At 44.2% G+C, this 68,625-nt stretch overlaps 1 protein-coding gene across 1 annotated transcript; it reads right to left on the bottom strand.

The window, feature by feature from the left end:
• Positions 1 to 24,234: 24,234 nt before the first annotated feature.
• On the bottom strand, positions 24,235 to 51,447 carry LOC107109859 (protein HEG homolog 1-like). Its single transcript, XM_015410570.1, has 11 exons — positions 51,155 to 51,447; positions 49,002 to 49,121; positions 48,221 to 48,315; positions 45,373 to 45,431; positions 40,603 to 40,763; positions 38,943 to 39,077; positions 29,620 to 29,662; positions 29,450 to 29,487; positions 28,821 to 28,908; positions 26,821 to 26,995; positions 24,235 to 24,408 (listed from the first exon to the last, which is right to left on the bottom strand). Exons 1-11 carry the CDS (start codon positions 51,423 to 51,425, stop codon positions 24,259 to 24,261), a joined length of 1,335 nt encoding a protein of 444 aa, XP_015266056.1. The 5' UTR covers positions 51,426 to 51,447; the 3' UTR covers positions 24,235 to 24,258.
• Positions 51,448 to 68,625: the final 17,178 nt, after the last annotated feature.

Here is a 68,625-nt window from a genome sequence, read left to right as displayed (position 1 = left end):
TGGACTTCACTCCATTCCACACCTCAAACTCCCCCCCCCGCAAGGCAGTTGGAATGTCAGTTGCATATGGAATCTGCTGTGTTCTGGTGGTGTGCAGGTCCCAGATTCATGTTTTAAAAGCAGGCTGACACTGTTTGCCCAAAGCCAGAGCACTCTCCCAGAGCCTCTTTCTAGATTCCGTCGTATTTATTTCCACAACGGGCCTTATTTCTAGTAATTACATAATTAAAGGGTTTTAAAATGACAAATAAGGCTCCAGCAGATTGCGAGGCCCTAAACTGTAGCTTATTTAGCTTATGCGTAAATCCGGCAGTGCCCCCATCCCATGATTGTAGTGTGTAGAAAATGCAAAAAAATAAAGCACTTTCCTGGGGGTACCTTTTTGGGGGGTGGCATAACTCAGACCTCATAAATCCAATCCTCACCAAACTTGGAGGGCAGGTAGAGGAGAGGCAGCCAGAGATCTCCTGTGAATATGGTTTCTCTAGCACACCGTGAGGGTATTCTACTGCCTTGTGAACCTCACAAACTTGTTCGTGAGGTGGCTAAAAGTTCATGACAGTCTGGGTTCACGAATGGGGCATGCCGTGAATCAAACTGCATTTTCCCAGTTTGTGCCCATCCCTAATAATGAAACACCTACTCTCTGGAAAAAAAAACCTTTTGAGTTTGGGAGCTTACCAGGAAAGCAGTATGCCTTGTCTTTTTCTTGATTCCACTGATTTCCTGAGCAATGGCATTTCTCCCTTCCAATCATATCCTTGTAAGGGAGGAGCCAGAGCACACCCAGCCAATCACCTTTGAAGACAAGCTGCAGAGAGCTGCTGTTCTCCCTCACACATTGCTTTGTGGGGGGGGCTGGGGGCAGCTTGTTCAGAGGCCCATAGAATTTTAACTCTTGGTCTAATTTGCTTGAAACTTGGAGATTCTTTAAAGAACAGGCAGCATCCACTCAGCTGCAATGTTGGTCCCATTTGGTTGAATAACAACCACTCCAGCCCCCTTGAAATTCCCCCAAAGGACAAAATGCCAGATCAATGGGAAGGGAGCGAGGGAAGTTTTGTGGAGTAAGGGATGTACTAAAAGGAACTACAGAAATGCCCATTGGGAACAATGGGAGAGGCCTGGTTCCCGAAGGCCCTTTGGAAATAATGGGAGCCAGGAGAACCAATTGACTTGCATGGGCTCCATTGGAATACATTACAGAATACAAAAGTTGCAATGAAAATATGGATTTAGAGAAGCCTGCTCTGAGCCTGGAATGACGCCCCACCCCCAAGTGGAATTATGTTCCTAGGCCCATATAGACTGCTGTGGGACTGGAATGACAGCCCCCAGAGTGGAATAAAAGCCCCTGGGACTGAAATCTATGCTCAGAAACTGGAATGACAGCCCCAAAGTAGGATGATGGTCCCTGGGCTCGTATAAACAGAAGCTGTCATTCCACTCTGGAGGCTGTCATCCCAATCACAGAGCATTTAATCTGGGCCCAGGGCCCGTCATTCTACTCACAGAGACCAACCCAGGTCCAAATCCCCACTCTGCCATGGAACCTTGCTGGGTGATCGGGCTGCCAGACGTCCTGCTATGGCAGAAGACCTCCTGCTGGCAGCCTCCTTTGCCCACTGCTGTTTCAAGCAGCAGTCAGATAATTTTTAAAAAAGAAAATAGCAACATCAGCTGTTTCAAAATGTCACTGCTGTGGAAGACCGCATCGTTTCTGGCAGTTCCTAAAGCTGGCCTACATCATTTCTGGATTCTTCCTGGAAGTGACGTCATGACATAACTGATGTCATCCTCCCATCTCCCCACCCCACCTTGGTCCAGTCACACACACACTGTGTAACTACCTCAAAAGGTTGTTGTGAAGATAAAATGGAAGAGAGAGACGCAAGGTCCTTTGGGTCCACGGCATGGAGAAAGAAATGTGTAATAAATAAATAATAAATATAGCTGAAGATGGGGGGGCAGATAAAAGGTAGGTAGGTTGGTAGGTGGAAAGGAGAGACGTTAGCAGTTAAAGGTGAGGATATGGAGGCTTCTAAGAGGAAGGAATGAGGAAATCCAAAACAAGAGGTACAAGCTCCGCCTCCTCGTTGAGGTCAGATCTGCACGTTCCCCCCCCCCCATAGCTAGCAATCTAAAACAGTCCAGTGGTATCTTTAAGTCCAAGTTTTATTCAGGTACAAGCTCTCCCTCCTCTGCGAGGGCAGATCTGCACATCCCCCCCCAATAGCTAGCAATCCAAAACAGTCCAGCGGAGCCTGAGTGGTGGGTGTTGCCTTCTGACACACTTCCGGTGATGTCAGGGGTGTGTGGCATATGCAAATAAGTTATGCTAATGAGTTATGCTAATGAGTTCCTGCACCTCTTTTTCTACAAAATGACCCCTGGGAAATAGTGTGGGGAGGGAGAACTGAGGCACCCCTAGCAAGTCAAAAGTGGACCTGGCCTGACAGCCAGCACTGCACTATTCAACCAGACTTTTCCCAGGGAGATGCTGCCTGTCCTGTCCATCGCCTCCCAGCACACTGAGGGTGAAAGGCTGGGCGGCGCGTGTGTGGGCGGAACTCAGGCAATGCAGCCAGTGGAAAAGGGGACAGCTACTGAGTGGCAGTTCAGGCAGCCAACAGATTTTGGTGCGCATTGAATCTTGCCACTCCAAAATAGAATTATTATATAGGAGAGATTCTCAACATTACCAAATCTTTAGATACTTAAAGCCAGAGCCTTGAAACAACAAGACAGGTCTTTCTAAAAACCTGAAAAACAGCCCAAGTTGTCAGAAAAATCTCAGATCTTAAAAAAAAGAAATGGGAGGCTAAAACCCCATAAAATGATAGAAGCAACACCTGTAGCTTTAAGAAATCAATATCCTCAGTGGCCTTTGCTAGGCAACCACACCGTGTTGCCAGCCTCCAAAACCTTGGTTTCTGTGAGTAAAAGCAGGGGAGGGATTGTTTGGGCTTTGAGGGAAGACTGTTGGGACTAAATCCACCAGCAACCACCAGGCAACTTGATACCACACAGTTTACATAACTCACCCAAGACCAGCAGCTTGCAACTGTTCAATAGCAGCCACCCCGCAAAAGCCAATGTGGTGTAGGATCTGGGAGATCCAGGTTCAGAACCACACTCTGCTATGGAAATTCACTTGGTAATCTCTTGCCTTGAAAATCCTACGGGGTCACCACAACTCGGCTGTGACTTAATAGCAATTCTCACGACATCTTATACCAAATAAATTGGATACGCTGCATCTTGTGCGTAGTTCTTCATATTGTAGGGAGTAAGGTGCCCTGTGTTCCAACAAAGAAGCTCCACGCATCAAAATAGCCTTTTTCATAAACAGATGATGCAAATGAAAATGTTCCCTTTTATGATGCTCATCCATATCCTGTTAAACTAACGTTTGCCTATTTACATGCAACTAAGATGTATGGTGCCTGCATACGTACAATTGTTTCCAAATGTCTACAGTATCTCAGATATAATAAGCATCTTCCTTATGCGGCGGACATCTAACAAGATTACAGCTGCCATACAATATTACAGCTGATGCCTTCCCTTTGGATCCTTTAGCTGTTTTGTGCCAAATGCTTAATATTTAGCCATCTTTCAAAGAAAAGGTCTCCACTTACCTTTCACAGCACAAAAGGCAAACCACAGAGTGGCGAGGAGGACATAGGCTCTCATTGTTGATGTTGCTCTCTGCTATTCCTACAAGGAAATGTTTCTCTCCTGGGTGTGCCGTCCTTTAGACCATCTATAACAGTACAGAGTTCAACTTTTAATTGACGTCAGAACCACAAATGCATTATATCATTTAATTTATTGCAGGTGTCTATCTGGACATTAAGATTTTTTTTATTTCCTTATGCTTGACACAGACATGTCAGTTCATTATTTTATTGGCAGTAGATGCATTTGAAGCTTATTTTCTTTTGTAAGGGCAAGTGCCTAAGATACAGAGGTGCTGTGGCTGGCATCCTCGGAGGTATAAATATAAATCACCTGCCGACCATTTTTCTTCTCACCTTGACACAGAGAGTACTCCATCTGTCTGTGTTATACCTCTGAGGATGCCAGTCACAGCTGTTGGAGAAACGTCAGGTCCTACAATGCCAAGACCACGGCCAGACAACACGGAAAATCTGCAACAGCTAATAATCCCGATAGTTGCAAACTGCGGAGGGATAGACCACCTGTGGGCTGCCTGGCCCCAGTTACCTCCAAACCTACATCAGCTATCCAAAATGTGAAAGAGGAAGAAGTGGCCCCGGTTAACCACGAGCGCCTTTTTGCCACCATGGAGCCAGCGGTGCCGCTGAGGGACCAGTTAGTTTTGGGATATGCTGACGCAGGATCCTCTGTGATCTTAGTGAGGGCTGATCTGGTGTTAGATTCTGATATCGTGCCTATTGAGAGCCAGTTTGGTGTAGTGGTTAAGTGTGCGGACTCTAATCTGGGAGAACCGGGTTTGATTCCCCACTCCTCCACTTGCACCTGCTGATGTGACCTTGGGTCAGTCACAAGCTCTGGCACAGCTGTCCTTGAAAAAGAGCAGTTTCTGTCAAGAGCTCTCTCAGCCCCACCCACCTCACAGGGTGTCTGTTGTGGGGAGGGGAAGGGAAAGGAGTTTGTAAACCGCTCTGAGACTCCAAGTGAAGGGCGGGGTATAAATCCAATCTCTTCTTCTTCTTCTTCTCTAACATGGCATTCTGAATCCACGGGATTGGGGTGTGTGTGTGCCCTTGACTGTTCCTGTGGCACAGATGCCTGTGGAATGGAAAGGGCTGGTAGGCCTCACAGAAATGGGGGTTATGAAGGACCAGCCCTACCCTGTGTCACTTGGCCAGGATCTCCTTGGTGCCCATTGCTCAGTAAATGTGGTAACACAGACAAACCTTCAAAGGGGGGCAGAGGGAAGAATGCATCTCTGCAGAGACCAGTTCACCACTGGCCAGTGGGGTGAAAGTGGCTCAGATTACTGCAAGAGAAAAGGGGGGCCCCGGTGACCCATGAGGGCCCATCTGAAGCCCTGAAGGGAGGGATTTCCCAAGAGGGGAAAGGGTGCAGTTCCACCCAGATGCAGCAGGAGGCTGTAGATCTTCCTAGCGAGGAAAGGGATCTGTCTTGCTTCAGTGATGTGCAGGCTGAAGAGACAGAGGGAGAGAGTGAAGGTTTCATGGGAGGTCCTGTGGGCAGCAAGGCTAGTGTTGGCTCAGAGGAGCGAACAGCTGAATGCTTGGAGGAACTGGAGGAGTTTCTGGAGGAGGTTTAGAGAGACCTGAACCATTTCACCAAGTAGCTGTGGATCAATGAGTGAAATTGTCTGAGACTCTCTCTGAGCAAGTTGTCTGGAAGCAGGGCAGATTCTATAGGCTCTGGTTGCCGCAGGGCAGGCAAGTGTCCTGGGAACCAGTCAGGCAACTTGTGTTTCAAGGGACGTACAGGAACAGACTCATGGAGTTAGCTCATGACATTCCATGTGCAGGGCATCTGAAAATCAACAAGACTAGGCAGAAGCTGACTTCCAGTTTTTGGCGGCACGATGGCGGACGCGACCCCGGTGAGCTCCTGGGGTAGCGATCCGTACGCCAGCAGTTAGGAGGGGGTGCGATTGTTCGCTACCCCCCCGAGCCCTTGCAGATGGGCTCCTAGCCAGGGGGCTTTTGAGGGATCGTCTCTTTGCTGGCTCAATGCTGGGGAATTGAGGCTTCCCTCCGCCCTGAAGGTCCTGCTGCTGTGTGACCAAATGGCTTAAGAGTCGCTGACAGGGACAAGCATGTGAAGATCGGGCGTTTTACATGTACCTGAGGCAGGTCTTAAGACCAACGATGAACTGTGAGTAATTTGAAAGCAGAACACCAAGTTTCAGCCAGAAAGCCCCTCTGATTTAAGCGAACGGGGCTTCTATACATCATAGATACTCAGGTGGATCCTACCACTCCACTGAGCAAAGTTTCCTTTGGTCTAAGGAGCTTTCCTCCAACTTGTGGCTCTTCCAGTTTGGTGTAGTGGTTAAGTGTGCGGACTCTAATCTGGGAGAACCGGGTTTGATTCCCCATTCCTCCACTTGCACCTGCTGATGTGACCTTGGGTCAGTCACAAGCTCTGGCACAGCTGTCCTTGAAAAAGAGCAGTTTGTGTCAGAGTTCTCTCAGCCCCACCCACCTCACAGGGTGTCTGTTGTGGGGAGGGGAAGGGAAAGGAGTTTGTAAGCCGCTCTGAGACTCCAAGTGAAGGGCGGGGTATAAATCCAATCTCTTCTTCTTCTTCTTCTCTAACATGGCATTCTGAATCCACGGGATTGGGGGTGGGGGTGCCCTTGACTGTTCCTGTGGCACAGATGCCTGTGGAATGGAAAGGGCTGGTAGGCCCAGGGCTCTAGTCGGGGGGGAGCTCTCAGGTACGGAGCTCCGGAAGAGAACCTCTAGGGGGGCGGGGCGGTCACGTGGTGAAGCCCCGCCCCCTTCTTTACCCCGCCCTCTGCTTCGATCCTCATTCCGTAGCTGTGGATCAATGTGTGAAGTTGTCTGAGACTCTCTCTGAGCAAGTTGTCTGGAAGCAGGGCAGATTCTATAGGCTCTGGTTGCCGCAGGGCAGGCAAGTGTCCTGGGAACCAGTCAGGCAACTTGTGTTTCAAGGGACGTACAGGAACAGACTCATGGAGTTAGCTCATGACATTCCATGTGCAGGGCATCTGAGAATCAACAAGACTAGGCATAAGCTGACTTCCGGTTTTTGGCGGCACGATGGCGGATGCGACCCTGGTGAGCTCCCGGGGTAGCGATCCGTACGCCAGCAGTTAGGAGGGGGTGCGATTGTTCGCTACCCCCCCGAGCCCTTGCAGATGGGCTCCTAGCCAGGGGGCTTTTGAGGGATCGTCTCTTTGCTGGCTCAATGCTGGGGAATTGAGGCTTCCCTCCGCCCTGAAGGTCCTGCTGCTGTGTGACCAAATGGCTTAAGAGTCGCTGACAGGGACAAGCATGTGAAGATCGGGCGTTTTACATGTACCTGAGGCAGGTCTTAAGACCAACGATGAACTGTGAGTAATTTGAAAGCAGAACACCAAGTTTCAGCCAGAAAGCCCCTCTGATTTAAGCGAATGGGGCTTCTATACATGCCCTATTTTAACATCGGATAGGGCCTGTATAGAGAGAGGAACAGAGGATTTATGTTTAACTGATCTTTTTTGTTTCCCTTGCTCAGATCTGGTGCTGTGCTAAAAGTGTGCTTGTAAACATTTTCTTCTTAATAAATATTTTATAACTTTGGGTGCTGGGAGTGGTTCTCTGTATCACATAGAGCTCCACCATCTCAGACATGGTGTTTCAAATAGAGCGTCTCGGGGAAGGCTGGCAGCTGGCAAGTGGCTGTTCTTCCTCAGGTGCACAAGGAAGTAAACTATCTCCATGGTGACTAAACAATGGGCAGAGGAAGACACAGGGGCAAGGCCTCAGATCTTGGAAAGGAAGCTGGGAGTCCTGACCCTCCCAGTGGGCAATTCCTTATAAAAGTCAAGTGGTGGCGGCGTGTTACCAGAGAGAGAGAGAGAAAAGCCTTTCCAGGGAGTGGGAACCCCAAGGAGGGCAGGGTGGAATGGGCCTTCAGGCCACAGCAGGCCTGTTCTGCCACAGGAGTATATCATCAAAGGGGAAGGGGACTAAAAGATAAGCAAGCATAGTGTAGAGGTTAGAATGCAAGAGTAGAACTTAGAGAACCCAAGTTCGATTCCCTACTCTGCCTTGATAATTGCTGGAATACACAAGAAGGATTACAGTGTGTATACAGACACAGTATTGACAGTTATTCACAGTGTGGTATTGACAGTGTGTATACAGACACAGTATTGTTATGTTATTCTATGTATCATATATTTTCATGATCTTTTATTAATACATAACTTACGTTAGAATAATTTTGTGCTTTATTACAATGTATTTGTCAGTACTGTGTTTGATAATTGCTGGGCCAGAGGGTCTCTCTAAGCTAAATCTGCCTCATGGGGTGGAGAAGGGGGAAAAATAAGGATACTACCCTAAAATCCTTAGAGGAAAGGTGGATAAAAATATTTTTAAAAATGAGGACTTCCGGCGCTGCGGCGCTGCATCCGGGCGGGGTTCTCGTAGCTCCGAGAACACCCGACTCCCGTGTGTTTCTCCGGAGTTTCCCTGAGGTTCGGGGGGGCTCTGCTTGCTTCTCTCGGAGGGAGAGCAAGTGCAGGAGGCTTGGCCGCCCCCCCCCCGTTTCCACGGCAAGGGCGGGGGCGTGACCGGCTTGCCTCGATGCAGGAACATCGGGTAGCAGGGAACATGGCGACCATGATTCCCCACAGCAGCAGCCAGCCGCGATTTTAATAATATTATTCAGACAAGTCACATAGTGAAGAGTCTCACGCTGTGGTGACAGCTGCTGCCAAAGCAAAGTTGAAACATCTGCCTAGCCAATCAGAAGCTCTGTTGGGCAAAAGCCTGCCCACTTTCTAAAAACACTTTACAGGCATAATGATGCCCACAGGCACCATATTGGGGACTCCTGACCTAAATGTATCAGTTCAAGTAGAAAGCTAACAATCTGAAAGAAAAATTGGACAAGTGCATAATTATTTTGTGCAAGATAAAACACAAAGCTACCTTTCTTGAGAAAAAAATCTCTCACCAGTTACTTAATACGAATGATTGCTTTGACTGTGGCCTAAAATCTTTCAATATAACTTCTCAGTCCTTAATCCTGAATAAGAAAGAAAATGATATCTGAGATGAACAAGGCACTTGTGTTTCCCCATTAAGTGACTACAATGACCACGTGGCTGAAAGTACATATTTAGCTAAAATATGTAAGAACATAAGAACAGCCCTGCTGGACAAGACCAATAGTCCATCTAGTCCAGTATCCTGTCTCACACAGCAGCCAACCAGTTCCATAGAGGTCCAGGCCTTCCCCTGATGTTGCGTCCTGGCTTTGAGACAAGTGCCTCTGGGATTAGTGCCTCTGAATGTGAAGGTTCCCCTCAGTCACCATGGCTAGTAGACACTTAGACTTATCCTCCATGAATCTATCTAATCCTCCTTTAAAGCTGTCTATTCTTGTGGCCATCACTACATCCTCTGGCACACTTTAATCACTCTCTGTATGAAGTAGCATTTCCTTTTGTCCATCCTGAACTTACTGCCCATCAGCTTCATTGGATGCCCTCAATTTCTAGTATTTTGGGAGAGGAATGAAAAGTTCTCTTTGTCAACTCTCTCCACCCCATGCATAATTTTATAAACCCCTATCATGTTCCCTCTTAGTAATCTCTTTTCTAAACTGAAAAGTCCCAGACTCTTCAGCCTTTCCTCGTAGGGAAGGTGCTCCAATCCCCTAACTAGGGATGGGCATGAACCAAATTATGAATCAGGTTTGATCATGAACCAGGCTGGTTCATGGGTCACAAACCCCCGGGTTCACAGACTCAACTGGTTTGCAAGCCACTCACAAACTGCCATGGTTTTTTAGATGGTTAGCCCAGTTCATGTCCAGAAGCATTTTGGGACTGGAATGAGGGCCCTCAGAGTGAAATTACATTCCCAGAATTCTGCTGCTACTCCCAAAGGCTATCATCCGACTCTGGGAATGAGAACCCCTAGAGTGGAATTCCATTCCCAGAATGCTGCTGCTACTCCCAGGGGCTGTCATTCCACTCTGCACCCTGTCATTCCATTCCCAGAACACAGATTCTATTGCTGGAAACAATCCCAGAGTAGTCTATCTGGGTGCAGAGACCTTAATGGAAAAATCCATTTGTAACTTTGCAAGCCCAAAAGAGCTTCCTGCCGAAGCAGGCAAAGACAAGATGGAGGGAGCTGGGAACTTTGGCAGCCTCAAGCTTCAAGGGGGAGGACAGGAGGGGGAGGAGAAATGAGCTGTAGGCCATGGGCGGGCCTTAAATTTGACACCCCTGCTCTAATCTGTAACCAAATCTAACTATGGACAAAACCCACTCGTCAGAGGTAATAGCCTCCCAGGCTGTACAAAACTGAACTAGCCTGTCCCCGAACCTGACAGGGGTGGACAGCGACCCTAGTCCAAAGGATGGTTTTTGGGATGAGGTCGGGATGAGGCTGCCTCACCGGAAGGGGGTGGCTGCTAGTTCAATCTAAGTTGGCTGGAACCCTTTCATCTATGGTAACCGTGTTGTGAGGTAAATGCCTTAGGGTAGGATACTGAGACCCTGAGGAGCGGTAGTCCCTTTGATATGGATGCCAGGACTATCTCACAAAAGGCCTCTGCTTAAATTAAGATGTGAATGATTGTGACACTCCCAGGGACTTAGCTGTCTGCTTGTTTTTCTTTATCTGGTACAGCATCTTGTCTGTCTTGGCAGAGAAGAGAGTGGAACCACTGAAAGGTAAGTCTTTGTGGGTCACACATTAATGCTTATTGAATTTTATATCAAAACTTGATTTGAAAGCTAAAGGTCTAGAAGCAAAAACAGGCTAAGAGGAAGAATAGCTGTGGCAGTTCCCCTTTCTTGTACTCAGCAACAGTGTATCTGGGCCTGGCTTACAAATCAGGGTTCCACTTTTGGGGAACATGCTGTGGTTAACCAGCTAGGGAATGACAGCTAGGTTATGATAAGGGGCTTGCAGCAACAACTGAGATTTGGACAAAAACAGGAAAGAAGGCAGAATAAAGGTAGCAAAACAAGTTAACAAAACTTGCCAGTTTGGTGTAGTGGCTAGTGCGTGAACTCTAATCTGGGAGAACTGGGCTTGATTCCCCACTCCTCCACTTGCACCTGGCTGGATGACCTCAGGCAAGCCGTAGCTCTGATAAGAGCCGTTCTTGAAAAAGGGCAGTTACTGTCAAAGCTCTCTCAGCCCCACCTACCTCACAGGGTGCCTGTTGTGGAGAGGGGAAGGGAGAGGAGTTTGTAAGCCGCTCTGAGACACCTTTGGGTAGTGAAGGGCGGGGTATAAATCCAATCTCCTCCTCCTCTTCTTCTTCTTCTTCTTCTTCTTCTTCTTAACCACAAAATATCAAAACATGTTATGATTTGTGTGTGTGCTAGACAATCACAAGACAAAGATCATATATAGGTGTAATGATTCCTTGTTTTTGGTGTGTGTGTGTCTCTTTAAAAGTTTGGTTGCATGACTGTGGTAGATAGACCAGAGTGGTTGAGAGATGCAAATGTGGCATGATTGGTGTTTGACAGTTTTGGAAGTGATTCTGAGTGGATGAGTATGTGTGTCAGTCTAGAGTTTCAGTTACAAGTTGATAGTTGATGTTAAGTTAGAGAGAGAGACAAGCAGTTCTGTGTTGAAGCAGTTAACAGCTTACAGCTGAGGTAGTTCGGTGAGACAGAGAAACAGAAGGAAAGCTGAGTGTATAGTAAAAAGTAAATGAAAGTTTAATTGAAGACAAGTTATAGGAAAGGCTGTATGTCATGATAAACTGGAAAGAAACAGTGAACATATATGACCTGGAGTTAAGCAAGTGTTACAAAGTTACCTGAAAGATCCCTGTCAGTGAGGGATAAGATTGTGTGATACCAAAGCAATTGTTCAGTATTTACACATTACTAGTTACATTGTACTACCCTCTTATTCATGCTTTATTTTAATAAATCCTCTTTCATTCAAGTATACCAGCTCTGAAAGAAATACTTCCCAGGACCACATAGTCCCTCGTAAGCCTTGAACTCGGTCTACCTAACCAGTAAGAGCAGACGTAAAAGCATAAAGGTTTGGAAATCCTTAAAATTTCCTGGTGGCAGCCTTATATACCCAGTAAAAGAAAATAAAGAACACTTTTAAAGTGAAACCAGTCCTCCCTAATAAGGAGGACGTCACAATAGGAATTAAGGGAAATAAGATATAGGAACTAGGCTAACCAATCACCTAGTAATATAATGATGTATACATGCTTGGGGAACCAATCAATGAGTGATGTTGAAGCAACATACATATATGGAATGATAAGAACTGCTGAAATCTCCCTATGATGGAGGAATATAGCCATTTTGCTGCCTCCCACTTTAATGCAATAAAGTCTTTCTTCTCTATCGACCCCGCCTGAGCGTGTTATTGGCAGACACCCACAAGGAACCCCTTTGCAAGCTAACATCTTTAGCTTTAAGCTTGGTCTCCATAGCTAACTCCATTGATCTTAACCACGCATGGCGTCTAGGCATGATGGAGCTTGCCATGGCCCACACAGCAGAATCTGCAGAATGCTGTCCCGCATTTATCTGCTGCTTCAACAGTTTAATGGCCTCAGTATGCAGAACCTTATCGAGGGGACACTTATCTTCTGGCAGGTGTTCCAGGAATAGTAGAATCTTCTCCCATAAGAAGAGCTGGTAACCAGTCATAATGGTCTCCTAGTTAGAGATTGTGAAACCTAACACTACTGAGGAATATAGTTTTCAACCCAGGATATCAAGCTTTCTTCCCTCTCTATCTGTGGGAGCAGAGTGGTAGGCTGTATCTCCTCTGTCACCAAGGAAGACAGTGGAGGATGAATCGTCAGGTAGTTAAATGGCTCCTTTTTGATCTTATTAAAAAAGTTCTACTCTTCTCGAGGCAGGCTGGAGAGATGCAGGCTTCTGCCACAGTTCCTGCGTGAGGTCCTCAAGGTCCTCCAACACAGGGAATGCAATAATACTAGGGGACTCTACTCAGAGGTGACTCAGTATCTTATCTTTCAGTTTGTGCTCCAAGGTTACAACTTCTATCTTGAAAGACTGGGCCATACAAATCATCTGTTCCCCAAACATTTGGAGATCCTCCATGGGAAATGCCAGAGATGGCTTGCCTACCCTCTCATCTGGGCTCGGATCCAATGTTGTGTTAGATCCGTTGGATTCAGTTGCTGCCTCTTCTCCAATTTGGTGTAGTGGTTAAGTGTGTGGACTCTAATCTGGGAGAACCGGGTTTGATTCCCCACTCCTCCACTTGCACCTGCTGATGTGACCTTGGGTCAGTCACAAGCTCTGGCACAGCTGTTCCTGAAAGAGCAGTTTGTGTCAGAGTTCTCTCAGCCCCACCCACCTCACAGGGTGTCCGTTGTGGGGAGGGGAAGGGAAAGGAGTTTGTAAGCCGCTCTGAGACTCCAAGTGAAGGGTGGGGTATAAATCCAATCTCTTCTCTTCTTCTTCCCCTCCCTTCACTGCAGGTATAGGAGAATGCGGCCTGCGGGCGACCATCACTAAAGGGAGGTACAATGACACCCAATGAGGTTAATGATATAAACTTGTGCCCCCGGAGCTTGCGAAGTTGTCACCCCATTCACCCATATATCCTGGAGACATCATGTATGGGTATGAAGGCCACCGCATAAGTGGTTGGGGCTGAGACCATGGCACCGTGGCCATTTCCTCCAGATCAGACTCACATGGAACCTGACCAGCCGGTAAGCCTGCCTCCACATGCCCATCTGAGACAGAAACAGGCAAGGATCTCGGACCTGAAGTTCTGGGTTTCTCCTGCAAGGCTGGTGTAGGCTCAGGAGCGCAGATGGGAGCACTCTCCTTGGAGGTCTATTTGCCCTTTTCTTTGTCCTTGCCTTTAACCCTTTTGGCCAGTGGCTCAGAAGAGGCACGATGAGATGGAGGGCAAAGTGACCAACATCGGATCTGCTGAGACATGGAGCTGGGAGGTGGGGCTGAATGTGTTGATTCTGAAGATGCGGAATCGGGAGCTTTCTCCGGGGCCAACTTGGATGAGGGCTCCAAGTCTTTAAGGGCTCTGTAGTCGTACTGTGCTACATATTTATCTCAGGATCAAACCATGTGTCTGGAATGTAGTTCAAAGTTTGTTGGAACAGATATGTAAAAAAATAGAATCATTGCCACATTCCCATTTAAAACAGAAACATTAATCTGCGGCAATAAATTTCAAAACCAGGTGATGAGGTGCTGGAAAAGTGAACTGTGAGCCATACATCCTATTCCTTCTATGGATTACTTCCTTCTATGGATTACTTCCTGGAATGAAAGTTCAATTTATATATCTTGAAGATAAGATTTTACACAGGGCAACTCTTTATTACCATTAATCGTAAGTACACTATTTTTAGCAACTGCTAAGAGGAATTACTGGTCTCAATTGCCATTTCACATTGTTTAAGACCTTGGATTTGAAGTGCTACCCTGACCCCGACACAGTTGTTACAGTTCCTGGGAGTGTTATGATGGTAAACATTCTCATGGATGGATTGTTACCTTAAGAATTTGCTTTCCCCCCAGCTCTGATTCCAGACCTGTATTTGCAGTCAGACCAAGGTGTCAGGAAACTCACATGCTGAGGTGAAAAAGCAGACGGTGAAGGGGCAGTTATAGGAGGAAAGCCAAGGATAGGGAATAGCTATGCACCCTCCTCCTGCACACTGATTTTCTACTGGAAATCATGTCCTCCTTTCTCATGGAGAAGTAGAGGCCAGGTTTTAAAGATATGCACTAGGTGAAGGATGTAGTTCCACTCTAAATCCTATTGAAAGTTACAGGGGTCATTTTGTAGAAAAAGAGGTGCAGGAGCTTATTAGCATAACCTATTAGCATAACTTATTTGCATATGCCACACCCCCTGGCATCACCTGAAGTGTGTCAGAAGGCAACACCCACCGTTCAGGCTCCACTGGACTGTTTTGGATTGCTAGCTATTGGTTGGGGAACATGCAGATCTGTCCTCGTAGAGGAGGGAGAGCTTGTACCTGAATAAAACTTGGTCTTAAAGGTGCCACTGGACTGTTTTGGACCCGGGGGCCGAGGGGAGCTCTGCAATTTACCTGGCTGCTTCTTGCTCTGACTGAGGGCTGCTGGGAGCAGGGGGTGGGGCTTGTTGCATGTGCCCACCCCCTGGGCTCTTTACTGCCGGAGCTCCGCTCCTGTGCACTCCTGCAGGAAATGACCCCTAGAAAGTCATAGCCACTCTGAGGTCTCCTGGGACTAAAAGCACAGTAAAAAAAAATCCAAATATGAATAGATATATGACTGATGATAGTTCTGACCAATTTGCTCCATTTGTTCCAAGGGAATTCAGCAATGGCTAACTTTGTCTGGAAAGACCACTTTTTAAAAATCACTGTATTCCACAGATAGGCAGCATATATTGGTATAGCAACGGTGGCCTTTTGAATGTAAGTAGCAGGAGCCTCTCCTTCTGGCTAGCGAGCTTAATGAATAGCTTCCAAATAAAAAATTCGGACAGCGCTGGCTCTTCTGCTTGGAAACGGAGATGAGCACCGCAACCCTAGAGTCGGATTCGACTGGCTTTTGAGCAAGGGAAACCTTTACCTTTACCTCAACACTGTTGAGAAGTGGTTTTCCTTGCTCCCTCCACCATAGAGTGCATTTGTGTACCTCCCAGAATTTCCCCAGTTTTTCTCTGAACTTTCCCCAACCTGCTGAGTATCATTACTCAGGTTTCTTGAATTCCAAATTTTCATTAAAAAGAAAAAAATCTCTATCCCTTTTGGTTGTGGGGATACAAGGGGGAAAACACATCTCCACAATCTAAGGGGCTAGAGGTGTACTTTAAAAAAAAATGACAGCTGGAAATTTAGAGAACTTGATACATTATAACAGTATAGCAATATTCAATTGATGATTTAAAAAAACTGAATAAGCCCTGGTGGCACGGAAGGATGGGGGTTGGCCTCTACAGGGGGATTTGGGACAGGGAAACTATCAGGAAACTTGTCATTTGGAAACCTCATTGCCACTGTATTGTATATCAGCCGCTGCAGCAGCAATAGGGAACCGACACAAACCAATCCCCATGAGAACAACACTGTTACGCTACCTTAGATTTGCATGTTATCTTGTCCACAATAAAAACAAAGATTAAGACCGTTATTAATATTTTTTATTGTATCCTTTTCATTATACTGACTAGAACGCCAGATTTAAAACATGTTGGATGCTGGTATAAAAATAATCCAATCCTTAAAAATTATAATTTGCAACTAGAGTACTGTATAATTAGTGGAGGGTCCAAATAAGATACAACTTTAAATAACACTGTGTTGGAAAATAAAATATAAGCAAAACAACTCAGAACTTATGTTCACATGTATGCAAAGCTGAACTCCAAAACAATGTACAACACATAACCGCAGGTAAACTAATGTACATTCAGTCATCATTAAACACATACCAAGGCCACATCTTCCTCATTTGAAAGAGATGACAGGCATTCAATGCAGTGCTGAAGGCTGTTTTGACAGTGGCTTCATTTTGGTAGATAAGATATCTAAACAAATATAATTTGGTATGTAGAAAGCTCACAAACGGATTGATTACATTTAAAATTGAACAGGTTGTTAAGGATTATATATATTGGCAGGGCTATTTTTGGGCAGGAACGCACAGGAACGAAGTTCCGGCTGGCTCCCAAGTTGGCCACACCCAGCAGGAACTCATTAGCATAATAGGCCACACCCAACAGCAGAAACTCATTAGGATTGGCTACATTAGGGGTGTGTGGCCTAACATGCAAAGGAGTTCCTGATACAAAAAAAAGCCCTGGGTTTTGACACCAAACAAGGTAAACAGAATAAAGAGCAAAAGGTGGGTGTGGCTGGATGACCACACTTCTGGTAACATGGGAATGCTGCTTAATATGCTAATGAGTGGTGCGGTCAGGGGTGTGGCCTAATATGCTAATGGGTTTCTGCTTCTGGGTGTGGCCTATTATGCTAATGAGTTCCTGCTGGACCTTTTCTACAACCCCCCCCCCTGTATATTGGGTTTACAAGATCTTTTTCTTTTGAGCTTTCTACAGAATCACATAACAGAGACATATGAGCTTTCGTGAGTCTGAAGAAGTGAGCAGTGACTCATGAAAGCTCCTCCCCTGCCACGAATTTTGTTAGTCTTTAAGGTGCTACTGGACTCTTGCTCTTTTCTACTGCTACAGACAGACTAACACAGGCAACCCATCTTGAACACTCTAATAAGTATAGCATTTCAAATATGTATTTGACACTCCATAGGCCTTTCTATGAAATCAATGAATGGAAAAAAGTACAAATTAATCTCCTCATCTCTCACTACAATCAATAATTTAGGCAAAATAAGGATTCCAACACATGTCTATTAGGGTCACAGTCTGAAACATGTATCATACATGAAAACAGTTCACTCGTTCGACTGAGTTGCATCTTGAGTGAGTGAAATTAGGCTCATGGCCTTGATTTCCCCCCTCCCTCAATACCTCAGAGACGAAATATTTCAAGCTTTCCGCGTTATAAGGGTTATCCTATACAGGTTATTCTCCCCATGTGAAAAATGCCCAGTGCCATGTATCAAAGCATTACAAATTTACATTTTTAGATAAGCCTGAGAATGCCATCCATTTCTACTTAATAAAAGTTCTTATTGCCCTGTTTGTTTTGTATCACTATGGAAGCTTCCACTTAGAGGCACAACATTATGCATGTTTTCGATGGCATAGCTACAATACAAACATGGCTTTCCTCAAAGAATTTCGGGGCTTGTTTGGTGAAATTCACCGTTAGAAATCCATAGGTCTCTTTACAGATCTACAGGTCCCAAGTATCTCCAGGAAAGGAAAGGTCTATTCAGGTTGGTTATGTTTGCGATGTCGATATGACTGACAGTGCCCTCCTTAGTCCATTCTAAGCCCACTGGTCTCAATGGATTTAGAAGGCTATAATTTTGTTTAGCGGAGCTGCGGTGGCTCAAGTGGTTAAGACACTGAACTGCAGGCTGTGGAAGGTCAGTAGTTCAGCAGTTCGAGACCCGAGTGTGCCGCATGATGGAGTGAGCTCCCGTCTCTAGTTCCAGTTCCTGCCAACCTAGCAGTTCGAAAGCAAGAAATTGCAAGTAGATAAATAGGTACCACTTCAGTGGGAAGGTAATAGTGTTCCGTGCACCTTGGTGTTTAGTCATGCCGGCCACATGACCACGGAAATGTCTTCGGACAGCGCTGGCTCTTCGGCTTTGAGACGGAGATGAGCACCGCAACCCTAGAGTCGGATTCGACTGGCTTTCGAGCAAGGGAACCTTTACCTTTACCTAATTTTGTTTAGGACTGCACTGTGAAAGGCTCAAGCAGACTAGTCTCGTTTGGCAACTTTCTTCTCCAGGTGCACTAAGGAAATGGCATCTTTTCTTTAAAGATGGATATCTTACAGTTGGGTTTCTTTCCCCGCATTAAATAAAGCCCTTCAGCCACAAACCCTCACATGAAGGGGTGGGCTGCATTCACTGCTGCTTCTTTCTGCACATGCTCACACACAACAGATGGATGGCACCTTTAGCTCAGTTGAACTGGCATTACTGGCCATTTGTCTGGGCCAGATGTGTGGGTGAACCTCGTTCAGAGACCATCACCACACAAACACCCTACACAGAATTCTTCTGCATATGCAGATAACTTATTGTGTGTGGATATATTTGTCCTGTTGGACCAGGATAAGTACATACCATTCACAGTTATCTTTCCTGTATAAGAATGCATGGTTAGTCCTGAGAAATAACTCATGAAGAATATGTATGATGCAGCGGTCTTTGCATTATTAAGTACAGCCAGAAGTACATCACAGGCTTCAATCATCATTAATAGTCGCAGTATGAAGAAACTCCCATTTGTGGAGTGTGATGACTTCTGCTGCAGCCCCAATGCCCTTAAAATGCAGCTCCTGCGGAACAGGAAGAACCCCTTTCCCAGGAACAGCATGAGAGGGGAGCTGGGAAAGAGAAATCAGTAAAAACAGCCCACCTCTCCGATCACTGGCGATCCTGTTGGATCCAAGCCACAATATGAAAAGGAACGGAACACAACCCAAAATAACTGGCCATCTCTTTTGTTATCCTGCGGGCTCTTTTCGGAGCAGGAACTCCTTTGCATATTAGGCGACACATCCCTAACGTAGCCAATCCTCCAAGATCTCACAGAGCTCTTCTTACAGGGGCACCTGTAAGCTCTTGGGGGATCGGCTACATTAGGGGTGTGTCGCCTAATATGCAAAGGAGTTCCTGCTACAAAAAGAGCCCGAAAACAGCACAGTTCCAACTGCTCTCCCCCTTTTGGTTTAGGTTTTCAAAATACACCAACAAAGGTGGTCGCCATATTCTACATTCATAAATGTGACACTGAATTCAGCTTACCGCAAATGTCACAGGCTACAGTTCTGATTAATTCCATCAAACCTAAATCAGAGCTAGTCCAGTTTGCGAACGTTGTGTTTTCCCCCCCAGGTCTAACTGACCTCTGCGCTCCGAATGAACAGATTTCTAAATGCCAGATACTGGAGACAAACAAGGCACAGCTATCTTCACTATGCCTTCTCTTTCATCTACAACCTTGGATTCCTTCCTCTTTTTTCCTCCCAATATGTGGGTTGTGGCCTCACAAACAACCACCACCACCACCACCCCGCTCAAATATTCTCTCAGCCATGGATGCTCTCTTGGGCTTGGAAGCGACCTTGGATGGTCACTCTCTTTCAGCCTAATCCACCTCACAGTTGTTCTGAGGACAAAATAGAGAAAAATGATGTAAGATGCTCTCATTAACTTTAAAGAAAAAGACGGGTACCCATTTTTGCCTGTCTATTTTCTTTAAAGGTCTATATACCAATGTGGGAAACCCAATCTGATTTGCAAAATAGGGTTGCCAAATGGCACTTACCCTTGTGGTGGGGGACTACAGCCCGGCTCCCGGTGTGCGTGCGTGCACGCAAAGCACACGCGCGCCGCATGCACGTCACAGGGAAGTGACGTCATGACGCTGGGGATGCTGGGGGGGGGGCACTGCCCGTCTCCTGGGAGGAGACAGCATCTGTGGCTGTGGCCCCGCCCCCAGCATCATGACGTCACTTCCCTGTGAAGTGCATGCGGGGGTGGGGTTTCCCCCGGGGCCCGATTCCGCCGCGGTGGAAATCGGACCTCCAAAGCGGGGGTTTCCCCGCCCCGATTTGGCAGCCCTATTGCAAAACCATGTGGAGATTACAAGCTTAAACCCTCTCCCTCCTCCCCAGATGACCTCAGTCAGAATCAGAATGCGACACAGCTGGCTGGGAAGATCTGATCATGGGTCTTCCAGAATCTCACCTGCTCTGCCTCTGAATCGATCAGTCACTTGATCTGAAACAAAGCTCTTCACAACCTACTTTGGACTTTACTACTTTGAACGACATCGCACAATCTGCAAACTCAATTTCTCGCCATTTCATTTCTGCTTCTGAATCATTGAAAAATAAAGTCCATGCATTGTTAAAAAAAAAATGCTGCCAGTTTCCTGTACGCAGCGTAAGTCTCTTACACCCTCTTTATAATGTTGCGGTATCAAAGTCTAACCGGAATGAAGTTGGGATTCCCCCCCTTTTTTTCCTCATCAGGAAATGATCATTTTCAACTAAAGTGAACTTGGGTTTAAGCTTAAAGGTAATTTTGCAAATGTATGTATGATCATCTCTTGGGGTTTTAGAGGGTTTTCTTTACTTTCTCCCTTAGATTGTAGTTTCCCTTTCCTAATTTTCTGTTTGTAGTTATTAGAAAAGCAATTAAAAAAAATCCCCCTTGGGGGGGCCAAAAAAAAGAAGGAAATCCTGTAGGGGGAAAAGGATTGTATAAAAAGCTTATGTTTAGCCACATATGACAAATCAATCCCTTTTAGATTGCCTCAGTGTTGGTCTTCTCCAACGGTAGCAATGTTGTAGAATGTCCAGTCTTCTTCAGCATTATCGCCATCTCTAAATTATTAAAGAGTTGGAGCCAGTTTGGTGTAGTGGTTAAGTGCGCGGACTCTAATCTGGGAGAACCGGGTTTGATTCCCCACTCCTCCACTTGTACCTGACTGGATGACCTTGGGCAAGCCGTGGTTCTGATAAGAGCTGTTCTCGAAAAAGAGCAGTTTCTGTCAAGAGCTCTCTCAGCCCCGCCTACCTCACAGGGTGTCTGTTGTGGGGAGGGGAAGAGAAAGGAGTTTGTAAACTGCTCTGAGACTCCCTTGGGTAGTGAAGGGCGGGGTATAAATCCAATCTCCTCTTCTTCTTCTTTTACCTCACAGGGTGTCTGTTGTGGGGAGGGGGAGGGAAAGGAGTTTGTAAGCCGCTCTGAGACACCTTTGGGTAGTGAAGGGCGGGGTATAAATCCAATCTCTTCCTCTTATTCTAGTCCTGCAGCTGAGGAATAGCTTTGTCAGAGACTGGATAAACAAGCCCTGCAAGAAGAATGTCCTTGCATGTTGAGCACATGGCCTTTAAGATGGGGAAGGGGAAATCAAAAGTTTTGAGGGAGAGAGCTTTTTCAAACACAGGAACAAGAGAATCACGATCTCAGAATGGCAACAGGGAGATCTGAGATGCTTTGGATCATGTCTTAGGCACCTGCAATTAGCATCTGAGACACCCCTCAATCTTCTCTACAGGAAAGGGCATCTACTGGAAATTACCAATTAGTTGGATCCCAGTTAAGAGTGGCAGTAAATGCCCCTTGCAGCAGCAACATCAGCTGGCTTGTTCAGCCATGATCTTCTACTGCAGTTGCTGAATCAGGGGTCCCCAACTTTTTTTGAGCCTGTGGGCACCTTTGGGATTCTGAGAGGGAGCGGTGAGAGCCATCCCAAAATGGCTGCCACAGGAGGTAAAGCCAAACCCAAAATGGTTGCTGCAGGGGGCTAAAGAAGGAAAGCAAATGCACTCCCATTACTTCCTTAAGGTTTGTGGAGCGAATATGAGGCAATATCAATATGAAGCAAAATGAATGTTAGCTGTTGTAGATTTTCCGGGTTGTATGGCCATGTTCTTGGCATTGTAGGACCTGATGTTTCGCCAGTAGCTGTGACTAGCATTCTCAGAGGTATAACACAGAAAGATGGAGTACTCTCTGTGTCAAAGTGAGAAGAAAAATGGTAGGCAGATAATTTATATCTACTCAGGAACGTGGGTTAGAGCCGAGTCATTATCTTGTAGGAGTTCCCCAGGCTGTGAACATGCTAATGGAGGAGCTTTCCTGAGGAGGTTCTTTTGTATATGGATTGTTTCCTGAGGTTCTTTTGCATGTGGATTGGCTGTTGAAATTCTAATCTTATCTGTAGCGCTATTGTCAGATTTTTTGGTGTGTTTTTCAGGACAGGAAAGCATGCCCTATTTATTTTTAAACTCTCTTCTTTCCTGTTGAAATTGTGTTTGTGTTTATGAATTTCAATGGCTTCCCTGTGTAATCTGACATGGTAATTGGAAGTGTTGTCCAGCCTTTCAGTGTCTTGGAACAAAATACTGTGTCCCAAAACGGTCCGTGTGAGTTGGTTTTGTGTAGACCTTGTGACCTAATTGAAGGTTAGCTTTGCGGATGACCATGATATCTAGAAATGAGAGTTTACCCTCGATTTCTTTTTCCATGGTGAATTGTATGTTCAGGTGAATGTTGTTGAGGTGGTCTAAAAATGCCATAAATTCTACTTCTCCATGGCTCCAAATGATAAAGGTATCATCTACATACTCGTCAGTTTTGATGTGGTATCCCTTTTTAGCAAGGTTCTGGCAAAAGACACATTCGTGCTTGTTAATCAGATTTTTCCGGATGACATAACAGCCTTATTCCACCATTGTTTGACAATCAGTTACTTCCAATGGGATAACAAATTCAATGAACAGATGGATGGGGTTGCTATGGGAAGCCCTCTCAGCCCAGTTATAGCAAACTTCTACATGGAACGTTTTGAAAAAACAGCTTTAAAGCAATGGAGACACGAGGGAAAAATAAACTTTAAAAAAGAAGGAAGCAGAAGGAGTGGGTAGACTGTTGCTTTTGGGGATCTGCTCCACCAGAGTTCATGAACTTTGAATGAAAATCTTCAGCTCAACCTCCAGTAATAGGAGAAAGGGATGGAGCTGTGGGAACACAATTCTCCTTACTTATTTATCCATGGAAGGGCAGGTGGGAGTTAATAAACTTGCTGCTGCCATTTCACTACCTGTGGGAACCCACCTTATTTCCAGAGTTTAAACTGGCAGCATCTGTTCAGTATGTAAGGGAGGTTAAAATGGGGTGTTTCACCAATTCCGTATCACTAGCACTGGAAAAGCTAAATTAGAGATGCACCAAACACAGTCAGCTGACCGTGAAACTGAGCAAACACCAGAACTGAATTTGAGGTCACATCACATGCTGTCATAATATTCTAATATGTTCCAGTCCCCAAAGTATGTTCATGATCCAAAGATTTCAGGATACCATTTTCTGGCCCCCCCAATTCCAGATTTTATAAATCTGGATATTGAGACACACATATAATACACACAAATATGCATTGCAAGGCCACCTCTGCTATTTGAAGGTTAGAGCCTAACCTCAAACTTCTAAACGAGGAATGGACAGAAATATATTTATTTATTTAATTTATACCCCGCCCTCCCCGCGAGCAGGCTGTATTATTATCTGCTGTATTATTACGGTAGGAATCGCCACATCCAATTACTATACCAAGTGGTCAGAAAGAACAAACTGTCTATAGCTACAGAAGATCTGCCATTTTGTTACAAACATGGAAATGAATATGGGCCACCAAACTCAGCAACAAGCAGCACTGATATTGCCTTGACACATCAAATGAGTGAAGGGTCAGTTCATGGAAACCAGAGGACATCTTTTGCTGAACAACAACCCCCCTCCCCCGCAAACACACACACACACATCCAAAACCAGAACCAGGACACTGCAAATGGTTCGAGGACTCCCTATCTGTAGGCCACTTTCATGTACATATGCTCAGCATCTGGTAAGCATATCACCAGTACCTATTAACAGATACTTAGTATTTGAGAACTGCCCCATCCATAAAATTCACTCAAGCCAGCTTTGCATAAAAGGTTGGGCAATACAAACACAGCACTAGACATTATTATCTGTAAACAGAACACACCCTAGTGGCATTCAGTTTAGAGTACCACCCTTAGTGTTTGCTGGTTAGTTTTGCTTTAGTGATCTATTATCAAATCCTTGTTATGTGTAGTAATTAGTGGTGAGGAAAAAAATGAAGAACGCACGCAGTAACTCCATGGAGCACTTTGCCTGCTTCCCACAGAGCTGCAAGTCGATGTGCTCCTTCTGCTTGCTTTCTATAGCAACTAGAAATAGCTCCTTTCCGGTAACTCCGCTCCATGTGCTTCAAGGTTTCAAAGTCCCTCTTCTGCATGCAATGGTGATAGCATCTGAATTGTTTAACGGCAGACTGTACCCAGCAAACGCAGCCTGTGACAACTTGCCCGCCTTTCATGCCCCCTCCTGCAATTCGCTTAAAAGTAATCTCTTCTTCTGCTGTCATCACTAATGAAAGAAGGGTTGTATTGCCCCGGATAGATGCAGGAGTGTCGGGAACCTGGTAAACCAGTGTAAGGAGGATACAATCCATTTCTTTCTAGTTCAGGGTTCCGTAGGTTTGTTGGCTAGAATCACAGACAAACAGGAAGGAAAGAAAGAACGAATCAGTAAGCTCCATTTATCACTTATGTAGTATTAATACAAGATGTTGCTATTATGAAGTAAAAAAAAACCAAAGCATGGCAAAGAATCTCTCTGTTTCATCACAACAGTTGGTGCTTTACAGAGTAACTTTATCTCCATGCCGCCTTCGCTCTCACTCGCGCGCGACTCTGTCCTTATTGTCTCTAACCCAATTCAAAATCTTTGAATACCTGAACCTGGAAATGATGCAAATTTGATCCAACCCCGGGAAACATACTGTTCATGAATTGTTTGGCCATCTCCTCAGATATTATGCCAGGAGGCAAGCTTTGTCCTGACATTTTTATTTGCATAAATAAACAATAGGGATCTACAGTTCCAGGAAGCCAGAGCACTAGACACCAGTGTTCCCTCTAAGCCAAGACAGTGTGAGCTAGCTCACAGTTTGTTTTGCCACCGGCTCACGCATTTTTGTCTCCGCTCAGGAAGGAGGGCTCCAGAGCAAGCTAATGTATGCAGGAGCCAAATGACTTGCTCACAACTTTAATGCCAGTAGCTCACAAAGTAGAATTTTTGCTCACGAGACTCTACAGCTTAGAGGGAACATTGCTCCAGAGCCAACTAATTTAGGCAATAGCCAAATCCCTCGCTCACAGCTTTAATGCCAGGAGCTCACAGAGTAAAATGTTTGCTCGCAAGACCCTACAGCTTAGAGGGAGCATCGCTAGACACATACAAAATATAGCAGATCTGTTTTGTATTCCGGTCTGGTGCGTACCCAGGCACTACAGGTGGTGAACCCTTAGTGGTAGCTAATAAGGCAGGATCAGATAGGGAACACGAGCAGCACCCCATTCCTGCCTTTTGGGGGAAATTCTTAACCAAGTATATGTGAAGCCAGTGAGGTGATATAAGGACACCACCCTGTCCTGGAATAAGGAAACTGAAGCTTGGACAATGGCCGAGTTCAGACTGGCAGTTTGGCCCGACCTAGGCACGTTTCAGAAGGCACGTTTCACCTGTCTCGTAATGCGTCCCTCTCGAGTTTAAAAGATACCAGGTGAAAGTGGTATCAGACCCTGGAAAGTGCGATTATCCTGTGTCCATCACACACCAACAAAGTGTGAACGCCAAAAGCCGTGTTTTTTTCTTGTGCCCTTAAGCGCTTTTGCGCATATGCACAGAAGCGCTTATGCGTATAAGCGCATGTCTCCAGATTACCAAAAAGAAAGCCACGCCTTACAGAGCACATGCTATAAAGAGACTTTAAGGAGTCCTCCCTTTTGAAACTTTTATTTAACAGAGGAGGTCTATTATTAATTATAAGGTTGTACAACATCTTTTGAGGTTCTATGGAGATGATATTTGACATTTTTGAATTCTCTTATATTGTGAATTGTAATTAAGATGATTAATTATATATGAAGAAATTATTATAAAAATATTTTTCAAAAAATATAAAATTATTTATGACATGTTATAATCATCTGTGCACGGTATTTGTTGTATGTTGGTGCGTCCACCAGGGGCAGGCCAATGGTGTGAATGCTACCATGCGCCTCCTCCCCGGTATGCTCGGTGCAGTGTGACCAGGAAAACCCGGAACATTTTGTTCCTGCTCTTTTTTTGCCACGACTCCCTCCCGCTTCAAACTGCCAGTCTGAACTCAGCCAATGGGTGGAAGGCAGGACACTCAGGAGGCACTCTGAAAGAGTGGTTTGCTATTATTAGTAAGCCTCAGGAGGCTGTTAGATCCCAGAGACACAGGCCATTTGAACCAGGAAGGAAGTCCCTTTGGCTTCTTAGCCCAACTGAAGGTTGTGAACACGGCCAGGGAAGAATACTTCTTTGAGGCCAAGATGAGGTTCTGAGATTCCTGCGAAATGCTAGCGGCCACTTGACTGGGGGAGGTAATGGAGATCGTTCCAGGTACTCTCACAGCGGCCCTTCCTGTCGTGGTCTGCTGCTCAATGCAGGTAGGTGACCTTTGTAAACTGAATGCACACCTGTCCTCTTTAAAAGCAGTAACTTGATGTGTCCCCTTAGCGACTGCATCGGTACCATTGAACAAGAACAACAGAGCAAACAGAGGAGTCACGCTACACATTTCAGGGAAATATCACTAGTAGACTCTAGGGCACTTCTCCCCACATACAGATTTGTGTAGCCTAGTGGATGATTTACAGACGTGCACCATATAATTATGCCTCAATTACTGCCTCCCATAATTCTTGTTTTCTGTTAAAACACTGATCTGGAAGAATGGGAAGATGTATCTGTGCTTCCTGTACTTAAAAATGATCATGATTAGAGTTCTCGGATTGAAGCATAGTATACAGTGTCTCCAGATTTCCTGATAATATAAACAACAAAAAAAGCTCAGAAATCACTACCATATAATAAACATCCGTCATCTGTAATAGGTTTTTGGTGCTCCCATTCTCTTGCATTTCAATGGTTTCTCTCCCCCAGTCCTGAGCTCGAGGGGTTTTGGGGTATTCAGCATAAGGTGACATCTGGAAGTCTCCACTTTTGAAGATGAGCTTGCTTATGTCGTTTTTATTCTTCCTGGGAGGAAAGAAAAAGTACATCTAAAATTACAAGAGAGCAGATCCCAGGAAGGCTGTGGAAACTGTGAGCAGATGCCTAGAGGTGGTTTTGGAATGGATGAGAGCTAAGAAGCTGAAACTTAATCCTGACAAAACAGAGGTGCTACTGGTGACAGATCTACAGATCTAGTCTTGCAATCAGATCTAGTCTTGCAATCAGATCTGCTACAGATCTAGTCTTGCAGTCCGGAGCAAGAGAGAACAGATCTGCTCCATCTTCTACATGACAGCCCTTCACTTGAAGGTAGGCTTTAGAGCGTGGAGCTGAGGGATTGCTGCTTTGTTCTTTCATGTCCCTTTGTGCTTTTGAACTTCTATGTGAACCCATTGGGAGAGGTCATCCAGAGATGTGGGCTAAGTTGCCACTAGGGATGAAGTGGGAGGGTGTGAAAGCAATCACTGAAATGGCTCAACAAAGGGAAGGTTCCATTTAAAGAGAAGGTTCGTCGAAGTTCAGGTGAACTGGCGTGCTTGTGGTTCATGTGCCCTCACAAACCACAAACCAGGATGAACCTCCATTTTCCCAGTTCATGCCCATCCCTAGTTGCCACCAATTTGTGGAGGACATACAACTCTCTCATGCTTCCAGTAGATCCCAGGGAGGTTGTAGAAACCATCGACAGCTGTCTGGAGGTAATTTTGGGATGGATGAGGGCTAACAAGCTGAAACTTAATCCTAACAAAAAAAGTTGCTACTGGTGGGGAGTAGGTCAGGAACTAGGATATCTCCTGTTCTGCATGGGGCTGCTGCTAGACCCAGGCCTCCTGTTGGATAGTGGCAGTGCTGGCCAGGGGTGCCTTTCACCAGCTTTGATTGGTGAGCCAGCTGCAACTGTTCCTATGCAGGAAAGATCTTGCCACTGTGGCATATGCCCTGGTAACATCTAGGTTAGGTTACTGCAATGTGCTCTACATAGGGCTGCCCTTGAAGACTGTCTAGATAAACTACACTTGGTGTAGAATGCTCTGACCAGAGTGTTGACTGGAGTGTATCATAAGTCCCATATCACTCCAGTCTTGTGCTATCTACACTGGCTTCCAGTTTGTGTGTGGGCTCAATTCAAGGTGCTGCTATTGACCTTTAAAGCCCTGCATGGCCTGGGACTAACATACCTTATAGAATGTCTTCTCCAACATGAACCTACCCATTCACTCCAGCCATCCTCAGAGACCCTGCTTTGGTGCCCACCACTCTATTGGTTTCTTCCATCAGTGGGTGAAGACCTTTTTGTTTTGTTTGGCATACCCGCAATAACCATTATTGGCCCTCCTCTGGTATTGTCTGTGATCTGTTTTTACTGAATTTTATCATTGTAAATGTTGTTTTTAATTTTTCAAATATTTTAATGTTTTTATGTGCACCACCTTGGGGACCCTATCAGGTGGAAAGGTGGCACAAAAACTTTTTAAAATAAAAATACAATAAATACAAAACCCCACTTTTTTCATGTCCATTTCTTTTTTGGGGAGAAATCCACCACCACCCACCACCACCACCACCATATTTATGCTTTTCGTAGTTTGATTTCATCAACCTGGTCCTCTCAGCACATTCCCTTTTGAAGTGCTTGTGTGTTCCTCTGAAACTTTCGACATCTCTGATTTTTTGCAGACAATACAAAAGCGCTCATTTATTTTGAAATATATGTCGATGTACACCTACTCTTCAACAAAAAATATCAGTTGGTATATGAATCCCCCCCCCCAAAAATTAAAAATTAATTTGGTTTTGTGCTCTGCAGCCTCTGTTAAAAAAAAACAGGCATTGGGCGGAGGATACCTACTGGCAGCACGTGACTATGAGAGCAATTCCCAAGATGAGCAGAAGTCCTCCTCCAGCAGCCGCAATGACAATGGTGATTAGCTGATAAGCTAAAACAGAAACAGAAGTTATTCCGTTACAAGTCGCTTCTCTTAAAGTGAACATTTCCTGACGCCATCCTAAGAACATAAGAGACGCCAATGTTGGATCAGGCCAAAGGCCCATCCAGTCCAACACTCTATGTCACACAGTGGCCAGAAATACCAGTGCCATCAGGAGGTCCACCAGTGGGGCCAGGACATTAGAAGCCCTCCCACTATTGACCCCCCCCCAAGCACCAAGAAGACAGAGCATCACTTGCCCCAGAGCCCCTATCTATATCTTGTGGCTAATAGCCACTGATGGACCTCTGCTCCATATGCTTATCTAATTCCAGTTGCCTCCCCTAGCCCTGTGGTGTTGTGGAATGGGCACAAAAATTCAACTGGTGGGATGAAGGTTCAGCTCATTTGTTGGCAGATGGTGTGGGCTTCCTTTGAGGGAGCTACAAAAAGTTTCGTTACCGGACAATTAGGTGGGGTCACTAAGGACTGATTGATGTTTGTACACAGGTTGGACAGAGTAAAGGATGTTGTTCGACAGGAAACTTACGATTTCCACAGTTGAATCCTCCTAATCCAAATGGGCAACTGTAATGGAAGAGAGACGTTACATGTTCAGTAGACGAGCCTTAACTGAAGCAATATCAAAATAATGAAACAACATCTATTTGGGGATAGAGGGATGGGAAGCAAGGATAATTAAGTTCTATAGTTTGATACCTCACGCAAGTGTTGTTCTCAAGTTTATACCCATCTTCACATGCTAAAAAAAGAGAGAGAAAATGTCCATTAATTCACCTCAGAGACAGAGAGAATATGATCAGTGACTGGGACTTGGAGTTCTACTTCAGGATTTTGAGAGGGGGTTCTTTTCTTCTCCTCTCCATTTTATCCTCACAACAACCCTGTGAGGGTTGATTAGGCTGAGGGTGTGTGACTGGCCCAAGGTCACCCAGTGAGCTTCCGGCTTCCGTGGCAGAGTGGGGATTCAAACCTGGGTCCCTGAGATCCTAGTATGACATTCTAACCACTACTGGCTGGCTGTAAATCCAGTTTTACAATATTTACAATCAGGGTTTTTTTTGTAGAAAAAGCCCAGGAGGAACTCATTAGCATAATAGGCCATACCCAACAGCAGGAACTCATTAGCATATTAGGCCACACCCATGAGAGCTTAGCTCATTAGCATATTAGGCCACACTCCCATGTTACCAGAAGTGTGGTCATCCAACCACACCTACCTTTTGCTTCTTATTCTGTTTACCTTCCACACCCACCTTTTGCTTCTTATTCTGTTTACCTTGTTTGTTGTCAAAACCCAGGGCTTTTTTTGTAGCAGGAACTCCTTTGCATGTTAGGCCACACACCCCTAATGTAGCCAATCCTAATGAGTTCCTGCTGTTGGGTGTGGCCTATTATGATAATGAGTTCCTGCTGGGTGTGGCCAACTTGAGAGCCAGCCGGAACTCTGTTCTTGTGCGTTCCTGCCCCAAAATAGCCCTGTTTACAATGATTTTCAGAAAGTATGCCACAAATGATTCTACACATTCATTTAACTATTTATTTTTTATTTTATTGGACTTGTAGCTCACCCTCCCCGCAAGCAGGCTCAACAATATCAACACAATATACAATTAAATCCACTTAAACACAACAGATTAAAACAGCACATAAGCATAAAGACTGTGTAAAATCTAATCAGATGTTTCAGTAATTCAAATGGGACATGAGTGTGGGCTCCCAGATAGCTATCTGGATCCAGGCCACTGATGGGAGGCCAGCCAGAAGGGGGGACGGGACATCCGCTGCCTCAACTAGAAGCCCAGCGGAAGACCTCCATCTTACAGGCCCTGTGTAGGCCCTATCACTTCAATAGCCTTGGTCTATCTGGTAAATGTTGGAAATGCAAGGTCCAGGAAGGCTTGTATTATCATGTCTGGCGGACATGTGGCGAGGTGAAACAATATTGGAAGGAGGTGCAAAAGATACTAGTCCAAATAACAAGCATTCAGATTCCGCTAGAGCCAGAAATATTTCTCTTAAATATATTCCCGGAAAAATGGAAGAAAAAAGAAATATATGTAGTTATGCACCTAGTAACGGCGGCAAGAATAGTGCTGGCAAAGCACTGGAAAAGTGAACAGGTACCAAGTAGGTGGGACTACATTAGTAAGTTAATTGAAGTGGTAGAAATGGACAATTTAACGCAAAAGATGCATGGAAATAGGAGTTCAATTTTTCAGAGAGTCCGGTCACAAGTGTATAATTGGTTGGAGCAATAAGGCAAATTTATAATATGGTTAAAAAAAAAAGATATAAGAGAAGGAGATGATCTGTTTTTACGTTATGTGTACTTAGGTGACGGGTTGTTAGTTAGTAGTGTTGGATGTTTTTGTAAGCCTTGGATTTGATTTAAGGAATGTATGTGGTGATGTTGGAAATAATAAAAAATTATATTATAAAAAAAAATAGACTTGGTCTATCCAGCTGGAAGCCATTCAGTCAACAAATGGGTAAAGAATCGCTGAGATTCTCTACAAATATCATTTATTTGTAAATCATCGAATACGTTTTCCCCCCATCAAGTCATTGCTGACGTATGACAACCCCATAAGGTTTTCAAGGCAAGATACTAACAGAGGCTGTTTGCCCTTGCTTTCCTCTGTACAGTGACCCTGGGGTTCCTTGATGGTCTCTCATCCAACCCTGCTTAGCTTCCGAGATCTGATGAGATCAGGCTAGCCTGGGCTATTCAGGTCTGGGTACAATACATACAGTTGTACAAAATCAGAGCCAGTTTGGTGTAGTGGTGAAGTGCGCGGACTCTAATCTGGGAGAACCGGGTTTGATTCCCCACTCCTCCACTTGCACCTGCTGATGTGACCTTGGGTCAGTCACAAGCTCTGGCACAGCTGTTCCTGAAAGAGCAGTTTGTGTCAGAGCTCTCTCAGCCCCACCCACCTCACAGGCAATGTTCCCTCTAAGCTGTGGAATCTTGTGAGCAAAAATTCAACCTTGTGAGCTACTGGCATTAAAGTCGTGAGCGAGCAATTTGCCTACTGCATAAATTAGTTTGCTCTGGAGCCCTCCTTCCTGAGCTAAGACAAAAATGTGTGAGCTGGAGGGTAAAAAACTGTGAGCTAGCTCACACTAGCTCAGCTTAGAGGGAACATCACAGGGTCTGTTGTGGGGAGGGGAAGGGAAAGGAGTTTGTAAGCTGCTCTGAGACTCCGAGTGAAGGGCGGGGTACAAATCCAATCTCTTCTTCTAATGTTTGACAAAACACAGTTGTTGACAAATCTATTTGACTGAGGTCTTCTTATATCAAAACTTGTTCTACCAGATCTTAGTCCAACATTCCAACCACTACATAACACTGGCTCTATGTAACTAATTCTATGTTTTTGGGTACAATATAATTTTTCAAAAAGCATAACTAAAGTGCTTTAGGTTCCATTGAACCTTCCGGAACATTCAGTTGCTGACCTAAAAATAGCAGTTAACTTACAAAGGAATGTCAAAGGGAGATTAGAAAGAGAGACAGCTGAATTGCAACTGTTAACGAAGCTCAAGACAATGCAGCCACCTGGATTGAATAGAGACCTAGGTTTCCTGTCTCATTACCAGTGCTGATTTCTCCACGCCTACTACCTCTCTGCATATCAAACCTAATCCAATCACAACTGTTACTGTCATTGGCCTGCTAATGTCATTTGGCATATGAAACCTCTCCATTTCCCAATATATAGGAAAGATGGGCTCACATTCTAGTTGAGTGTGAAGAAGTGAGCAGTGACTCATGAGAGCTCATACCTACCACAAATTTTGTTAGTTTTCAAGGTGCTACTGGACTCTTACTCTTTTCTAAGGTTCCATTGGTAATTCATATTCTGTGATATCTCCAATCAATAACCTTACCTAATCCCAGAAAGGCACAATTAAAGAGTGTTGCCAAAACATATGTGTGATACCTATATTCAAACCTTGATACTAACATTCTGCATTCTCCAGATTAGGTATATTTAATTAACATATGTGTATGCTCCCGTTTTCTCCTAACTCTGCCACCTGCCCACCTACTATGTGGTATGTCACACATTTAGTGAATATACAGCAAAAAATTAGTCTCAGTCAGTCCTGTGTTGTTCTTAGAGCAACACTTTAAGATAATCATGACTAACTATTAATCATGACTAAATATTACTGGTATAACTTCTTTTCCTTTTCCATGTAAATAGACTATCCAGAGGAAAATAAATAAAAGTAATCTTGAGAAAAGTCGTTCGATGCAGTTAAACTAGTTGCCCAACAGAGGTCAGTACTGATCCATAACAACGCCAAGGCAGAAACTACACCTGAGCACGTAACTACCTATGTGAATTTCCCTCACCTTTTTTTTAAGCAAAGCAACCTCAGAAGCCTAAGTGAAACTGTTTAACCCTTTTGCCTCCAACCATTTCCCAACCTGAAATACTCCCCTCAGATCTCTCCCTCCAAAAAACACTCCAAGACTTCCTCCACAGGAAGAAAAATAGTTGGGAGACAGGTTTTGAGTAGTCACCCCTATTGGGCCTCTGTTTGGGGTTACAGCCTCCTTAAACTGCGGAAAAATACACACCCACAACCGTGTCTTACGATGCTGTAGCCTATGCCCTTGATAGTATTTGTTAACAAATAAGCCAGTCCTTGTGTTATTTGAGACCTGCCAATCTCAGATATTAAAGCCAAGGTGTAATAAGCTTTCCTATTTGAAAATTTAAAGGGTAATTAATACCTTAGAGCCAAACTTTCACAAAACAGTGTTTTGGCTCAAGATTGAAGTCTTCCATTGGAGGAAGAGTCAGTTAAGCTGGAGAAAGTCTCCTAGGCTGGAGCAAGGCTACCTGGAGGGTCATTGGATCCACCCTGGTGGAAGGAGTCTGTGGATGTGGACATTGGCTGCCCTGTTCTTCCCTCAGCACCCCACCCTACCCCAAGTCTTGCTGAGACCTGGGGAAATCTCCTGAACAAAATGCTATGTGGTGCAGGACGAAGGGGAAACTGGAAGAAATTATCCCTTGTCTGAATTTTTGCCCCATTCATGGAGTTTGCACTGCTCATGCTTCCTGCAGATCTCCCTGTTGGCCTTTTGCTCAGGAGAGGGCTACTGGGGAAATGGGAAGGACAGGAAAAATTACTGAAAATATTTATGTATACTGCCTCTCCACAACAAGTGTCTAAAACAGCGTATGATTGCCACTAAAGCGAACCTTCTCTGTTTGTATCCACTCCATATGTGGGATGTGTTGTGACAGGGGAGTGTGAGCTGCCTTGAGGTACACCCAGGAGATTTCAGTCTCAAAGGAATGACCAAAAAACAGCAAATAACAACTGTGTACTGCAGAAACCCGCACAAAAGTTTACAAAAAGAGACTTCAACACAAAAGTAATTCAACACATGCAATCCATCATAGGAAAATACAAAAGTCCACAATATCCCAAAGGGAAAGAACAAAGTCCAGAATAGAAATATCTCAAAGGGAAACAATGAGGTCTGGAATAAATATCAACACTTTTCCTAGGTATTGTTCAGTGTTTCGGACTTCTGGTCCTTCCTCAGGAACAAAAAGCCATTACAGGAAGTCTCATTGCAATTTCTTAACAGGCAAACATTGTTCAGTTTCTATATGGGCCAGGTCTCCTAAGCTTTAGAAATCACCTATCAAGGTTGCTACCGTATTATGTAAGTTGGACCAATTGCTTAAAGTAATGGCTGAGAGGAGATGGGTTTCCTGCCTGGAAATAACCATCTGCCCAACTCCCGGGAAGGGGCAAGATGGAGAGCTATTTGGATAACCTGTATTTGGGACATGAAGGATTGAGACATACCCTCTAAGCTGAGTGGAGAGAAGGGGCATGTTGGACTGTACCTCACCCTCGTAACAGGGTGAGGGGAAAACCACACAGCAGGGACAGGAAGGGTTAAGCGGTGCTCAAGCCAGGATTGAGAACAAGGGAAGGAAATGGAGTGGTGTCTGCCACGACCGGCCTCTGTTTCATATGCTCTAGCAGGCTTGTGTTCATCCCAGGGAGGGAGTGCTAAGGCAACATCTGTGTCTCTAAAGTTTAGATAAACCTGGGCTGCAGTCACACGTGCGAAATAATGCAGGCGGGAAGCGAGGCTGTTTGCCCCGGGCCGAAATGATGCGCGTTTGCGCAATCAGACTTCTACCCCACGCCCCGCGGTTTCCGGATGTTACTGGCCTTTCCCCAGTGGCTTTTAACCACTCCTGCGCCGCAATGAGACACCCCGCCAATGACTCCGGGATGCTGGACAGATGTTTCTGTCTGATCGCGCCCCTTTACTCCGCGCGGGAATCGGGTGTCTGCCACCACTTCTTGTACATATGATCGCACCCATGGAGTGTTTTATTTCCTTTCTTAGTTCTGTAATATACCTTTATTGCTGTGATATTCTTTCCCCCGTGTACTATTTCCTCTAGCGTTTAGAGTACTGTTCTATTAAATAAAGATCTTTCGCTTTTAGGTGTCAGCAGCATGCCCATCTCACTGCACATACAGAGCCCCTACCGGCATCCCAAACCACTGGTAAATGAGGGGAAGGGTGGAGCTTGGGTAGTGGCACCTCCCATATGCCCCGAGAGAGGGAGGAGAAGTGCTACAAGTCCTCTCACATCTACACATCTCCCCACCACGACAGGGCATACATGTTCTCCAAGGTGTTTACAGAATTACCAGCTCTCACTGCTTGGAAGCGGAAGCGGAAGCAGAAGCAGAAGCATAAGCAGAAGAAGAAGGAGAAGGAGAAGGAGAAGGAGAAGGAGAAGAAGAAGAGGAGGAGGAGATTGGATTTATACCCCGCCCTTCACTACCCAAAGGAGTCTCAGAGCAGCTTACAAACTTCTTTCCCTTCCCCTCCCTACAACAGACACCCTGTGAGGTAGGCGGGGCTGAGAGAGCTCTTGACAGAAACGGCTCTTTTTCAAGAACAGCTCTGAGAGAAGAAGAGAAGAGATTGGATTTATACCCCGCCCTTCACTACCCAAAGGTGTCTCAGAGCGGCTTACAAACTACTTTCCTTTCCCTTCCCCTCCCCACAACAGACACCCTGTGAGGTAGGTGGGGCTGAGAGAGCTCTGACAGAGACTGCTCTTTTTCAAGAACAGCTCTTATCAGAACTAAGGCTTGCCCAAGGTCATCCAGCCAGGTGCAAGTGGAGGAGTGGGGAATCAAACCCGGTTCTCACAGAGTAGAGTCAGCACACTTAACCACTACACCAAACTGGAGAAAATGTTTGGAGATCAGAAATAAATACAAGCTCAAATGTATTGCGTTTCTCCTCATATAGCACATTTCTGCTTTGCTCATCCTTCTCATATTTGAAGGTGCCAGTTTTGCTGTGGGGAAGCCTCCATGCCACATGGTTGCAAATGGTCCCTGGGTGTCCAGTAGGGCAACAGCACACAAGCAAAGTCAACTAGATGTAGCTGCAATATAAATCTCAGCTACAGTCCTCAGACCCACATTCCTGTAGTCCTCCTGGGTGCTGACCAGGTTTACTTGCTGCTTTGAAGGAAGCCCTTGCAACCAGCCCAGACAATAAGCAACCATATGGAGTCTGGTTCTACCCTTTAAATGGCCCATAAAAGGCACACCAGTGGTTGACAAAGACCATCTCTAGTAAGTAAACCAGTGGTAGGGAGGGGTACAAGGGGGGTAGGGTAGTCTTGGCCTTTACTCTTCAGTTCTGTGATGATTTTTAAAGCCTTAAATGTGAAATATGAAATGTTTCCAAGTTTTGCACATTCCCCCTATAACAGCACTGGAACACATTTGGGTATCTTCCCAAGTGTCTAAAGACTGCAAATTTCAGCATGTAGGACATACTAATAAAGTAGCATGACTCATGAATGAAGACAGGCTGGACAGCCGCTTATTCAGGAATCCGACAAGCAAGTTCAGCCAAAGAGTAATTGAGGCATATGTTGCTGTTGATGGGGGTTGATGTTGGTGTGACAAATCCCAGGAACTAAGAAGCCCGGAGACACAATATTGCGCTAAATCAGATTTAGACAGCGAAGCAGTTTTTGTCTTGGGGGAGGTGGAAGGAATAGGTTTACCCTGACACTGAACTGATGTATTTGTTGGTCAGAAGAGGATCTCCCACCACAGATATGAGAGGGGGCATCCCATTTATTTTGTTCTTTGTTTACTGTCCTTATAGGGCTTGGCCTCTCTCACTGGCTTCAGTATCTTCATTGCATTTTGCGGTGGTGACTCTTGTTCTGCGGGCCCTTCTACTGTCATTATACCAATCTACATCAGATGTGGTCTGCTCAGGCAAAAATGTTTATGCCTAGACAACTCTGCTTCAGTGGAAGAATGTGGGTTGATAATATTCTAATGATTTATTTGTTTACTGAGAGCAAACAAGTGCTTTCCATATGGTCCCCACTTTGAGCATGGAACAAGGAGTTTCCTGCATTCCTCTCCACACCTACAGCCCCTTCTGACCCCTGGAAAGATCACTTCCTGGGGTCACGGGATCCACACAGAGGAATAGCCAAGTGCAATATGGGGACTGGAGAGAGGCAAACATAAGAAATTGCTAGGCTAATAGTATTCTGACCTGGATAGCCCAAGCCAGCCCAATCTTGTCAGATCTTGGAAACTAAGCAGGGTTGGCCCTAGTTGGGTAGCTGTGTTGGTCTGAAGTTGGTCTGAAGATTTGGATGGAAGACCTCCAAGGAATACCAGGGGTGTGGTGTGACATGGAGGCAGGCAATGGCAAACCACCTCTGAATGTCTCTTACCTTGAAGACCCTTTGGGGACATCATAAATTAGCTGTGACTTGATGGCACTTTCCACTACCACTAGGCTAAGAGTACAATCCTACACAGAAGAAAATCTGAGTCCAGTGGCACCTTTAAGACAACAAAGAGTAAAACTTTAAACAAAGTTTTATTGTGAGTATAAGCTTTTGAGTGCACGCGCACTTCTTGAGATGCCATTTTTATAAAACTTTGTGGGTCCTAAAGGTGCCACTGGACTCAACTTCAACACAGCTACCCAACTGAATCTATAGGACTCAACTTCAGACCAACACAGCTACCCAACTGAATCTATAGGACTCAACTTCAGACCAACATGGGGTGCCCAACTGAATAAATCCTAAACAGAGTTACTCCATCATCAATGTCAATAAGCAGGGTCTGATCTGAGATTCATAATCTGTTTGATTGCCTATATCCAAATTTTACAGTGTAATTTTAAGTATACACTGTAAACATTGGATATAGGCAATCAAACAGATTATGAATCTCAGATCATAGAATTTGCATAGTTTTGGCATAGTTCAGACTACTAAAATCTACTCCATACACAAACACGCACAGAGGGATACAGCCATGTGGTTCAGAGCAAATAAAGTGGATGTAGCCAGAAAGCCATATCAAGCACGAGACAGACAATACATTATTGAGAAGTCATCTAAATTGGATGGGTGATGCCCAACAGAATAACACAGTGTTATTGGCTTTCGAGTGTGAATGTGTTATCCCACCTTTTTAAAATCTGGGTAAACCCTTCATGACTGCTCATTTGGAATGATAGTAAGAATACAATGAAAACAACTATGCCTCAAAAAGCAGTATTATTTTTTTTTGCTGCCCCTGGAGATCAGACAAAACAGAGACAGAAATAACTGTGCTATGCCCTCTCTAAAAACTGAACTTTTGTCACAGAGCCCTCCCTGGCCTGCCCCCTCTTATTCTTTTCACTGGATCTTTCTGGCTTACACAGCATGCTGTGCAAAAAGATAATATTATTGCTGCACAGAGAGCAACCAAGATAAGATATCCTTGGTTTCTACCATACATCAGCCAGAGAAAATCTAAGCTGTTAATACTTATTCATAGAGATGAGCTTCTTAGCATGCACAGACACACACAAAACACCCACACTGATCCACAGAAAATCCTTCGAACTGGAACCAAAAGATTAAAGAAGAATCCCAGCAAACCAGCTGTGTAAGGCACAATACCTCTGCAGGAATGATCCAGTTTGTTGTATCTGAAGTATCCAGGTTTGCACTGGCACTCGGCAATGCCGTCAAAGTCCACGCATGCAGAAGTTTCTTTGTCACATTCTGGATCTTTGTGTTTGCACAGACCACCAGCTATCACAAGAAGAACATTGTGGAAAATCATAACCATGCTGAGAAAAAAGTGTACCTTGACTGGAATCTCTGGCTGCGAATACCACACCAGGATTAGACTCTGCTTATATGACTTACTTGACTCCATTATTCCCCTCTGAAATAGCTTATAGTACCAGCCATGACAATACTTGCTCATATAAAAAAACAAAAAAACAAAAAAACCAGACCCGCATTTCGCTTCTTGCAATCAGAATGGCTAAAATCACAGGTTTGATCATGAACATGTGGAATAGGTGGAATCCATTTTCTCTTTATCTAAGTCTCACTCATCTAGCATCTTCTGCCAAATATAGTCCCCCAAAGATGGTGTACCTGTTGTCTAACTTTACAGCAAAGCTTCATTGTCACTCAGTCTGGAGATTATGTAGTAAAAAGTGACATTATTTTTAAAATTTCAGTGAAATTAAACAACTTCTCTCACAAACTGATACCTAACAGTGTTTTCTTGTGAAGTTATATCACGAAACATGGTTTCTGAACAAGATCCCTCCCTAACATAAAACAGTATAATTTCACATCAGTGGCTTATTTGTCTTTGAAATACATCACAGCAGCTTGGATCCCACCACAAATATATACTGACAGAAAGATATCAGCAGAGAGACATCTCTGCCAATCCCACCCCACTGCAGCTGAAAATGACTCCTGAAAAATGCTTCTTTCTAGGAACAATCTCCCCCTCTCCCACAGATGCAAACATAATCACCAGAACTGAACTCAATGCATAGTGTATACCAGTAATAGTCATCATACTAATGAAACAACATGCAAAGGTAGAAAATATTTCCTTGCATGTTTTTAATTATAAGTCATTTTAAAATGTCTGAAATGACTGGTGTCAATTGTTTTCTTGCATTAATAATTTGCATGTACATGTTTTCCACTGCTATGTATGTCTTCAGATACATCTGTAAAGGCTATTTAACATTATTATGATGATTGTTTTGTTTTAATCCCATTTTTTCCACTACAGGATTAACATCCTGATTTCCTCAAGAAACTCTGCTACAATCTAATAGTTCTGAAGATCTTTGCAACACTGATATAAGAAAAAGGAAATAATTTGCTGTCCGTCTCATCTTGTCTTTGCATCTCTAAAATGCATTCTTAGAGCGTCTGGGGATTGGTTCAAACTGTGGAGGGAAGATAAGACTCCTGTTGTTCAAATCTGGCCAGTATTCAATGCTGAATCTCTAAAATGAAAGGCCTGTACACAATGACCTTAATCCTGCAGTGTAACCTGTCCTTCACGGACAAGAGTGCTTTTGTCAGGAAACAGATTTCACACATAGGTGAAAAGAAAAAAATTATTAATGTATATTTTATCCTATAGAGGCTTTTAAGATATGTTCTGTGTCAGTGAAAGAAAGCTTTTCAAAGAGAACTTTGAAGAAACAAAATTTCCGCCTTCGTTCTTTTCAAGATGTTTTTAAAAACCATCAAATTACACTTGAAGCCGCTATCGGTACTAATGTCAGCTTACCTCTGTGGAGCTGGAGAAGGCTAGACATGAACTGGCAAGTCTCTGAGGATGCTTTGCAAGCTCGGATGTGGCTTCGCACAGTGCTGACAACGTCATAAAGGGTGACATTGGAGACCACGGAAAAGGTGCTTGTGATGGAAACTTGGACAATACCTGATTGCCTGCAGAAAGAGTGACCAAAAAAATTAAAATCATATTGACTTCGTAAAAGCATAACATTTATGGGTGGATTGTTACTAATACCATGCATATACCATGAATGCATTGCTCTATTCTGTGCTGTGGAACACTTGCCAGAGCAAACCAGAGACCGACGGGTTAGATCTCGTGTTTCCAGCTTCCAGTTGGGGTCTGAAGATCTCTCAGGATTCCAACTGATCCTCAGACAACAGAGATCAGTTCCCCTGCCAAAAAATGGCAGCTTTGGAGAGTAGACTCTATTGTATCACATCTCTGCTGAGATCCCTCCCCCCCCAAACTCCAGGAATTTCCCAGCTTAGAGTCGAAAGCCCTAGATAGATCCTATGAGCCAAAAGGACAAAGCTGTTCATAGACCCAAATATTCCACATGTCCCCCCCCCCAGCATCCTTGCGATGCGATATGGGAGACTGATGTGAAGAGAGGCTACACTGCACCTCCTTATGGACAATACGGAAGCAGGGTCAAGTATCCCAGCTCCCACTCTTTGCCACAGTTCTTTGTGGCCTATGGCGTTTTGTCCACAAGGGTCCTATGGCTCTGAGCATCATCTTTCTAGACGTTTCAGAAGGCTGCTTGGGAGGGAGAGGAAACAGGAACGACGCACAAGCACCTTCTGTTCACAGTTCAGAGAACCCCAGTCCCATGTTTACCACAATGGATATTGTTAAATCCCTACCTAGGCCTCATTTGGCCAAAAACGGTCTCTGTTCTGCAGAGCATGTTGCACAGATGTGCCAGGGGTCGTTTCGTAGAAAAAGAGTTAGGGGAACTCATTAGCATAACTCATTAGCATATGCCACACCCCCTGCCATCACCGGAAGTGTGTCATAAGGCCACACACCCCGCCCCCAACAGTCCTGGCCGCCGCCGCCGGCCTTGCAGCTCCACTGCCGAGCCCCCTGAGGGGCCCGGCGGTGGACCTGCAAGGCCAGCGGGAGTGCAAGGAAGCCCCGCGAAGGCCCTCCCTGGCCCCAGGCAGGCAGGGGTGGGGAGAGGCAGGGGGGGAGCAACTTACCCTCCCTCTTCTCCTGCCTCCTCCTGGCTGAATGAGGGCCGGAAGCCGGGCGGCCGGAAGCAGGGGGCGGGGCTTCGTCATGTGCCCCGCCCCCGTACCTCACCTGGGGGACCTGCGATCCCCCGCGATCCCCCCCGAAATGACCTCTGAGATGTGCCCAGAAGAGAACTAGGACTGTGCTCTGGTTTGGATCCAAACTTGTCCTAGTGTGAGTGGATTGAACTTGTGCTCACCCAGTACCTGCCGACTGCCTCTTCCCACTGCGGCCCTCCGTTCCACACACTACGCCATTACAGATGGCAAGCTGACACTCAGCATCAGCCTTATGAAGGGGACAGGGAGCCACAGTGGGGAAGGGAAGGTGTGAAAAAACACGTGCAGTGAGCAGAACTCCGCTTGTAGTTTACAGGGTTCATTCCGGAGAACAAACCAAGGCTCAGTGTGTGTGGTCCCACAGCCAACAGCAGAGGGTTCTGAACTCTGTCCTGTTTTGACCATGTGAGGCGGAAGCAAGAAGAAAAGTGCATGTTCCAGTCAGGAGAGTATCTGTGCCTCGGCTTTTCTGTCCACCGCAAGTACAGATAATGGTGAGGGAGAGGACAAAAGGTATACTTCGAAAACACCAAATGGTGCCCAGATGCAGAAAGGGAGAGCACTCCTCTAAGTTTATAGGTGCAGGAACAGAGAATGTCAGCAGGTGTGCCTTTTTCCTTTCTTGATGAAAGGCTGTACCTGCCCAAATTCCGTCTTCTCCAGAAATGTACATACAGGAGCCCCACCATCATAATATAATAAACCATGTGGAGTGCAGACAGTATTTCAGGAACTCACTTACACATGAAGCAGGCAGCCCCAGCTTGTAAACAGGTGTAAATGAACAAGAAATGATCTTATACTTTACTGAGACAAACGTTTGTCCTAGTTTTTTAACTATAATGTTATATTTGAAAAACAAAAGCATGCAGACAGTGGTCTGTCTAACCTGGATGGAAAAGTGGGTGAAATTAGAGAATGATAAACTATTGGGGTTAGAAGGCCATGACTGTAGATTTGGTTGGCATGCATACTTATGGTATGATAAGACAAAAATGGATAGCTTTTTTAAGCTTCATGTGGTAAGAAAAGCATTGTTTGTGGTATGGATGAGATATAAAAAATATTTTCGTGATGTAAGACCATTGTGGATTGTACCAGTAGAAGTGTTAACATCTTACTCAAGACATAGAGACAAGGATTGGTTGCCGTATAAAGATTTAATTAAAAAAGAGGGAACAGATTGGGTAATGAAAAAGCAGAATGAAATTGAATATGAATATGAATGGTTGAAATACATGCAAATCTATGATCTTTTTAGATCAGATAAAAGAAATTATGGTTTTAGAGAGGAAAAAAATGAAATGGAAAATGTTTGGGAGAGTGGAGGGGGAAAAATATCTCTACAATGTATAAAGTGTTGTTAAAATGGTATACAGAAGAGGAAACGGTGAAAGAGCAAATGATAAAATGGGCAATAAATATAAATAAGGAAGTTTTGATTGAAACCTGGGAATATTTGTGGAAAAATTCTATTAAGATATCGCCTTGTACCAATGTTAGAGAGAATTGTTACAAAATGATGTATAGGTGGTACATGACTCCGAAAAAAATTGCAAATATGAACCAGAATATGTCAAACAAATGTTGGAAATGTAAGAGTCACGAAGGCTCATTTTACCATATGTGGTGGACTTGCGAGAAAGCTGTAGACTATTGGACAAAAGTCCACAAAGAAATGCAAAAAATACTGAAATGCTCTTTCAAAAAGACACCAGAAATTCTGCTTTTGGGACTAAAAATGAAAGAAGTCAATACGACTAAAAAGACCCTATTCTGGTACTTAATTACAACTGCGAGAATGATTTATGCACAATTTTGGAAAACAGAGAAAGTACCAGAAATTGAAGACTGGATACAAAAAGTTCTGTTCATGGCAGAAATGGATAAAATTACGAAAAAGTTGAATAACAAAGAAGATGACGTGTTTTTTGAAGAATGGAGTGACTTTAAAATATATCTGGAAAAGAACTGGGATGTGAAACAAAACTTAATATGTTTAGAGCAATATTAAGTCAAATGATGTTATCTTAAGATTGTAATCATAAGAAAATGATATAATTGATGATGTAAAGTAATGTGGAGTGTAGGGGGGGAAGCATTGCGGGAAGCCACTGGAGGGAGGGGAGGAAATGGGAATGGGGTAGACAATGGAAAGGATGAAATGATTTATTTCTATATGTTGAATTCCTAAGAAAATAAAATTTGTTTACCAAAGAAAAAAGAAAAAAAGAAAAACAAAAGCATGCAAAAAATGAAACACGACAGTCAGGGGGAGGAAAAGCTAATGTTTTCATATGGCAATGAATGCATATATGTATCATAATTCTGAAGTCATGTGCACAAGACTGGGTGCAAGGCTCTAGTGCCCCACCACTTCCAGTAGATACCTTGTTGATCCTACTGGCAGAAGTTGACATCTGCAGCCACAGCCTGGTTTAAAAAACAAGCAAACAGCAAGACCTTGGCCCCAGTCACACGGCAAAGTTGCCGCGGGAGAGGCACGGGAGTCCCACGGATTTTCTGGGTGCGATCTCACCCCAACATCTGGGAAGCGCAGTGCTCCCGTGGCAAACCCGTGGCTCCCCGCCGAAGGTGCGGAGTTAAAAACTAGTACCTACGAGGTACTAGTTTCCGGAAACCGTGGGCCAAGGGCGGGCATTCCCGGTGGACTTACGTGGCATCCGGCGCCTGCCGCTGTTCATCTCCACAGGTTGCGTAACAGTGCCCAACAACGCATGCGCACAAAGAGCTATTGCTAGTGCGATCGCGCAGCGCGGCTTCTGTGCCGCACTGCAGGATACCCGTCTGATCGGCATTTCCCCTGAACCACGGGACCTTGACCAGGACGTGTGCTCGGGCTGCCGCGCATTAGTTTCCTCCGGGGCAATTAGCCACGCCTCCCCCTGCGATATCCGGCCCGTGTGCCTATTCAATGTAAAGTGTTGTTGAGACTGCAGGAATATCATTCAAGGAGTGGGCAAAGTTTCATTTCAGCCACGGAATGCCCTCTTTCTACTTATTGATTTGGTGTTGGATGAGATGAATTTCAGAGCCACATAAAGACATTGCAGTTTACCTGGGAATTCTGTTAGTCAACTGCAATATTTCATTGGCTTGGGGTGTTATCTTTGTAATGGGTTAGATGGCGTATTTTCTCATTTTCCGTTTTTGCCTATTATTGTGTGTTGATGCTTTCTCTTTTCACTACACGTTAAGTGGCTGCTGTTAGCTGGCTATAATGAGTTCTATAATTATATTCCTGCGTCGCTTTTATTGTGTGTGTGTGTGGGGGGGACTTTTTGTTATTTATTTATTATTCCTTTGTATTGTATTACATTATGAGCAGCTCTGAGAGCCTTTGGGCTGGAGGGGGGAAATACATTTTCCCCCAAATGAATGAATAAATGAATACCAGGCCCCTCATCCAACAAACCTGCCATTGCTTGATGCACCTTACCTTGATGCACGAACAGTCGAAGTGTAATAGCCAGGCAATGCTGAGAGAGAACTGTTCAACTGAAGAAGGGGGGAAAAGAGAAAGAACAAATTGCTACTTCAAGAACACTCTGAAACTAGAAACTATATTTTCCACCACTGAGTAACAGGAGTTAGTTTGTACTAATTGTGAAGGCATATTGAGCCATTCTGGATGAAAATGAATATTTTTTTAAAAAAACCCAAGACCGGCCACCCACGTCATAAAGGATAAATAAAATGAAAGAAAAAAAGGTGAGAAAAGAGCACTGCCTATTAGAGGGACTGAGAACTTCCCAAGATTATGCACAGCTTTAGAAGGCAAATCCTTTGTGCTGTGGAATAGCTGAAAGACCCAGGTATTTATTTCTACTGTACTCTTTAAGGGTCATCTGGATGAGATACTGGAAACTCAATTACAGGTCACCTGTCTCTGTAAATGGAAATCAAATGTCAGCTGGGAGTGGAGTTATTTATCAGGACCACAGCACTGGGGAGAGGAGGTTAACTAATTTCCTTCATCCTGTTTTCTTGATGAAAACGCCTGGCTGTTTGGCCCATAAATGAAGAAGAGGAGGAGGAGGAGGAGATTGGATTTATATCCCGCCCTTCACTACTCAAAGGAGTCTCAGAGCGGCTTACAAACTCCTTTCTCTTCCCCTCCCCACAACAGACACCCTGTGAGGTGGGTGGGGCTGAGAGAACTCTGACACAAACTGCTCTTTTTCAAGGACAGCTGTGCCAGAGCTTGTGACTGACCCAAGGTCACATCAGCAGGTGCAAGTGGAGGACTGGGGAATCAAACCCGGGTCTCCCAGATTAGAGTCCGCACACTTAACCCCTACACCAAACTGGTAGAAGTGACTTAAAAGAAGTGACTTTGTTGCACAAAACGGCTCTCGCAAAGCAAAAGAGCTCTTTCATCACATAGATGTGGCTTAATAAAGGCAAAATTTTCAGGGGGAGGGTAAACTTAGTGGTTCTTTGTGAATCCGATCCGATCTAATGTGCAAGTGGAGGAGTGAGGAATCAAACCCGGTTCTCCAAGATTAGAGTCCGCACACTTAACCACTACACCAAACTGGTAGAAGTGACTTAAAGGCAATTGTCTTTGTTGCACAAAATGGCTCTCACAAAGCAAAAGAGCTTTTTCATCACATAGATGTGGCTTAATAAAAGCAATTTTTTCAGGGGGAGGGTAAACTTAGTGATTTTTTGTGAATCCGATCTAATTTATTACAGCAAGGGTCAGTAAAACAGTACAATTCTGATATAAGAAGGATTAAAACAGTGATAACACAGGAACGGGATAAAAACATTAACAAAAGAAAATTAATAAAATTAGTAAAATAATGTTAATAAGAGAATCATACAATTTTTTCAGCTAAAATAAGTTTACGTTTCCTAATAGCTAAGCAACAAAAATTTTGCTACAGCATAAGTCGCTGGGCTTTGAACGTCTTCTAGGAGGAATTCACAAAGGACTTCTGGCCTACAGTCAAGATAAAACTGCAGAGGGATAAATCTAGACAGAAGGGGTAGTATAAGATGGTCTCGTTCCTCCTGACAGAATCTGCAGAACAGGAGGACATGAGTAATTGATTCCACCATATTAGCCATGCATGGGCATATACGCTCATGCATTGGAACTCGAGTGAATTTACCTTGGAGTACAGTGGAAGGGAGCACCTCAAAACAGGCTCTGGAAAAGGCCCATCTATAGGGCTCATAGGTAATGTTAAATAAATAAAGGGCAACAGTAAAATTAGGCCAAGATTTTATATTTCTAAAGTTCTTGGGTAACGTTTTTGTGCATCTTAGTGATTCTGGGGCTCTGCCGCCCTTCCAGGGCCCCAGCTGCAGCCCTCTGCAACTCCAGGGAGGTCCATAGTGGCAAAGCAGCAGCTGGACAGCTGGGGGGCCCCGTCCCCCAGTGCAGGATCGGGGGCAACTGCCCTGGCTGCCCCATGGCTACAAATACCCCTGGTGTAAGCTCATTTGCCAATAACAAATGGGCATAATTAAAATCCATAAACAGGATTCCGTAACAGGCCAATAAGAGTGTTTTGCCAGCTGAGAGAGAAGCAATTTGCAGTTCATACTGTTTGTTACACAATCCATAACAAGGTCAAATAAAGAGCAAGAACCAGTGAGGCTGGTGACTGGAGTAAAAAAAGGGTCTTTTGCTGCCGAGTGTGACAGAGGGAAGAGTAAAGAGAGGTTGCCCTTACAGAGGGCATTGTGGAGCCAGAGCACAGAGGTTCCCCAGCATGCCAGGGCACAGTTCATGAGTGGATAGTAACCCAACACAGGCATGAGCCATGACATCAGCAGCTGTCACTGGGTATCACTAGCCACTAGAGTTGCCAGGTCCCCCCGGTCACTGGTGCGGAGGGTAGGGTTGCCATCTCCAGGTAGTTAAACTCCTGGAGATTTGGATATGGAGCCTGGGGAGGACAGGGACCTCAGTGGGGTACAATGCCACAGAGTTCACCCTCCAATGCATCCATTTTCTTCAGAGGAACTGATCTCTGTAGTCCAGAGATGAGCTGTAATTCCAGGGAATCCCCAGGTCCCACCTAGAGGCTGGCATCCCTACTAGCCACTGAGCAACATTACACTTGCCAAATGGTGAGGTAACAGGCCTCAGTCTCATTTATTTTATTAATTTATGCCTTTCTCACTTAGACTCATATTGCCCTTGGGAACCAAAGGAGGTTCAACCCCCCCCCCCTTGAGCGCAGGGCCAGTAGCAAAAGCCTTTTTTAAACCTCCAGATATTTTCCTCACTAGATGCCACTGAGAACAAACACCTTGCTTTTGACACTTACTGTGACTATGATATCTTCCTCAATGCGATGAAGCTCCGAATACTTGCCTCCAGTTGTGTTAAACATTAGGGGAAACTGGCCAACAAAGGTTCTTACTGAAGAGAAGAAGACAGAGGTTCAGTTAACACACACACACACACACACACACACACAATCAATTTTTTGTGCCAAGGATACCGAAAATTTCCTCTCAACAATGAAAGCCAGAAACTTGCAGGCAGCTTCAGGCCCAACTCCAAGCTCTTCACGAGTATCCCTTTATTTGCTTCTTCTTCTTTTTTTTACAATTTTTGAATGGGAGCAGTGTTTCTAAGGATCAAATTAGACGTTGTACAGCAAACACTTATGTGTCTCCTAACTTACTCCTCAGTCCCCTGAGGCAGTAGAGCAAGTGGGGTTACCCATTTTCTCTTGTCTTCTCATTCCACTTCTAAATGGAGTGACACACTTAGAAAGTAGATCCCGAGGAGTTAGCCATGTTAGTCTGTTGCTGCAGAATAGTAAAAAGCTCAGTAGCACCTTTAAGACGAACAAACTTTAATGTAGCATAAGCTTTTGAGAAACACAGCTCTCTTCGTCAGATGCATCTGACAAAGAGAGCTGTGTTTCTTGAAAGCTTACGCTTTCCCACTGTTAAAGAACCAGTTAGCAGGTTATATGAAAGACCTCCGCCTGAGACCCTGGAGAGCTGCTGCCAGTCTGAGCAGACAATACTGACTACGATGCGCCAATGGTGTGATTCAGTATAAGGCAGCTTCGCGTGTGTGTGTGCGTATCTTACCTAAATTGCACTTTCCTTTTTCCATCCGGTACCCGAGTGAACATGTACACTGGAATGAGCCTTGTGTGTTAGTACACGTGGCCAAGGCAGGGCATGGATTAGAGAGACATTCATCTATATCTGAAAAAGAAGAGAGAGAGAAACTGTAGTTTATAGGAAAACCCAACGATTTGCTACAGCGAAAGCAGCTGCCAACTAGGCAGCCTCTTCTCCCTAGTGGCAGCTGCAGAATGAGAAACCAAGTCAGCAACTATCATGACTCACGTTTGCAATGAGTCTTGAACTGGCGACCTGAAGATGTTGTGAGGACATGTGTGTGTCAACACCAAGGTCTGGTCTGGGGAGGGGACTTTAGGGAAATCAACAAAACTGACATGCTGCAATCCAATACCCCTCCCGTTCCCACACAAAGCTCCTGGGTCAAGGACTGCTTGCTGGTCTAAACAACTGGGAGCCTTCCTTCTCCTAGCCGGGGCATTGCCTCCGCTCCTTCCCTGCCCTGGCCCCACTCTCAGATTCAAAGCAGCTGGGTCTGACAGCCTGTAGACACCAAGATGTCTTCCATGGTAGGAAGTCCAAGGAAAAGGGGGCTATGTTTGCTCGGAACCCCTTCCACAGCTGCCGCTGCTGCTACCTGTATTTGCCACATGAGAAGGGATCTTGCGGCCCTTCCTCAGATGCCAAATACAGGGAAATTAATGCAAATTTTATCTTTGAAGTGATAACAGAAACACAAAAGTTGATAGTGGCTGTAAGCGCATCATAACTGCAAAGCATTCATTAGTAGCGGGCAGAAATTTTAACGTAGGATCTAATCCCTTGCACAGGAATATTCACTGCCATGTCAGGACCACTGTATGGAGAAATGAAACCCAATGATATAGAAACGGCCATCCATGATTCAGTCTACCTCACTGGTTAGCTGGATATGGCAGTCTCAGAAAGAAGACTGGCTAGATTGGATCCCTTTTAGCAGCAGATTATTATTATCAGGGCTATTTTGGGGCAGGAACGCACAGGAACGGAGTTCCGGCTGGCTCCCAAGTTGGCCACGCCCAACAGGAACTCATTAGCATAACAGGCCATACCCAACAGCAGAAACGCATTAGGATTGGCTACATTAGGGGTGTGTGGCCTAACATGCAAAGGAGTTCCTGCTACAAAAAGGCCCTGGGTTTTGACAACAAACAAGGTAAACAGAATAAGAAGCAAAAGGAGGGTGTGGCTGGATAACCACACTTCTGGTAACATGGGGGTGCGGCCTAATGAGCTGTGCTGTCAGGGGTGTGGCCTAATATGCTAATGAGTTTCTGCTGTTGGGTGTGGCCTATTACGCTAATGAGTTCCTGCTGGGCTTTTTCTACAAAAAGAGCTCTGATGATGATGATGATTATTATTATTATTCTAAATTTCATTTCTAGTATGCTTAACTTTCGCTTCTTCTCCAAACTAAAATTTGAGCTTCTGAAACATTCCACTTCTTTGTTACTCCTCCTGTTTGTTACACTTTTAGATTAATGAATGCAAACTTCCCTGCGTCCCTGCCCATTCTGCAGCACTGCCTAGATGCCAGGATATATGCAATCAAAAAATGTTTGCCACTGTGCCTCGTCGGCAAAGAACAGAAGAGCTCAAGCAAACAAGAACCCCCACACACACTCATCAAGTCGACCTCTTCAAGGTAGTTTGCTGTCAACGCTGCGCTGCGTTGCTTAAACGCAAAAAGGGGCAACTTGGACTAGAGAATACCTATTCTTTTCTCTAAAGGGACAAGCAGTTCTTTGATTTAAAACAAAATAATCAAATTCCTAATGACATAAGCAATTATTTTCTGTTTTAAGAAAGATATCCTGAAAGAACTTATTGTAAGTGTATTTGACACGTGTCCTGCACAATCATTCAGATTAACTTTATTATTATTATTTTTTTTAAAGATTTCTTCCTCCACCTTCAAATGATTTCGCCCAATGAAAAAGACTGTCAGCTGGTTAATTCTCACAGCCTTTTCCCTGTTCTCTGATTGTTTACGTAGAGCCATCTAGAAAACACAAATCACTTTTTTCACCTGTTTATAAATGCGCTGAATTAAATGCAATTATCAAAAGCAGTTAAATTTACGCCTTATGATGCAATGGTTTTCAGAGTATGATTACCTTTGCCTTGGGAAGCTGTAGGGGTATCTGGGTTTCCCAACCATGCAACTGTAGTTGGTTTGGTAGGGACTGGTAAAATAGAAAAAGGCCTTGTGGTGCGTTTGCTAGGAGAAAATGTCTTGGGAGGATGAGTAGAATAGAGATTGTGCTCTATGACTTTAACAGTAGGTGCACTGGTCATTTCTGTCCCTTTTGTGGTTCTTCCAGAGGTATGAGACATCTCAGTAGGAGGCTGAACCCTGGGAGATTTTGTGGTTACTGAATAGTCCATTGCTGATGCCAAAGTAGGTGATCCTAACATTGTGCCTGTCATGTTTGGAAGGGTTTTTCCTGTTGTTACATCCACCAAACTGAAGACATTGTTTTGAGTTGTTGTTTTGGGCAACACACTAGACGATACTTTTGTTGTCCCAGAAACTGTGGTACTTTCAGACATAAAAGCAGGAGATGTAGTTAAAACCTGAACAGTTTTTTCAACACTGGTCCCTGGGAGTGAAACAGTTTGCTCTTGTGAACTCTTGGTTTTCCCTAGGGAGATCGTCACTGGTGCAGAATGATTTGTAAGCTGCTCAGTAGTTTCGGTCTGAAGAAGGGAAGATCCTGTTGAACTGAAACCAGTGTTATCTTTCAAAGGATGCGTCCCAGTCTGGTTGTTGTAGTCACTGGTGGACCTCCCAGCTGTGGATGCATCTATTCCTGTTGTGCCCACAGGTTCAGTTTCGGAAACACTGGTTTCCCAGTTCATACCAGGCTGTAACAGTGAGGATGTTGAAGCAGGTGAAGGCAACGTAGACAAGAATGGGGAAAATGTGGGCAGTGCTGTTGAGGACAGTCTGGGTGAAGGTGTCAGTGAAGGTGTGGGAGAAGATAACAGTGTTGGGAAAGCAGAAGAAGATGCCAGCCAAGAAGATTCAGATGATGAGAACAGAGGTGGTGGCTGTGTTGGTGGAAGCGAACTCCGTAGTGATGTTGCTTGAGAAGAAGACAGAAATGATAAGCTGCTGGCAGATGTGGATTCAGAGACTGAATAACTCACTGTAGAAGAGTACCCTGTTGTTTGCAGAGACTGTACAGCCAAAGGTTCTGTTGATGGGGCAGAGAAATCTCTGTCACTTGACGACAAGTTACTTCCCATATTTTGGGTTATAGAAAACGTGGACTGAGCCGACTCTGAAGGGGTAGAATTTTCTGCATAAAAAGATGTACTGTTGTTTGAAATAGACAGCAACGTCCTTTCTCCACCTTTTGTGAAAGGGGTTGAGATGTATGTACTGTCAGTATGAGAAGCAGAACTTCTTTTTCCTGTGTCGGTGCTATCCATTGTCTGGAAGCCATTTTCAGTGTCTGAAATATAGGCAAAAATAGTATTAATATATAATTTCCAATGTTACACTAAAACTGAAGCACAACTGGAAAATTAGCAATTTTACTACTTCTTTATATGAATTCACTGCCTTGGTATGGTTGAGGTTCTAAATTTTAAGCGCTGAAGGGAAGAAAAACAGATAAAAATGGTGGTATACTGGAATAATAATGACAGTTTAATAAAATGCTGACAGCATTTTATTCCTCCATTTCAGGGGTGAAAACTAGTCATAGGGTCAAAAATACTGATTTTACTGACCGAAATTCCAAAAAAATTGACAAATTACTGAACAATTTAATGTCAGCCTACTGATAAGCTAGCATTTTAAATGTAAAACTAGGACTTCATTAAAAATTATTATTATCTGACCTCCACCATCCCCATAGCCATCCCCAAAGTTAGATGTGACCCAGATAAAAGGATTGCACACCTTTTTATTGAATTTTTTAATAAATACAGGACAATGTTTTCATTGTTGTACAAAATGTAAGGCAAAAAAATTCCCTTTAAAAATAATCACATACTGCAGATAATAAAGCAGCAAAACAGCAAAAACATATTAAAAACCAAACATAAAGTAATAATTATGACAACAAAACATTATTACTGTAAAGTAAGACTTGTCTTTGCTTTTACTTTACCTTTGGTTCTTTGATGAAAAAAGAACCGTCCAGCAGCCTGCCATCCCTGGTGGAGGCCGTGTCGGGCTGGGCATTGGAACACCCTAGACTGATTGTCCTGCGTGATTTCAATGTCCATGCGGACGATGTGGCCTCCACTCAGACGATGGGCCTAGTGTCATCCGTGGTGGCGCTGGCACTCTCCCAATATGTAATGACTCCCATTCACTGGGCTGGACACATGCTTGATCTGACCTTCGCAGCAGGGGTCACAGTGGACTGGGTCATTGCCTCAGCAGTGCCATGGTTGGACCATCATGCCCTGAAGCCCATCTGAATGTTTCACCCCAACCCTGTTTGGGCAGCAAGCAGATTTCAGTTCACACGCGGAGCCAAATGGACCCTATATGGCTTCAAATGGCCCTGCGGGATCCGATGCCCCCTGGCAGCTCATTAGATGAGCTTGTGGAGGATTGGCACAGCTGACTCTCGGCAGCCATCAATGAGATTGCTTCCCGATGCACTCTGCACCCTCACTCTAGGCTGGCTTTTTGGTTTACCCAGGAGTTGCAGCTGATGAAACGAAGGCTAAGATGGCTAGAGAGACAGTAGCGGTGCGCCTGCGATGAAGCCACAAGAACATCTTATAGGACGTTTATGAGATCATATGAGATTGCAGTCAAAGCCACTGAGAGTATTATGCAGCCACGATTGCATCTGCGAGCTCATGCCCAGCCCAATTATTTAGAATAATTCAGTCTATGACTGTTCTGCCACAAGGCAGACCCAAATGTTAGAGAACTGGACCCTGGCTGTGACGCCTTTGTGAGCTACTTTGCAGATAAAGTCCTGTTGTTCCGCTGTGACCTCCCCACCACAGTTGAGACAGTAAGTGAACTTGAGGCTCCATGCACGTCTTCTAGTCAGGTTATGGATTACTTCAGTCCGCTCAGCCCGGAGGAAGTTGACAAACTGCTCTTGACTATAGTCTATATGCCCTACCACATGCTGCCTTGACCCGTGCCCATCATGGCTAATTAAAGCTGGCAGTGATGGGTTTTGAGATGCCCTAAGGGAGATTATCAACAAGGGACAGTTCCCTAGGGCACTCAAGGAAGCTGTGGTTCATCTCCTCCTGAAAAAGCCATCTCTGGATCTGGCCAAATTGGCTAATTACCGGCCGGTCTCCAATCTGTCCTATTTGGGCAATATATTTGAGAGGGCCATGGCAATTCAGCTACAGAACCTTTTGGATGACACTTCCATTCTAGATCCTTTCCAGTCTGGTTTCTGCCCAGGCCACGGGATGGAGACGGCACTGGTCACCCTCACAGATGACCTCCAGAGGCATCTGGATTAGGGTGGATTGGCAGTGATGTTGCTGTTGGACCTGTTGGCGGCGTTCGACACAGTCGACCACCAGTTACTAACCCACCACCTCACCGACACTGGAGTCCAGGGGCATGCCTTGCAATGGCTTGCTTCTTTCCTTCAGGGTTGGGGACAAAGGGTGGCACTAGGGGAGCTGCCATCCCAAAGGCACCCATTGATTTGTGGAGTGCCCCAAGGGGCGGTGCTGTCCCCAATGTTATTTAACATCTACATGCGCCCCCTTGCCCAGATTGCCTGGAGGCATGGGCTGGGATATCACCAGTATGCAGATGACACCCAGCTCTATCTGTTGTTGGGTGGCCAGTCTGACTCTACGAAAATCTAGACCAGGCGTTGCAAGCCGTGGCTGGTTGGCTCAGACTGAGCCAACTGAAATTGAATCTGACGAAGACGGAGGTCCTGTGCCTGAGCCAGGGCAGCCCGAGGGTAAGGATCCTACTTACGACCTTCGATGGGGAACCACTGGTGCCAGCACCAAAGGTTAGGAGCTTGGGAGTGCTCCTGGATGCCTCACTAACAATGGAGGCCCAGGTAGCAACCACTGCCATATCAGCCTTTTACCACCTGCGGCTGATTAGGCAGCTGGTTCCCTTCCTTGAATGCAACAACTTGGCGACAGTGATCCGTGTGATGGTCACCTTGAGATTGGACTACTGTAATGCTCTCTACATGGGGCTGCCCTTGACCCAAATCCAAAAGCTACAGCTAGTGCCAAATGCTGCAGCCAGGCTTTTGATGGGCCTCCCTATGCGGGAGCACATCCAGCCTGTACTGAAAGCACTGCACTGGCTGCTGACAGCATACCGAATTCGCTTCAAGGTGCTAGTACTTACCTTTAAAGTCATTTATGGTCAGGGGCCCACATACCTGAGGGAACGCCTTTCCCCACTCGTTCCCTAGAGAGCACTGCATTCAGGGTCACAAAATCAATTGGCCTCCCAGGTCTTATAGATGCCAGGCTGGCCACAACCAGAGCCAGGGCCTTCTCAGTGGTGGCTCCGTACTGGTGGAATGAGCTCCCAGAAGAGATCAGGACCTTTTACAGTTACGCAGGGCCTGCAAGATGGAGCTCTTCCACTAGGCCTTCGCCTAAGGAGCCGCACCAAATAACATCAGATAGCTGAGAAGTGACAGTGTCCTGGTCCTTGGCTTACCACCAACAGCCTGTGCTGTTGCCTAAATATAGAGACCAAGATGAGCCAACCACCAATATATATCATCTGATTACAACACTAGTATTGGTTCTGCCTTCTGTAAGCATTGCTTTAAGTACCCGATCGCTTACTAGTACTTTATGATAATGTAGAGTTTTATTTGTGTTAAGATAGTATATAATTTGTTACCTATATGTTTAATCTCTTTGTAAGCCGCCCTGAACCTGCTCCAGCGGGGAGGGCCGGGTATAAATTGAATAAATAAATAAAGTTATTCACAAACTCTTTCGTTTTTCAACAGTTTTCAGCACTGCATCCACAAGCATTTTTTCCCCTTGTCCTCTTCTTCCATCGCTTTCTCAACTCCTTCTAGCGTGAGATGTGCCATGTTGAATCCCACAATAGCCATCACCTCTACTTTCATTGTCTCATGTTTTAAGAGGTGAATTGTGTTTCTATACCTTGTGGAAGATTTCACCAAATCACTTTTACTCTTAGGAACAAAGTCCTTAAAGAACTTCATAACTAAACTGAAAACAATCTGTCTTCTCACTGGGAAGTCATCATGTTTCCCCAAAAATGCAGTAATGAAAATGGAAAAACACAAACTGCATTCACAAAAATCAAAGAAATACTGACTTTACTGACCGATTTTTTAAAACACTGACAAATTACTCACCAAGATGAAAAAACTGACTTTTACTGATTTTACTGACCATTTCCCACTCCTGCATTTGTATGTCATAAGGATCTACAGATAGTTTCAAACCAAGACTCCTTAGTCATGGAAAGAGAAGAGGGAGCAAGGGAAGACCAGTCAAGAGAAGCAAGATGTATTTATGCTCCTCTTGGCAAACTGAGGTTAGCATTATGTCTGAATGCATCCCTAGTCTAAAATACCATCTTCCTCCAGTTCACTGATAACATCTGGCATTTGGTAGCTCCAGTACAAAATATACACAAAGTATACTAAATAAATAGCTTTTACAGGACTACCTTCATTCAGCATCAACAACAAAAATATCGTCCCAAGAAACACTGCTTTACTTTCTGTCAGACAATATACAGTTGGCAGCTGGGAGGGGCGGGTTTTGCTCAGACGCATGTATATATGTACTGTCAAGTCACAACTGACCAATGGAGACCCTAGCAAGGGGCTTTCAAGGGAAGTGAGAAGCAGAGGTGGTTTGCCATTGCCTTCCTCTGCAGAGCCTTCCTTGGTGGTCTCCCATCCCCAGGGCCGGCCCCAGCTTATTTTGCACCCTAGGCGAGGATCCCTTCTGGCACCCCGCCCATGCGCTCACCAATTTTCAAAAATAAATGCATTTTAGGAAGAATGAAAAACACAAATAATCAAGAAACTCCCAGAGTACAGGGCCAGGTGCAGCTTGGCGCCCCTAAGGCCCAGCCCGCTCTAGGCGATCGTGTGGCCTAACATGCAAAGGAGTTCCTGCTCCAAAAAAAGCCCTGGGTTTTGACAACAAACAAGGTCAACAGAATAAGAAGCAAAAGGTGGGTGTGGCTGGATGACCACACTTCTGGTAACATGGGGGTGTGGCCTAATATGCTAATGAGTTCCTGCTGTTGTGTATGGCCTATTATGCTAATGAGTTCCTGCTGGGCTTTTTCTACAAAAAGAGCCCTGGCTGATCCAACATTGGCGTCTCTTATGTTCTTATGCACTGACCCTGCTTAGCTTCCAGCATCTGACAAGATCAGGCTACACCATGCTGCCTACTCTCCCACTCAGACTGATACTGCCAGGCAAAGGAAGGTACAAAATTAATCTAACCTGAAGGCTCACTTTGGAAGGAGGGGTACGTTGTTATCCTTGATGAAGTGAAATTTTGAACAGACTCCGTTGAAGGTCCAGAGATATCTAAATCTTTTCCTGAGAAGTCAGTCATTTCAGAATATATCCCTGATAACGATTGATTTAGTTCTGAGGCACTGGACTTTTCCATGTAGGAAGAGGCGCTTTCTGTCACTTCTGTAAATGTGGTGTTCGTTACAGACTGTGAAGTCCGTTCTTCTTCACTGCTGAAAGGTACTGAGCTCGACACGGTGTCAGCATAAGGATGTGAAGTCCTCATTTCCGTACCAGAGCTGCTTGCTCTGTGTTGACCACTTCCAACAGCTGAAAGAGGAATTTAGAAATGAAAAATTTAAACTGTCGCCTCAGCAAATAGTTCATTCTCAGAAAGTCTTTTAACCATAACCATGATATCTAGAACTCTTCATCAGAAATCTATTTTCTTAAAAAGATTTACATTTTAAATTGGAACCTACATATGCAAAAGGAATACCTTCAACAGGGGAAATGCTCTTGGCATGCTCTTGGCCATGGGTCATTTCCTGCAGGAGCGCACAGGAGAGGAGCTCCGGCAGTAAAGAGCCCAGGGGGCGGGCACATGCAACAAGCCCCACCCCCTGCTCCCAGCAGCCCTCAATCAGAGCAAGATGCAACCAGGTAAGTTGCAGAGGGCCCCCCCCCCCCCCCCAGTCCAAAACAGTCCAGGGGCACCTTTAAGACCAAGTTTTATTCAGGTACAAGCTCTCCCTCCTCTGCGAGGACAGATCTGCACGTCCCCCCCCCCAATAGCTAGCAATCCAAAACAGTCCAGTGGAGCCTGAGCGGTGGGTGTTGCCTTCTGACACACTTCCGGTGATGTCAGGGGGTGTGGCATATGCAAATAAGTTATGCTAATGAGTTATGCTAATGAGCTCCTGCACCTCTTTTTCTACGGAATGACCCCTGCTCTTGGCCTCAAATACTTATGGGCCAAAGAAATGTTACCCTACAAAAACAAATGGTATGTGCTGGTCAAATGATAACAGTTCATAACAGAAATATTAACCAGCTTCTCTTTACAATGAGCACCTCTAGAAATCTGGCACTTTTTTGTGTGCTATATACATAAAATGCACATTTTTTCAAGATCCCTGATACTTGCAGCTTGTATAAGCATGTGCAATACAAATAGCAGCAAAGGGCAGTCTGTTGTTTCCCCCCACAAAATAAACTCACTTGATGGTTCTTCTGATGAAGATGTGTAGACTGGAGCTAGAGAGGAGTGTTCAGGCAAACGCTCAGTAGAATGCTCAGTGAATTGTCCTTCACTCAATGAGACATTATGTTCTTCAGCCTCTGCCACAGAAGGTAAAGGCAGAGTCGGATTTGAAGAGCTGGAGGCTTCAGTGTTAGAAATGCTACTTTCTGCTGCATCAGTTGTACTGTTATCTGGGAGAGACCTTAATGTCCTTTCTGCACCGTGCATGAATGTAGTTGAGAGGTAAAAACTATCTGTAGAAGCACTGGAAGTTCTTCCTTGTGGATTTGAAACATTAATGGGCCGATGACTCTTTCCAGGGCCTGAAATGAGATCAAGTATGGATGAAAATTTTAAATTTCATAAACAGAGTTTCTAACAGTCCTTCAATTATTATGATACAGCTTGAGAGGCACAATACAAGAACTGATTCCGAGAGGTGTCCAACTAATAGGTTGGATCCAATGGAGGACTTCTGCTTGCAGAATGTGACTATCCTGTCTTCCCCAACCTGCTGCAGCTCAAATTTCCCTCCCTGTGGGACAGGGGAGGCAACCAGTATATTGTGGGTCTAGAAATGGGGTCACATGTGAGCTTGAATACATTCACAACCATTTTCTATTGATTTTGAAAATATATATTTTTCTCTTTGGGCAGTAGGAGTAGTTTCATTAGGATGAAATTACATTAAGGGTAGTATGAATTTTAATTGGAAAATTTGTTATTTTTGGTGTAGAGGAAACCAAACAGCAGTGTCTCCATTGAACTGGTACTTTGCGTCAATGTTGTCAGAAATGCCTCCAAAATTTTACTGCTTCATAGTACACAGCACAGATTTGTTGGAGGAAAATTTGGTGGAACTGAGTCATAGATCTGACAGTGGAAAGGAGTCAGAGGATCCAGCCCATTGTATATTGTTTTGTGAATCACAGTAATAAAAAAGGAAGTTTCACAGTTGCAATCCAAAGAACATGTGTGTCAAAAGACCACTGTCACATGAAATGCAACAGCTTGGTTTGCTTCTCTCACCCACATTTAATTACTGAAGAAACAAGCCACTGCTCATTTTCCAAATGGCAGAAGTTAGCACCCACATTATATCCTGGTTTTTTTCCTTGTGGCTCAAGGTGGCATTATAATTTAAGAGCAACATAATAAACTCCCAAAATAAACTGTATCCCGCAAAGACACACCTGCAATTTATACCCCATTAAAAGCCATGAAAAATAGAATTGCTTTGCAGTGCCTCCTAAACATTTCTAAAGAAGGTGCACACACACCCCAATCACCTCAGAACTCCGCCTACAGAATTGGGAGAAGTCCTGGGCTCCCGTTGATGACTAACAGGCTATCTTAAGTAGGGGAAAAACCAGTAGGTGGCAGCCTGAGAACCAGAGTGGGAACACGTGGATAAATGGGAAGAGACTGCTCTTTAGATATGTGCATCTTAGGCCATGAAGAGCTTTAAAGGTCATAACCAGCACCTTGAATTGGACTTGATAGCAGACTGGAAGGCAATTTAGCTCTTTTTTGACTGCAAATTTACAAAAGAAAGGATCACCGTAGCCAGCTGAGTGTAAGGGTGAAAGGTGTTGAGCTACATACAGGTGACAGAAGGCACTTGTGACCACTACACCAGCCTGCACTGCCTCCATTTGCACTGGATATCTATGGATGGAGAGAGACTTGCAGAGAAGATTTGCTACCCCACCCCATGTTCCAATTCAAGGCTGGTGAAGGGCCTGATACCCAGCTGGCTGCAGTTTTACCAAACTGCCAATATAAAATCCATCAGCTACATCAAGCCAAGTTTACCTGTTCCTCATACAACAGGTCAACATGCATCTGCATGTATATGGGCATTTTGTTCACACCACATATTTGCTGGAGGAAACCACCAGTGTACGCATACTGATTATGTTTGGTTTGAAAAAGATGGGAGTCAGTGTGGTGTAGTGGTTAGAGTGTTAGACTAGGATATGGGAGACCCAGGTTCAAATACTGGGGTGAAAGGTGGGGTATAAAGGAATTAAATAAATAAGCTAACCTCCTGTAGGAAACACATTGTAGGTGTGCACATGGCTTACACAAATGGCTTACGGTATATAACAATGTAAGCCATCCTGGGTCCCCACTGGGGTAAATGTTGGGATATAAAGGAATTAAATAAATAAGCTAACCTCCTTTAGGAAACACGTTGTAGGTCTGCACATGGCTTACACAAATGGCTTATATAACCCTTTTCGTATTGCAGTCACAGAGAATACTTTAAAAAGGTGAAAGGGGGGAAATTGGTTAGACAGACAGACTGACTAGAAGTGAATGAATGATGCCAAAAGACCTCTTCGGCATTAAGAAGCCTGTAATGGGCCAAATCCGGCCAGGCGGTGGCAGTGCGGCGCTACAATTCAAAGCAGCCCAGGAAGAACCAACGTCATCAAGCCAAGCCGAAAAGTGAATGCCTCCGGAACACGTCTGAAGCCTACAGCTGAACAAAAATCCCCGTCGGCTGCAAAATGTGTGCGATTTAAAGAATTATATGTTGTCCTCCCTTACCCCTATGAAATTGTTAGTCCCTTGTGTGAAACCGTGTAACTGTAAATCGCTCAGAGCCAGCAGCTCTGCCGGATTGAGGGATTAATAAATCGAAAGGTATTATTATATATCTGGGGGGGAAACTCACTTGAAAGATCTACAGTGGAAGGTGCATAATTGGAGGTTTTAGGGGAATATCTCAGTGTCCCATTTCCGCTCCTGATGGATGCAAGAGAAGAGAATGTGCTCTCAGTCTGAGGCCCCCTTTCTCCTGTATTGGAGGTGCTGAAGGTATGCTGCTTAGTCTTGGCATCTAGAAGCGAATGAAAAATAATTTAGATGTCTGTACGCACACTGGATTCAGACCAGTACAGTATTCACATACTTCATAATTTTCATCATAATTTTCTCATTTCATTCAAATTCAGTTTTTTTCCAGTCTGAAAGAAACATTTGCCTATTAAAAATATATACTTGAAAGCTTCACATTTCTAAATATACTGTAGAGTTATTCTCCATTAAAAATTAAAAATCACTTTTTATGTTTTAAAAAAGGACCATTTAGATAGAATTGTGTGTTTTGGGGAATAAACTGAAGGTAATGGAAAACAGGCTGCTCTGACCAAAAAAATTCAGGAAAAAAATTCATGCAGAATATTTGAAAGTGATTCAATATCATTATCTATACTGTCAAACTGAATTAAGCATATCATTATTGGATTAATGTGAATGAACTGAAATGCTAATAACAATAATTTAATGGAATATGGATTCTGGCTTAACCGAAACACATTTCCCCATAACAGCTGTACAGTTAATTTAAAGAAATTGTGTATTAAATTTTGAAATCAGAGAAAGAATAAGTTTAAAGATACACATCAATATAATAATAAAAGTATTTGTTTATTTTTCTATCGTCTTTTGGTTAATTACAATTATTTGTATGGCTGTATGGAACTGATTATATTTGTATGCCTATATGGAACTGATTGGGGCCGTGGTGGCTCGGAGTTTAAGATGCTGAGCTGCAGACTGGAAGGCCGGTAGTTTGGCAGTTTGAGACTCTAGTGCCGTGTGACGGAGTGAGCTCCCATCTCTGGCCCCAGCTCCTGCCAACCTAGCAGTTCAAATGCAAGAAACTGCAAGCAGATAAATAGCTACCACTTCAGTGGGAAGGTAACAGCGTTCCGTGCACCTTGGCATCATGTCATGCTGGCCACATGACCACGGAGATGTCTTCGGACAGCGCTGGCTCTTCGGCTTTGAAACGGAGATGAGCACTGCCCCCTAGAGTCGGATTCGACTGGCTTTCGAGCAAGGGAAACCATTATCTTTACCTTTACTATGGAACTGATTATTCATGACAGTAAATTTAAATTGAAAGGTTTTCTACACAGAAAAAGAACTTGAATGGAGCATTGAAGAAGTCCACAGATCAACTGAGGAAAGATGATCTGTTCTGGAGAAGAATTTGAATGAAACAAAAGAATAGAGTCATATTTGGAGGTATAATGAATATAAGAACAGATTGGAGCAGATTTCAGAGCATAATTCAGATTTGTTTGTGGAACTAGCTAGATAAGGAGGTGGATCCAGCCAGCTTTTTATCTCACTCAGTTTCACCCAATTTCCCTCCTTACTGCAACCCCATCCCAAGTGGCTTTTGTACATGCAGATCCCATGATCCTCACACAGTTTTTTCGGTGGTCAAAAGGGACCTTCCTTTCTCACATGCAGAAAAGTAAGCTGGATCCAACCCATTGCTTTTATGGAAATTAACGTGTCCCTGGGCAAAAATCCTGAGAGTAAGGAAAGCACTATAGCAACATTTGCAAGGGTGAAAAGTAGTTTACAGGAATAATGGATACTCAAAAACGTCTATAGCAGTACATCACTTTAAGGTACAACCCGGAACTGACAATGGGTAGATCTAGGAATAGCCAACAACTCTGTTGTTACCTGGCCCCACCCACGTTCTAAAAACACTTGGTGAGTACCAGGAAAGGGGTCAACGGGCACTGTGATGCCCATGGACGCTGTGTTTGGGTATTCCATGGTGCACTGTTTTCGGGACCCCCCCAGTGCAGAATTTCCGTAGTCGTGGAAATCTCTAAAACAAGGAGCAGTCATCTCCATGCCTCAGCAACCCTGTTGGAGCATCAGACAAAATGAACTGTGATTTTAAATGTGGAACAAAGGGAAGATCTTGTTCTTTACCTGTTGTTTCTGAATGGGCCTGGGAATGTACAAGGGTTGTTTCAGTGAACTCCATGTTTCCCGGTGAACTCCATGTCTCCCGGTGACACATTTATTCCACTGGTCTGTTCTGGAGTCAACGCGTAAGAAGAATGAGTGCGGCTTAAAGAGCTGGACATTTCATTACTAGAAGAGATGGAGGTTTGTGTTGCATTATGAGAACGGCTGATATCTGTTAGAGTTTGCAGTGTCCTCCCTCCACTTCTGTCCGAAACATCCAAAACAGACACGCTGCCAGTCTGAGAACTGAACATTATTTGCTCTGTGCTTGAGTTGCTCCTTAGGTGATCACCACCTTCAGCAGCTGAAACAAAACAGTGAGAAATTAGATGTGCTTCCTGGATGCGCTGAAATGGTGACCATGGCAAGTAAGACTCTTGCCACACACAAGAATGCTACCACATTTAAACACAAATTGATACAAATTTCACCACAAGCATCTTTAAAGAATAGGGTTGCCAGTTCCCAGGACTGGGCAGGTGTTCCCCTGCTTCTGGGGGCTACAATCTGCCCCCAGCCAGCTGGCCAGTGGGGGAAGCTCCGCCTCAAGCCCCGCTCCAAGAGTGACCACCCGCCCGACCACCCTTCCCCTTCTGCCCAATTTAAAGGGCTTCAGCTGATCGGTGGGGACCACGTGGCCTGCCAAGATCAGCTGAAGTCCTTTAAATCAGACAGGAGGGGAGGGAGAGGGGTGGTCGGACAGGTGGTTGCTCTTGGGGGCATCCCCGGTCACCCCTGGAATGCTGCCAGAGTGATGAAGGGACCTGGCAACCATATTAACGAAGCAGCTGTACTACATGCAGGACTCATGTGGTATATTCTTACTACAGTGGTAGCACGTTCACCACTTGAATAAAATGAGGACCCAAAAACACAATAATAGAATAGAATATCTGTTTGCCATTGGTGACAGAGGACAAATAAATATGAACTGCAGGCTGTGGAAGGCAGCAGTTCGAGACCCGGGTGCCACATGATGGAGTGAGCGCCCTTCTCTAGTTCCAGCTCCTGCCAACCTAGCAGTTCAAAAGCAAGAAATTGCAAGTAGATAAATAGGTACCACTTCGGTGGGAAGGGAACAGCGTTCTGTGCACCTTGGCGTCCAGTCATGCCGGCCACATGACCACGGAAACATCTTCGGACAGCGCTGGCTCTTTGGCTTGGAAATGGAGATGAGCACTGCAACCCTAGAGTCGGACTCGACTGGCTTTTGAGCACGGGAACCTTTACCTTTAAGCATGTTTCTAAAAGGTATTGAAATGCAGAAGAATTGTTGAAGGGGGGAAATCTGTGGGGTTTTCTTTGCATGTCTGTTTGTTTTAAAGAGCTTCAAGGACTGCTCTTGAGAGAACAGCTCTGAGAGAAAATGTGACTGACCCAAGGTCACACCAGCAGCTGCATGTGGAAGAGTGGGGAATCAAACCTGGTTCTGCCAGATTAGAGTCCACACTCCTAATCACTACACCAAACTGGATTTCAAGAGGAAGAGATTAATAATGAAGTTCTGAAAAGAAACACAGGATTTAGCTTATATAAATAGCTAGAATCTTAGGAGGGAGACAAAACTGAAAATAATAAATGATACGCTAAGGAGAAATACCAAGGAGGCTTTCCTTTTAAACTGTCAGAATACCATAAAAAGAAAATACCTTTAATTGTGGAAATTTTTGAATACAATTTAAATGGCCTGAGAGCAAAATATCAGGAAAAAATAAGATAAACAAAAGGATTGGGCAGAATAGCTCATATAAGAAGGTTTTGTATTGATAGTCAAGTACAGCTACAGGCATAAAGAACTAGAATGTACTAAAATGGGAAGAAAGAAGTTGTTTATTATGGAGATTTATTTTTGTTGCATAGTAAGATAACTATGGGAGAATGGATATTATATCCATCAATATTAATGGACTGAAAAACATACTTAAAAGGAAGGAGGTACTTTCAGAATTATTTGTAGAAAAGTAAATTTCCTTATATTATAAGAGATATACATAGAGAAAAATATGAACTCTTACTAAGGAAAATATCAGATGTCTCATCTGCATCTGATAGTGGCAATTTATATTGAAGTTTTTCAGTTTGAAATCAGGTAAGCATAGGAAAAGGAGTACGACAAGGATGTATACTGTCACCTTGCTTATTTAATATATATGCAGAGTACATCATGCGAAATGCTGGCCTGGATGAATCACAAGCGGGAATTAAGATTGCTGGGGAAAAGATCAACAACCTCAGATATGCAGATGATACCACTCTAATGGCTGAAAGTGAAAAGGATCTAAAGAGCCTCTTGCTCAGAGTAAAAGAGGAAAGCGCAAAAGTGGGCTTGAAGCTCAACATCAAAAAAACTAAGATCATGGCATCCGGCCCCATCACTCCTTGGCAAATAGAAGGGGAAGTCGTGGAAGTAGTGACAGACTTCACGTTCCTGGGATCCCAGATCACCACAGACTGTGACTGCAGCCATGAAATTAAAAGACGCCTGCTCCTTGGGAGGAAAGCGATGGCGAACCTAAACAGCATGATAAAAAGTAGAGACATCACCCTGCCAACAAAAGTCCGCATGGTCAAAGCAATGGTATTCCCAGTAGTCATGTATGGCTGCGAGAGTTGGACTATAAGGAAGGCCGAGCGCCGAAGAATAGATTCTTTTGAACTATGGTGCTGGAGAAGACTCTTGAGAGTCCCTTGGACTGCAAGAAGAACAAATCAGTCAATCCTCAAAGAAATCAACCCTGACTGTTCCCTGGAAGGCCAGATAATGAAACTGAAGCTCAAATACTTTGGCCACCAAATGAGAAGGGAGCACTCACTGGAGAAGACCCTGATGCTTGGAAAGATTGAAGGTCAAAGAAGACGGGGACGGCAAAGGATGAGATGGTTAGACAGTGTCATCGATGCAACGAACATGAAGTTGAGCCAACTTCAGAGGACGGCAGAAGACCGGAAGGCCTGGAGAGAGCTCGTCCATGGGGTCGCGAAGAGTCGGACTCAACTGTGCGACTGAACAACAAATTAATATCCATATGGCAATACCTGCTGTTAAAAGCATCCTTACAGTTGAATTCTGCTGTCTAGATTTGAAGCAATACTAAAATGACAGTCATCCTTTATATATGAATCTCATAAGGCTGGGTCTGAATCCTATCTTGGTTCCCTCTGCATATGCATGGAAACTGGGTTCCTGATTCCTGGTATTTGGATGACCAGATGAAGGAGAACTGGGCCCTTTAATTTTCACCAGATGCAGTTTTTTCTCTGCATAATAAACTGCCCCTGCCAAAATCTCCTCTCCTATCATTGCTAAGCAGCATGTACACATATGCCTCTTTAACATGATGTCAGGGTTTTTTCTTTTCTTTTTGTGAGCATGAGCCCAGCACCTTCTCTGCTTTCCCAGTTGATAGATATACTAGAAATTGATGCTGATTTCAATCACCTGTTTTGCTTCTGCCACCAAACTTCAGGTAGGCTGTTGCCCTTTTAATTTTTTTTTAAAGCAGGGCATAAACATAAATTCATTGCAGCATTATTATTATTATTATTTGAAAAGAAAAAAAAGTATTTAAACAGAGCTGAAAAACTACTAATAATTGCGAGGGGAGAAGAAATGTAAGTTTGTGCTGTCATGCACATTAGCCAGTCAGTACAGTGCATATCTCATTTCTTCTGCAAACTGGCAGAACTAGATTCCTCTCAGTTCATTGCTGGACAGGGAATGGCACATCTCTATCCGATGCAATACAGGCACTGTGGAATGACAGTAGTTTTCTCAGCCTAAACTTGGTATCTATGCTCATTTCCTAGCAATATCAACATTCTTCAGTCATAAATTGGACCAATCTAAGATTTTAATGATTTTACTAAGGATTCAAAGTATACCAGTTATAAATAGAATGAAATTAAGAGTAAGATAATTGGTTACAGAAGCAACAGTTCAAGGTTTATGAAACTGATTATGACCAAATAAAGCTTTCTAGAAGTCAAGTCACTATTAACTCTAACAGGATACAAGGAAGATGACAGAAGAATAAGATGATCAGAATATAAACATAGCATTTAAAGGATTTTTAGTACTCTAAACTTAAAAGGACAACTGCAGAGTGGGGAATCAAACCTGGTTCTGCCAGATTAGAGTCCACACTCCTAATCACTACACCAAACTGGATTTCAAGAGGAAGAGATTAATAATGAAGTTCTGAAAAGAAACACAGGATTTAGCTTATATAAATAGCTAGAATCTTAGGAGTTAGCCAAAACTAAAAATAATAAATGATACGCTAAGGAGAAATACCAAGGAGGCTTTCCTTTTAAACTGTCAGAATACCATAAAAAGAAAATACCTTTAATTGTGGAAAATTTGGAATACAATTTAAATGGCCTGAGAGCAAAATATCAGGAAAAAATAAGATAAACAAAAGGATTGGGCAGAATAGCTCATATAAGAAGGTTTTGTATTGATAGTCAAGTACAGCTACAGGCATAAAAAACTAGAATGTACTAAAATGGGAAGAAAGAAGTTGTTTATTATGGAGATTTATTTTTGTTGCATAGTAAGATAACTATGGGAGAATGGATATTATATCCATCAATATTAATGGACTGAAAAACATACTTAAAGGGAAGGAGGTATTTTCAGAATTATTTATAGAAAAGTGAATTTCCTTATATTATAAGAGATATACATAGAGAAAAATATGAACTCTTACTAAGAAAAATATCAGATGTCTGTCCATGGGGTCGCGAAGAGTCGGACTCGACTGTGCGACTGAACAACAACAACAACAAAAAAAAAAAAAATCCAGCAGGGAAATGTCTATATTTAATTAAACCTTTATTAGGTAAATAATATTACTTCATGAAATATGTGCATCCCAAAACTAACCAAAGAAAATTTCATAAGAAATTATTTTGTAAATTTGTTGAAAGGCAAATTACATTTTGGAGTATTGTAAGTTTTGTTAATTTTTCTAATATCACTGCACTTGATAATTATGTTGAAGGAAACCAAGACAGACAGACAACATATGAAGAAATGACAATGGCTTCCAACAGTTTTTTAACTGAAGCATTACCAAGTTAAAATGAGGAGAAAAAA

The sequence above is a fragment of the Gekko japonicus genome, unplaced genomic scaffold (assembly GCF_001447785.1).
Source record: "Gekko japonicus isolate JY-2015 unplaced genomic scaffold, Gekko_japonicus_V1.1 scaffold3652, whole genome shotgun sequence".
NCBI classification, from domain to species: Eukaryota; Metazoa; Chordata; class Lepidosauria; order Squamata; family Gekkonidae; genus Gekko; species Gekko japonicus.
This window is presented reverse-complemented; position numbering and strand designations above follow the sequence as displayed.

What these genes read in the sequence shown, in the direction of transcription:
- LOC107109859 (XM_015410570.1), bottom strand. Translation starts at nt 51,425, where the DNA reads ATGGACTATTCAGTAACCACAAAATCTCCCAGGGTTCAGCCTCCTACT. An exon ending in TACAGCTTCCCAAGGCAAAG is followed by an intron (nt 49,122 to 51,154) that starts GTAATCATACTC and finishes CTTCTTTTTCAG; the next exon opens with ATATAGATGAATGTCTCTCT. An exon ending in CTCATAGTCACGTGCTGCCA is followed by an intron (nt 26,996 to 28,820) that starts GTAGGTATCCTC and finishes CTTTCCTCCCAG; the next exon opens with GAAGAATAAAAACGACATAA.